Source organism: Varanus komodoensis, unplaced genomic scaffold, assembly GCF_004798865.1.
Source record: "Varanus komodoensis strain SLA01 unplaced genomic scaffold, ASM479886v1 scaffold2, whole genome shotgun sequence".
Classification (NCBI taxonomy): Eukaryota; Metazoa; Chordata; class Lepidosauria; order Squamata; family Varanidae; genus Varanus; species Varanus komodoensis.
In genome coordinates this window covers 59,228,482-59,294,695 of record NW_025335568.1, presented here as the reverse complement: position 1 = coordinate 59,294,695, position 66,214 = coordinate 59,228,482, and the positions used below count along the sequence as shown (strand labels likewise).

The 66,214-nt window shown below is 44.1% G+C and overlaps 3 protein-coding genes and 1 long non-coding RNA gene across 4 annotated transcripts; 3 read left to right on the top strand and 1 right to left on the bottom strand.

The window, feature by feature from the left end:
* Positions 1–5,694: 5,694 nt before the first annotated feature.
* POLR1B (RNA polymerase I subunit B) lies at positions 5,695–29,830 on the top strand. Its single transcript, XM_044429714.1, has 15 exons — positions 5,695–5,875; positions 7,990–8,157; positions 10,456–10,602; positions 11,299–11,431; positions 13,118–13,254; positions 14,766–14,989; positions 16,735–16,906; positions 18,048–18,219; positions 19,871–20,152; positions 22,159–22,292; positions 23,104–23,274; positions 23,675–23,831; positions 25,562–25,758; positions 27,010–27,263; positions 27,830–29,830. Exons 1-15 carry the CDS (start codon positions 5,699–5,701, stop codon positions 28,707–28,709), a joined length of 3,405 nt encoding a protein of 1,134 aa, XP_044285649.1. The 5' UTR covers positions 5,695–5,698; the 3' UTR covers positions 28,710–29,830.
* Positions 29,831–33,849: 4,019 nt separating this feature from the next.
* On the bottom strand, positions 33,850–40,205 carry LOC123023230. Its single transcript, XR_006414680.1, has 3 exons — positions 39,563–40,205; positions 36,819–37,303; positions 33,850–36,155 (listed from the first exon to the last, which is right to left on the bottom strand). It is a non-coding gene; the product is annotated as an uncharacterized LOC123023230 (long non-coding RNA).
* Positions 40,206–41,629: 1,424 nt separating this feature from the next.
* On the top strand, positions 41,630–47,131 carry PTCRA (pre T cell antigen receptor alpha). The gene is made up of 4 exons (XM_044429720.1): positions 41,630–41,711; positions 44,581–44,904; positions 45,632–45,673; positions 46,995–47,131. Exons 1-4 carry the CDS (start codon positions 41,630–41,632, stop codon positions 47,129–47,131), a joined length of 585 nt encoding a protein of 194 aa, XP_044285655.1.
* Positions 47,132–52,497: 5,366 nt separating this feature from the next.
* CNPY3 (canopy FGF signaling regulator 3) lies at positions 52,498–63,726 on the top strand. The gene is made up of 6 exons (XM_044429719.1): positions 52,498–52,666; positions 53,983–54,106; positions 55,022–55,118; positions 55,992–56,114; positions 57,202–57,319; positions 59,678–63,726. The coding sequence occupies exons 1-6, from the start codon at positions 52,546–52,548 to the stop codon at positions 59,929–59,931; spliced, it is 837 nt and encodes a 278-aa protein (XP_044285654.1). The 5' UTR covers positions 52,498–52,545; the 3' UTR covers positions 59,932–63,726.
* Positions 63,727–66,214: the final 2,488 nt, after the last annotated feature.

Genomic DNA, 66,214 nt, shown 5'->3' with positions numbered 1-66,214 from the left:
GTGTGTGTGTGTGTGTGTGTGTGCGTGTGTGTGTGTGTGTGTGAGAGAGAGAGAGAGAGAGAGAGAGAGAGAGAGAGAGAGAGAGAGAGAGAGAGAGAGAGAGAGAGGGAGAGACTGAACAAAGCCCAGGGTTTCTCTGAACAAATTCATTAGCATTATGGTAACTGTAGTTTGAAATTGAACCCACTGCTTTCTGAACTTTTTCTGTAATCCCTTTAAGCAAGGAATTTAATTTGTGTGTTTCTTCCTGCTTTTTAAGCAGCTTCATTCAGCATTGTGAAGGTGTTCCCTTCCTTTCACACCCTGCACTGCATTCCTCATTCCCTCCCCGGGTCTGTCCCATGATGTCCCCTGTCCCTCCAGAGTGGGTACTTGAGGGGCCTGGTATGAGGAGATCTATTCTGCTGATGGACAGACACCTCTGGATACATTTGAAATAAGCCCCATTGAACTGGCACATGTGTACGGGCTGTAGTTCTGTTGCCTAGGGAGTAAACACTAGGGAGTAAAGAGAGCCACTGTGGTAGAGTGGTTAAAAGCACAGGACTGGGATGCAGGCGATCTGGGTTCTAGTCCCTGTTCAGCCATAGAGCCAACTGGGTGACTTTGGGCCAGTTACAGCCTCTCAGCCCAACCTACCTCACAGGGTTGTTGTGAGGAAAAGATGAAGAACAGGAGGAAGAGAATCATGTAAGCTGCTTTGAGTCCTTTGTAAGAAAAAAGGTGGGGTATGAATCTAATAAATTCAATTGAACAGTGAAATTTGCTTCTGCACAGGATTTTGGTGTTACTTAAGAGCAGTCACTATTTCTGCCTTAGAGAGTTTCCACAGATAACCAAGATTATCTTTATATCAAGAGTTTGGGTTCCAACTGAGGTTGTAAAAGAAACATGAGAAAAATCCAGAGAGGGAAACAGGGATGGCCATCGTAAAACAAGCATTTTTTAATGTTTTTCCTCCCTGACAGTGACTTGGTGTCTTCAGCAGTTGCACAGAATACAGAAATTCAACAGGGGTAGCTTTCCATCTGTTGAATTTCTGTCTGTTGTGTAATTAATAAAGGCATGGGGCTTCATTTGGGCCACATGACCACCCCTGCTGATACGATGAGAAACAGCAAATGGAGGCATCTCCCTTTTCCTGGTCAGGAATGGACCCACACTTTCTTTTTTCATGGAAGATAATCTTAATTGACTTTGTATCATATTAAAAATGGAACTTCCTTCCACCCCTTCCCCTCAGAGGACAGAGCAAAGCTGTTGGATGTCTCAGACAGGCAAGAGGCTACAGAAACCGACCATTAAGGGAACATGCAAATTGACTCCTTTGATGTATTTTCTATTGGCTTCATCTGGTGGGTAACACATCCCCCGCCCTTGGTAGGAATGTGACTTACCACATTTTCTCCACCCTGGGCTACATTATGGGATGGTCTAGCACTGGCTAATAGTGAGGTTTACCTTAACTTTATTACTTTTTTCTCAAATGGATTAATGTTCTATCTTGTAGGAAAATAGGATGTTTAAAATTGCAACTTCTGTGCTAAAACCTGTAGAATGTTCCCCTACAATTTTAGAAGTTGGCATGCATACCATTATGAATTCATTACTGCTGCTTCTGAACCAAAACCAACCTCACCAAGTGGTCATGCTTGCAAATCGCCCTTTATTTGAGAGCCTTCAGGACTGAACATGTGTGAATGGTAAAGGCGTGACTCTGTGAGCACTGTCTTATAAAGCAGAAAAATGCTGTGGAATGTGGCTCCACAACCACATCCTGACTGTTGACCGAAGTTGGCTATGGGAAACTCAACATCTACCAGATCTGAAACCATGATGTCATATATACTCAGCATCCAGTGTAACATCATAAAGAACTTTCGTTTGTCTTCAGAAAATTGCAGTGTGTGTGTTTGTGTCTGACAGAAAACGTGACTGTAAGCAGTGCATGGTTTGCTGACATTTGTACTCAAACCTCTCCCAAGCAAATTAAAAATATAAACCCTGATTCTGTTTGTGGCCTGTGAGTGTAAGTGTCCATACTGAAAAAGAAGCATTAAACTATAAGAGAGAGCAGACAATACGACTAGTCTGTCTCTGAAGAATGTTTTCAAGAACCCAAAAAGTTTGCCTGTGTGATCCTAATGATATATAGCTCTCTCAAGTAGCTAACCAGAAAATGTCTCAATGTGGATGGATTAATGGTGAAATTCTGAAGGGAGCATAAGAAAAAGGGTGAGAAAAATACACTATATCCCCAACTTATATAAAACTACCCTCACCTATTACTGAATAAGTAGGAGGGGACAATGGAGAGACTTGAGAATTCAGAGAGTGGGATTTGAGCATAAAAACAAGAAAAAATATAAAATGATAATTTCTGGTAACAATTGAAAACTGTAATTTGTTCAGAGATTTATTGGCCACAATTTGTAAAACAAAAATCCCTGTGTTTTTATTACATTGCATTTATCTCTCTCCACTTTTTGTGAGAGACTAGCTTGCTCACCCTTTCAGTGTTTCTAGCCCATGAATACTTGACAACACCTATTGTCTGGGGAGAAATTTCCTAGTTTAGCTTACACTGGTGAAGAAGTGCTTGCTGCTCCACAGTAAGCAATTGAGGAGCCCAGGATTTTAATGTACTTGCACAATAGTTTGCTATTGTGTGCCCCCAAACGGTAGATGCAAAGTCAGAAGCTCATCACCTTTCAAACTGGAAAAATGGTGGCTTTCCTCCACTGAGTTTGAAAAAGAAAACAGTTGCCCATGATAAGATAGTCCATTAATGCCATACACATTTGGCAGAGAGTAGGCTGTGTCAGCTGGAGTACTCCAAGTTTGCAAATAACTCAGACAAGTAGCTCCTCCCAAGTTAATATATGGCACCTCTGCAGTGCAAATCCCGAGTTACCCATTCTCTTCATGGATTTGTGTGGTGGTGGGTACTCTTAGTGGTCTGAGGCAGTGAATGGAGCAGTGCTATGAATTAAGGGCTGAAGGGGGTGAAGGGGGACAAGGTATGCTTGAGGGATTCAGCATGTCATGCGGGAGCTAGTAACTAAAGATACCCTTGCCATGAGCCTGAGCCAATCTAACAAAAGGGGCGGGGGCACAGAAGTTGCAGGCCAAACCATCTGGAAGGCTGCATGCTGCCTATCCCTGATCTGATGGAGAGGCTTTGTCTGGATACCATGTCTGGATACCTACTGAGGGGGGAAAACAGAAGGTCACATGTGGCAGGAAAATGTCTCAAGGCCATCCCTAGATAGTTCAGTAGACCACATGCCAAGGACTTGCTGCTGATACAATACAATGGTCGTCTTGTTCCAACACACTACACCTATACAGATGCACTCTGAAGAAATATTTCCAAAAAATTCCTACACATAGACATGTACTTCCCACCTCCATTTATCCTCATAACAACCCTGTAAGGTAGGTTAAGTTGAAGCAAGTGTGGTCCAAGGTCAGCCAGCCTGTTTTGAATCCTGGTTTTCTCCATGGAAAATAGGAGGTGCCAGATGACTGGAGAAGGGCTGATGCTGGGCCCTGTGCTCTTCAACATCTTTATCAATGATCTAGACAAGGAATTACAGGGAATGATAATCAGATTTGCAAACAACACACTGGTTGGAATAGCAAACGCCCTGGAAGACAGAAGATCCAAGGTGATCTAGATAAACTAGAATGCTGGGCTGAAAGCAACAGAATGAAATTCAATAGGAACAAATGCCAAAAGAGAACAACCTTGGAGGGTTCTGGACAACAAATATGAGCCAACAATGCAATGTAGCTACAAAAAGGGCAAATGCTATTTTGGAATGCATTAATAAAAGTTTCACTTCCAAATTACAAGAAGTACTAGTTCCTCTATACGCAACACTAGTCAGACCTCATCTAGAATACTGTGTCCAGTTCTGGACAGCAAGTTTAGGAAAGATGCAGAAAAATTTGGAAGGGTTCAGAGGAAGGCAACAAAGATGATCCAAGATCTGGAAACAAAGCCCTATGAGGAGAAACTGAGGGAACTGGTTACGTTTCATCTCGAAAAGAGATATGATAGCACAGTACAAGTGCCTGAAAGGCTGTCACAAAGAAGGACAGGATCCCAGAGTGCAGGACACGGAATAACAGGCTCAAGTTGCAGCAAAGCATATTCAGGCTAGATATCAGGAAAAAAATCCTAACAGAGCAATTCAACAGTGGAACCAGTTGCCTGGAGAGGTTGTGGGGTCTCCCACAGTAGAAGCACTCAAGATGAAACTGGACAGCCATCTGAGTGGGATGGTGTAAATTGGTGTCCTGCATCAGCGAACCACTGATTGGTTCAAAATTGAGAAGGGAGTTCGGCCAGGCTGTATACTGTCGCCCTGCCTATTTAACTTACATGCAGAGCACATCATGACAAAGGTGGGGCTAGATGAATCACCAGTTGGAATTAAGATTGCTGGGAGAAATATCAACAACTTCAGATATGCAGATGATACCACTCTTAATGGCAGAAAGTGAAGAGGAACTAAAGAGCCCCTTGATGCGGGTGAAGGAGGAGAGTGCAAAAGTTGGCTTGAAACTTAACATTAAGAAAACTAAGATAATGGCATCCGGTCCTCTCACTTCCTGGCAAATAGATGAGAAAGAAATGGAGGTAGTGACAGATTTTATTTTCCTTGGCTCCAAGATCACCGCAGACGGGGACTGCAACCAAGAAATTAAAAGACGCTTGCTCCTGGCAAATCTAGACAGCATACTAAAAAGGAGAGACATCACCCTGCCAACAAAAGTGCGTATAGTCAAGGCTATGGTTTTCCCAGTTGCAATGTATGGCTGTGAAAGCTGGACCATAAGGAAGGCTGAGCGCTGAAGGATTGAGGCCTTTGAATTGCGGTGCTGGAGGAGACTCCTGCGAGTCCCTTGAACCGCAAGGTGATCAAACCGGTCAGTCCTAGAGAAGATCAACGCAGACTGCTCTTTAGAAGGCCAGATCCTGAAGATGAAACTCAAATACCTTGGCCACCTAATGAGAAGGAAGGACTCCCTGGAGAAAAGTCTAATGCTGGGAACAATAGATGGCAAAAGAAGAAGGGGACGGCAGAGGATGAGGTGGCTAGATGGAGTCACTGAAGCAGTTGGTGTGAGCTTGAGTGGACTCCGGGGGATGGTGGAGGACAGGAAGGCCTGGAGGAATGTTGCCCATGGGGTCGCGATGGGTCGGACACGACTTTGTGACTAACAACAACAACAACAAATCAGGGGGGGGGGGGGGGGTTTGGAGCTGATGGCCTTCTTGGCGCCCTCCAATGCTATTGTTCCGTAATTCTATAATTTTATAATCCGAAAGGAGCCAGTGTATCACACAGGCTTGCCCTAAAAACAAAAATGAAACTTGAATCGACTTTCAGGAATGTCAAACTGGAAACGGGGCAGATACTTCGGTTCTGTGTTTGGTGAATGGTCCGGAGAGCCTGGCTATAAACTTAAACCGAATACAGAGCCAACAGTATTGCCTCAGTGCATGACTCTTACACTTTCTATCTCTATGGTGAAATAGTGAGTTTTTTAACTGGGCGGGGCGCGCTCATTGCATTCTGGGAGTCGGAGGCTTCTCTCTCTCGCTCTCGCACTACAAGTCCCATCAAGCACTGGGAAGAGGAAGAATCCCGGCTCTTCCGGAGGAGGCTTGTGGTCGGATCGCAGCATGGAAGCCGCGTGCAAGTGGCGGAGCTTGCCCAGCGCTCCGAGCCTCAAGCACCTCACGGCGCAGGACTACAGTTGGCCCAGGGAGCAGCAGCTGCCGGCCCTGCAGGACTTGACGCGGGCGCACATCGAGTCTTTCAATTTTGCCGTGGGCGATGGGCTGCTGCTTGCTGTGCAGGTGAGACAGGCAGACTGCAGGTGAAGGGAAATGGGGGCTTGCAAAGCGAAGGGAAGGGAAACGAGTACAAAGTGACGAGGGGGAGATCGAAGGAGCAGAACTGGTGAAGTCGGAAAAGGATCGTAAGAAGGAGCGACTTTTTTTTTTGGACCCTGTGTCTGCTTGGAAATTCCTCGCCTAAGAGAGGATGAGAGACGAAAACTGCAAGTTGTTATGTATGGGGTTGGATGGACGGGGTGTGGGGCTCAAGGCCGTCATATAAGGGATTCCAAAAAAAGGGGGAATGTATTACAAAAAGAAAAGGAAGAAGGAGAGGGGGGATTTGCATGTTCTAATGTATAGGGTTCAAATGTATAAATAATAATTCATTTCACCATAGTGTGTAAGAGTGTGACTAGGTGACCTGTGCAACTTCAGGGCTTCTCCTTCCCTTCTTATGGTTCTTTAGCTCTGAACTGGACGGCCCTTCAAACAGGAGATGCCTTCCAAAGGAGGACTGTCTTTTGTTAGCCTGCCAAATGAAAAAGAGCTCTTTATAAAGCAGAACACATGGCTACCCTGTAGTGCATTAAAAATGCAGTTGCTCTTTTGTTATGATCAATTAAAAAGTAACAAAAAGTGAACAAGTTGTTTTGAGTTCATCAAAACAGCCTAGATGGTAAGCAAAACGAGGATTCTCTTCTTTGAATCAGCTTCTGGAAGCGAAGTCATGTTAATCTGCTGTAGCAGAAGGCTGAACAAAACAATCTAGTGACACCTTACTGCTTAAAGTAGTTCCTAAAGCATAAGCATCTGATAAGAGGACTTGCTTTGCGCTTAGCTTATTGAGCATCCAGCACAGTATGAGGCCACTTTAAAAAGCTTACCAAAATTCTTACCCAGGAGCTTCTTCCTTATATGAAATACCGTGTGGCGTGGATGCAGACCTCTCTTCCCCAACCTGGTACTCTGCAGATGTGCTGGACTACAGCTCCTACATACCACGTAGTAAGCCATTATGCGTCATAATGCAGAGGTGCTTTTGTCTACAAGAGAGTGTTTTCTGCATTTTTGAAATAACTTGAAACATTATGCAGATAGCACAATCATATCAGTTAACATTTTTGCCCCGTGCTTTAGCCAAATTAATATTCCCAAAGCAGCTCATGAAGGTCAGTAGTAAGAGAGTGTGGCATGCAGTCTAAAAGAAATGATCCACAAGAAAAAATAAGGGGAGGGAGGAAAGCAGGGCAAGTTCTGTTGTGGAAACAGTTCGGGTAGCCTGGTGAGGCTGCTGTTGCTGGCAAAGTGACAGCTGGGGAGAGGAAAGGCGGATGAAACCTCAGCAAAGGCATTGGTGCCACCCTATTTCTCTCCTGCTCTGCAGAGTGGCTGGTGCTGACAGAGCTGATATTGGTATGTGACAGCTGGAGTTTGACACACGTCCCTGCTTTCCTTTGAAGTACGTTGTCAGAAATGTTTAGATTCACCAGAAAGTACTGCCGTGTAAACTTGGAAGGTGCATGGCTAAAGGTGCAATCCTATGCATGTCTGTTTGGGACTCGAAGGACTTTTTGCTGCCTGAACATGCATATACTGCACTCTAAATGCTTCTGAAAGACTCTCTGCTCTGTGAGGGAGCAAAAAGAGAATGGACTTGCAGAGCTGGGATGTGCTGCGGTGAAGCCACGTTCCTGACCTCTGTCTCTGACAGAGACATAGCCAGCGATAGACGTGCGCTGCGTTGCCTTTCCCTCTCCCTCAGTTCGGCCTCTGACACCCCTGACAGTAGATGGGCAGCTGGATGATGAGTGGCGCTTTGTTCAGGCTGCTTCCTCAGGGCAAGTGGGGGGCCTCATCTGGAGTGGGGGTGGCAGCTGCACTGGCTGTCCCTCTTTCATCAATGGCCTCTGTAGGGTGAAGGGAAGGAAGGCAATTTCCCTTGCAGCAGCACGGATTTGATGAGCAATGATGATAAAGAGACTACCCCCCCCGCGCGCACACACACACACACACACCCCTATTATTTTGACAAGTATTTTAATTCTCTAGCAAAATTCTTAGTTGTCTTCTTTTATTAAAAAAGCAGCATACTTGATGTATAGATTTTTTTCCCCTCCTGTCTTTCTTTTTAGGCCATTCCTCCTTTGGAGTTTGCATTGAAGAATGACCGGATCACTTTGACCATTTCAGGGGCTGTCATCAACCCTCCCATGGTCCCAAAAGGCAGTATATGCAAAGAGCTGAAAGTTTACCCGGCAGAATGCCGGGGACGCAGATGCACCTACCGTGGGAAACTTACTGTAAGTAGCAAATGTAAAGGAGTGAATGATGCTTCTCTGCCTTCTTCAAGTGTTTTGGAGAGTAGGAGGTGATGCCCATTTAGCAATCTAATTGATGTAGAGACCTGATGTTTTGCTTTTTGGAGAGGTATGCATGCTGAAAGATCAGGGGAACAGTTAAGGCAGGACATAAATCTTGGAGTTCCTTCTCACCTTCTGCTAGCTCTCATCCCAGGTCATTCATCATACTCAGCAAAAGCAACCAAAAGAGATGATCACGTGGTTTTTAGTTACAGTTCAGATAATATCCATTGCTTGCTTTCTTACAATAGCTCCAGAATAGGGACCTTCTGGCCCTCCAAGTATTGCTGGATTTCAATTCCCCTTTCCTTCATCCTTGCAATACCTGATCGGCATTCGTGGCACACACAAAGGTGGCCAACAGGTGCTCAGCAGGACACGCTGTGCAACATACTGTGTCCCCAGGTTTAAAACTGTTGATGTTAAAAAGATATATACTTGTCTAAATGGCACTGGCTCTCATGTGGAGGAGAAATTGTAATACCATTGTTCTTTTTGCCTTGGAATACAACTGTTGAGGACAAAAAGGGCCTCTTGTTTATTATGTGACTTTGAAAGAGACAAGCCACACCAGCAAGTTGTTTTATATTTTAAGAAGACTCTTTATTGTAGGTGCACTCTGAGTCCTTCTCCAGTCAGGACTAGCTGCCACAGTCATCCTGTGCAGTGAATGTATATATTTACCTTTTTGCAATGATTAGTAACAGAAAACATCATAGCAGGAAGCATTCAGTTACTTTTGTACATGATTATCTTGACCTACACTTCCTTTTAGGACATCTGGTGTTGAAACATCTGCCACCAGGCTTATCTTTGCAAATTCTGACCTTCTTGACAGAGGTTTATTTTATATTTTTAACCCTCTTGACAGAACCCTAAGGAACTGACCCTTGTTTTGGGTCATCAGGAAAAAAATTAGATTCTTTACAAATATGACCAAGAGGGGAATTTCTACATCTAACGAAGCTTTCTTAGTAATGGCCCCATTTTTATGGAGTTTTTTTTCTGCCTGGCATTTATCAGATTTGTGTACCTGTGTTCTTTGTGTACCTGTGTACACAGTAAAAGCATTCCTGCCTGCGGAAGTATTTTGTCTTTATCAAGTTTGAATGCTGGTGATTTTATTTTGTTTTGCATTGTACATCACCCTGTAGATGCCCTTATGTGCCTTTCCTGCTTTAGGCTGCAGTCCTGTATGAACTTTCCTGGAAGGAAGCCCTGTTGAACTCAGTGGGGCTTCTTTTTGAGTAGGTATCTATAATGTGTTTGTTTAGATCAGAAGCCCAGCAAGCCTCGTGCTGCTCCTGCCAGATTCACAGGGTGCTCTGAAATAAATATATTTTTATTTTTAAAAATGGCACTACACACTGCTCTAGGCAGCACTGTTTTCCTTTAAAAATAATACAGGCAGGGGGCTATTCTGGAAGGCAAAATTGGCCCGTGGGTCTCCAGAAGGTTCCCCAGCCATGATTGAGACTGTTAGTATCCAGGTTTGACTCCCTTTGTGAATCTTGTTGGTTGACCTTGGGCTGGTCAATGTCTCACTTTTTTGAAGGAGGCCCATCTGTCGCCCTGGGCTCCCTGGACAAATCCTCTCAACATGGTTAGGTGATCAGGAGTGCCATGAAGGCTTGTGTCCACTCCTGTTCTTCCTCCTCCTCCCTCCGAATTTCCATCTCCCCTCCCTTTTGTCATTAAGATAGGTTCACGTACATAATACTGATCTTCATGCTGAACATGGAAAGCTTCTGCCCAGAGTTTGCCAGCACACTTCTAATCATGGCTGTTGCATCCATTCATTATCTAGTGTTTTATGTTTTTAAAATCATTGGCTGCATTCATATGTTATGCTAAGCTGCCCTGTGAATAGGCTTATGCAGGACAACCCATGATCTGCTTGACAGACAGTTGGATTCACCATGGATTGTTCTTCTGCTCCTTTCCCCGCAGTTCTCCAGCTGATAGCCCGGTTACCTGTCATAGCACAATCGGCCTTCTCTGGCACACTGTACCCTAATTGCCATCCCTTTTTGCTTATTGCTGGGGGCTTCTCTGACCTCAGGAAATTGCACAACTACGCTGGTATTAACATTTTGGTTTGGTTGGTGGGCAGGGGGTTGTCAAGTTTTGTGAACCAGGTCATTGCTGGGTCAGAAAGGCAGCAGTTTGCGGAGTCTGGCGAAGTCCTTTACTTCCAACCTTTGGACTGAAAATGCCTGTGTTTTTTCCCCTTTATAGGCTGATATCAGCTGGTCAGTGAATGGCATCCCTAAAGGGGTAATTAAACAGTCCCTCGGACATGTTCCAATTATGGTGAAGTCCAAACTTTGTAATCTTCACGGTCTTTCTCCCAAGGAACTGATCAAACACCATGAAGAGGAAGAGGTACTGCTGGATGTCATTGTTTTGGCTTCTTGCCTCTGTATGACTCACGAGAGCAAATGATGTATTACTTTACTTCATGTCTGGCCAACCAAGTATTCCTGGACAGCCATGACGTGTTCCACTAGATGCCTATCATTTCATGATTCCCTTGCTTTTGCATGTTTTTCCCATTCTAAATGGTTGACTTGTCTTTCCTCAGACTTGGTTACTGACAGTAAGGGCATTAAGTTAAAATATGCTGGTATTTTTGGCCCCGTTCCTTTTGCTCTGCCGCTATTAGAATGCAACCCTTGAGAGCTTCATTAAAAATATTCTCCATTGTAAAATCCATTCTGTGTATGTTTTGTGGGTTGTCAGGTGCATGCTTGGGTTGGACCAGTTATGGCTGGCAGAATGCTAGCAGCGGCATTCATAAATTACCGGCTCTGGAACGAAAGAGGTGGGGGAATGCCCTGTGAGATGGGAGGGGTGTATGAAACAAGGCCTTCCTCCACTGTCATGTCACCACTGAGTTCTTGTTAGAAGGAAGGCCCATCTTTCCTTTCCTTTCCCCTTTCCCCCTCCTTTCCTTTCTTTCATCTTGGAGCTCAAGGTAGCTACATGCTGATCTCCCCTCCAAGTGCAAACCAGACTTAGCTTCAACATCATGGCTGCCTCATGAGGAATGCTTACATGGATGCTTTATTCTTTTGGCAGGAAATGGGAGGCTATTTCATAATTAATGGAATAGAAAAAGTGATCAGGATGGTGATTATGCCGAGGCGTAACTTTCCACTTGCACTGATCAAACCAAAATGGAAATCTAGAGGCCCGGGCTACACACAATATGGTAATTTTATTTTTTAAAAGACTTTTCCTTGTTTTGCATTGTTACAATAATTATTTCAGTGTGTGGATTCAGGCATTGTATGGCTGTAGCCTTTGTTGCTGTTTTGGTCTGGTTCAATTGGTTGAGTGTAGGAAATACGCCATATTTGTCTCCTACCCTTACCTGGGGTGTCCAGTTGTTTCCTGTCCAGGAGATGGATCCAATACGCTCCCCGCACCTATACCAGTGGTTCACATCAGTTGTGCTTGGATCATATGCCAGGCTCCTCATCCCATTTCTACTTTCTCTTGGAGAACAAAGATCCATCTTGAACTGGTGGCAAACCTGCATTTAGCTCTCACCATGTTTCATTTTGATCACATGCATCTCAGTATAGTCCCTCCCCAAAACCAGGATCTCCTAGATATGTTGGACTGAAATTCTCGTAGGGAGTAGAATTCCAGCCCATCTGGAAGATGCCTGCTTTGGGAAGGCTGTGAGGCAGTAGTTCCATTTTCATGCCAGCCTTAATTCTCTGCAGCAATTGTATGAAATAAAATGGAAGGGAGACCTTGTAGACCAGTCCCATCAAGCACTCATTCATGGATCGTTGCATTTTAAGTTCCTCTGACACTTCACTAAAGTAGCACTAATGCAAACATACCTAGGAGGGCATCATACCTGAGTTACAGAGGCATGGGCCATGGATGCAGAAAGTTCAGTACCCAACATTCCTATGAGAAGGACTGGAGAAAAGCTCCACTTGAGGCCTCTTCCAATCTGAGTAAACAGTGTGAAGTCTGGCAGACCATTGGGTTGACTCTGTATAAATCAAGTATGTTGGCCCAAATTCTTTTGTTTCCCCTGCCAGTGTATTAATTGCATGGTCTTTAGCGATGTTAAGATATGCATTTGTTATATCTGTGGGTTGTTGTGGATAGGCAAATGTCTTCCCAGTTTTGCAGCAGTCTTGGTTTCTCCACCAGCTAGTTACCTTGCAGAACTGAGATTCTTATAGATGTGCATAGTCCTGCAGCTCCCGTGTTTCTGATTCATGGGTGTTCTATAGAACCATCACACTTTACAGTTGGAGGTTATCCAGTCTAATCTTCTTCTCAGTGCAGGGATTTTGCAACTACAATTCAGCAATGTTGCATCAATATGATGTGAGTTATCAGTATGTTAGTACAATGCATGAACTGCTAGTCTGTTCCAGTGTCTCACAGCCCTTACAGTGAAGAAATCCAAGTGTTTAGCTGAAATCTGCTTTTACCCCTTGTTGTCCTGCCGTCCAGATCAACAGACAACAGCTCTGCTGCCCCTTCCACATGACAACCCTTCATTTTTGAAAACTACCTCCATGTTGCCCCAGATCTTCTCCTCTCCTACAGGCTAAACATATCCACTCTTTCCAGCATTTAGAACTTTGCTTCCATACCCTTCACCATCCTCATCACCCTTCTCCAGACATGCTCTAATTTGATCCTCTAATCATTCTTGCAACAAGTTACTTACATCAGTTGCATGCAGGTTCAAATCTGCATAATCAAGGCCTATTATTGGATTTCTTCTGTTTTTAATGACTACTTTGACCAAAGAATAGGTAAACGGTGCAAGGTGTTTTCTTTTATTTACAAAACTTGTCTTTTCATTAGTGGTGGTGATACGCAGTAATATTATAATTTGCTTCTCGTGCGTGGTGTTTAGGCATCTCGATGCACTGTGTTAGAGATGAGCATACAGCTGTTAACATGACTCTGCATTACCTGGAAAATGGCACAGTGATGGTGAACTTCATCCATCAGAAAGAGCTGTTCTTTCTCCCACTGGGATTTGTACTGAAGGTATTTCATTGTGCTCTGTTCCTGGGGAACTTGAGGGCTACTTTTGCCATGATGCATGGGAGGAGTTAGGCATCTGGCAGCTCACAGTCTCAAACACTGTTGTTTCACCCACCCTTACGTGCTGGCAATTGCAGGTGTTCTGCAGGGCTTAGGACCTGGCTGCCTAAAGGATTACCTTCTCCCATATATACCTGCCTGAACACTAAGATCTGGGCAGGAGGTCCTTCTAAAGGAGCCATCCCTCAAGGAGTTCAGAGGGGTGGCAAATAGAAGAGGGACCTTCTTGGTAGCGCCCCCCGCCCCCACACTTATGGAATAAACTCCCCAGAGAAATTGCCCTGGAGCGAACATTACTCTCTTTCCAGCACCAGGCAAAAACAGTTCTGTTTTCTAGGTATTTTAATCAATAAAAATAGCTATTTTTAATATTTATATTAATTGTCCATTTTGATTGTCCTCCCAGTGGCTTGTATTTTATTGTAATGACCTACTTATTGTTGCTGTGATATTAACTATTTAATGCTTTTGTTTTATTATATTTTTATTGTTTTAATGAATGTGTTATTTCTAAATATTGTAAGTCTCCCACAGACTGCATTAGGATTAGGAGGTGGCATATAAATGCATAAATAAATAAAATAAGTGTTCCCACCCACTCCTCTTCAGGATACTGATGTATTACAAAATGAATTACATGAGTGATGGTGAACCTCTGTAAACTCAATGGCCAGGTTCAATTTTGGAGATGCTCTTGGGGACCACATTCTAATGGAAATCATAACCAGAAGCGAACATGGTAGAGCCCAAACCCCCCAAATAACAGCATATTGTAGGTTAAAGTTCTTACTGCCAATATCTAAGGTACTTCAATTTTTTAGAAAGGCAGCTCGAAAGGCCACACAAAGTCTGGGAAACCTGTAAAAAGAAAAGACCATACTAGATATTTATATAAAGGACAGCATACAAAAGCTTATAATAGATAGATAGATAGATAGATAGATAGATAGATATCATGGCTAAGATTACACAATCACAGATCTTATAGTCCCTGATGCTTTTATTTCTCCCTGTCTGCAGGGGTGGTATTCTAATTCATGAGAGAGGTCCTCCTGGGTGATAAGAAAGCCACCGCGATCTGTCTTTCCTATTTCCACACGGTATAATGCCACAGGCACTGAACAAACATTAGAATATGTGCAGAGCCAACCACTCAGGCACAAGGTTTCATCCACAAGACTGCCTATCATGTCGAAAAACATAAAATGGGGAGTAAGCATCAGGGAAATGGGTAAAAAAATCTCAAAAAAAAAGAAAGGTTGGAAAAATGCAGATTATACTTGCACTAATGAAATTAGTATTCTAGACATTAGGATTTTTTTAACCCAAGACATGTCAAATGTTAAATATTGAGACCACAAAATAATAACTGAGTTAAGCCAATTCCATCCCCGTCTGTTGGATGTGTTTCCCTCTAACTCATTTGCTCCACTTTTTTTATTTCTCTGCTCCAGGCATTGGTTAACTTCTCAGACTTCCAGATTTTCCAGGAGTTGACTAAAGGGAAAGAAGATGATACTTTCTATAAGAACTGCGTGTCTCAGATGTTGAGGCTGGTGGTAGAGGAAGGCTACATGGCCCAGAAACAGGTCCTGATCTTCCTGGGGCGCTGCTTCAGGGTGAAGCTGAACCTTCCTGATTGGTATCCCAGTGAAAAAGCTGGAGACTTCCTGCTTGAGTAGGTCTTTACGCGGTTTTGTCTTGCTACAACTATGCTCATTGCAGTCCATGACCACGCTGGAGTGTAAAGAGCCTGGGTGGTGTGGTTGGAGCATTGGAGTGTGACGGGGAAGATCTGGATTCCAGTCCCCCCTGGCCATAAAACACATTCATTTACTTTAGATTAGTGCTGACCTACCTCATAGGGTTGTTGTGAAGATAAAAGGCAGATCATGTATGGGCTCTTTGAAAGAAAGGGTATACTTGTGACTAATAGCAACATCAGCAGTAACACATCCACCGCAATAATAGCACCCATGTGAGGCAGCAGTGTGATGTCGCTGCAAAAATAGCTGCCGTACGCACCAGTGGATAAGGCGGTGAGGTTGATACTTTGGGCTGTTTTCCTGTCGTTTGTCATATGTCAGGCGTATAGGATGACCCCCAAGTTTTGCTTCACTTTTTTGTGTGTTCAAGGGTCCTCTTATACATTAGTATATATGGGTATCTCTCTAGCAAAAATCAACAAATGTCTGTGGAGTCGTCACTTCCACTGAGAGACAAAACATGAGGATGAGGATGGCTAGTGCTAAGACAAAGAGCACGGCATCCCCATACAGAGTCCCTGGAGAGATTTGCACTTTTCTCTAGAGAGATTCATGGCTTTCATGGAGGTTTTGTGTTTTCTGCTGAGGGAAGGAGTTTGAACCTGTCCCCCATGGATATGGGGGTCCTACTACATGATGATACTTTTCCACCTGGCATACAAGACAGCCCCCGATTTTTGCTATTTCCAGTTTCAAGGGTTTCTCATATATCAGTGTATATGCGGTAATGCAATTTTAAGCTGCGTTAATAGAACCATATATGATATATCCAAAAGGATATAGATAAATTGGAATAGGTTCAGAGGAGGCTAGAGAAGATGGCCAAGAAGGTCTGAAAAAGATGTCCTTTGAGGAATGCTTGGAGGAGTTGGTGTGTTTAGAAGAAAACGGCAAGAGATAAGAGCATTTTCAAATACGGAATATATTTGTTCTCTGAAGTCTAGGAAAGAGGACCAGGGCTTTTTTTGTCATAGAACGCACTGGAACAGCATTCTGGCTCCCTTTTTTCCATTTCTCCAATGGAGTGATTTTTGAATCGCCTGCAGGCTGCTTGTGTGTCCGTGCTGGTTGTGAGGGCGCTGCTCAGCTTGGGACGCTGCTCGGCTTGGTATTGGTGTGTGTGGTCACACGCTGAGTGCTTACTGCTGGCGGCAACCATTATGTTTATGGGTGTGTAGAGTGTCTGGCTACATGCAAAAGGTAAATAAGTTCTTTATTTCAAAAAAGTTGGTGAATTGAAAATCTTTTTTAGTGTAAAAGTATGACTCCAAGACATGAGTTCTGGCACTGGAGAGGACTATATTTAACAGATATGGAAGGGTAGATTTCAGATTAACATCAGGAGAAACTTCTTTAATGGTACATGGAGTACAGTTTTGCAGTGGAATTGTTCATCTAGAAGAGTGGAAACTGTTACCTGAAAAAGAATGAATGTCTTCCACCAAACAAGGCCTCTAGCAAAGCTGGCCAGAACATGAATAGTTGTTTTTTCCCCATCATCACTGACACATGTTTTAAGCTTAAAAAATAAACCATTGCAAGGATATCTTTGTGTTAAAATTACCACCAAGCTGAAACTTTAAGTGATCAATACTGCTAGAAAGAAGGTCAACGAAATTCGACCAGGGGATGATCGTATTTGTTGCTGCTTCCACAGCCAGTGCATATGCATACATCTGAAAACCAAAGTGGAGAAGTTCTACCTACTTTGTCTCATGACCCAAAAGCTATTTACTTTAGCCAAAGAGGGCTGCATGGAGGAGAGTCCTGACAACTTAATGAACCAAGAGGTGCTCACATCTGGCCAACTCTACCTCATGTTTTTAAAGGTAATTCTTGAAATCTGCATGCTGCTAGTCCTGGTGCTTGTTGTTCCGAGGTCTGTGTGGTGTCGGCAATGGTGTTGCTAGGGCTGATCTTTGGGGCCGAGTCCAGGGCTCTGCAGCCTGATGGGGGGGACCCAAATGACTGCCCAGAGAGTGGCAGGTGGAGAGGGCATCAGATGCAATCTTCATTGTATGCCTGTAGTCGAGATGGCATTATGAGCTAAGTAAGTTTAAAACCCAGCACTGCACACACTGAGAGGATTTTTTAAATGAGGGTTGGCAATTGGCTTTCTTGTCATTCTAGCATATTATGAATTTAGAATGGCAGCTGGGGAGGAGAGAAGAGAAATTTTTACAGTCCCACTCCCAAAAAGTCAAATCCAGGCTCTCAAATGCCCCAGTTGCTCCATTGACTGCCACTCCGTTCTTGAACTCACTGCTGCATCAAAGAAATGGAATATGGAAGTGCTGAGAGCTACTCTAGGTAAAATGACGATACTGGATCAATTTGCAGCAAACCTTGCGACCTCTTACCGTGGGATAGCTAAGCTAGGCAGTGTTAGTTCCTCTGCCTTTTTCTTTGACGCCGTGCCCCTTGGCTCAAGTTTGGTTTCCAGTCCTCATTTGCAAGGCAAGCATGAACCATTCATTCGCAGGCTCAGACAAAATGGCATAGCGTGGCTTGTCACAAGCCAGGAGCAGAGTCACTGCACCCTGTGGGAAGGGAGCAGGCGTGTCTGAGGGTCCTTCAGAGGCTTATTCATGTTGCTTGGACATTGCTTCTCAACCAGCCTAACGTGTCCAAATGGTGGTTAATCGCTGTTTGCATTTATTGCCCAGCTTTCCTGCATAGCTCCCTTTGGTCCCTTTGTGTCTCCAGCAAGTTCATTGAACCCAGTGGCATTAATTCCATGTACGCTCTTGTACAAATATGGGACAAGTTCCGTCACATAGGCAGAGTTTGTTTGTGAGGCATCAGGTGGCAATTTGTGACACAAGCAATGAAGGGAGACTTCTCTCTTCATTCTTCACTGCTGTTGGAGCATTCCTTGGCATATGTTAGTATGTAACTTGACTTGGTGTTGAATTATAGGACTGCTTTGTCCTTGAAGCCTCTTAATCTTGTTCTCATCCTGTATTGCAGGAAAAGATGGAAAGTTGGCTGCAGTCTATTAAAATCGCCTTGGACAAGAAAATTCAGAAATCGCATATCACAATTAATTCAGAAAGCATGCTGAAGTTTCTTGGCATGGGAACAGATCTTACCAGGGTGTTTGAATATCTCCTTGCTACTGGTAACCTGCGCTCTAAAACAGGTAAGTGTCTGTGTGGCCCACAGCACAATTCTGAGTGTGTCTATGGTAAATTATTCCCATGGAGTAAAAATGTTTCCATGATGTGTTGAAGGTTTGGCTGGTTCTATGTAAGCATTTTTGTGGCACCTTGCAAGGCCTTTGTGTCACTGAAAACTTACACAGTGCAATTATAACATGCAGAATTCAAGTGTGGGGAAATCTCACCTTTTCAAGAATCATGAACTGTTTGTGCAGCATCATGGTCATAGGCTTAGAATGGAGCCAAAGATCTAGACCAGGGGTCCTCAAACTTTTTAAACAAGGGGCCAGTTCACTGTCCCTCAGACTGTTGGGGGGTGGGGCAGACCATAGTTCGAAAAAAATATGAACAAATTCCTATACACAGTGCACATATCTTATTTGTAGTGCAAAAAACAGGAAAAACAATACAATATTTAAAATGAAAAAGAATTTTAATCAACATAAACTTATTAGTATTTCAATGGGAAGTATGGGCCTGCTTTTGACTAATGAGATGGTCAATGTCCAGTTCCATATTCGCTTCTCTCTTCTGTATTCAGAGCCAACGCATGCATGCAATAGGTGGAAGAGCTGGTGCATGAGCAGTTCACTCTGGCAAGACTAGTACAGCAGCAGGAGCTGGCCAGAGCTAGCAGAGAGAGCCGGCACATGCACAGTTGAAGGGAGCTGTTACAATTTGGCACGTGTGCTGGCTCTCTGCTAGTCTCCAAAACTGGAAATGTTTCAGAGTATGCCTGCACCGGCTCAGAGCTTTCAGACTCATTCGGAGATCATTTTCTCCAAACAAGTCTGAAAGCTCTGAGGTGGGCCAGGTGAATGACCTTGGCAGACTATATCTGGCCCACGGGCCAAAGTTTGAGGACCCCTGATTCAGACCCTGACCCTAAAGCAGAAACCTGTGCGTACAAATCCATTTGCAGCTGCAATTAACTTCAGTGTACATTATTAGCTAGCCATCAGAAGGCCACAAGCAGAGAGTAGAAGATTCATACCGAATGTGCTAAGCAGTGCAAGCACAGCTGGCCAGAGTTTCACTCTTGTGCCGAACTTTGAATCCTAAATGTTTGCTGTCTTGATGAAAATGCAACGCAGTGCAAAGAGGTTCTGCAACACTGGTCAAGCTGCTTCTGAAAAGTTGATCTCTGGGACATGTCGTCGCCGGTGTGTCATGTTGCTGGGATTGCATCTCCCAACTCAGTAGGCACATTTGAAATGTTGACAGAATATCATGGGTGCTCTCACAAAATGGCTGCCACAGTGGGGCTTTCCCGTTCATGAAATGGCTGTCATGTTGGGCATAGTCACAAAACACTCATTTCCCAGAAGACAAAGTTCATGTGCTCACAAACCTCTTGAATCCTGAACCCTGTTTTTTGCCAATTTGATTTTCTAAAGTTTTAAGAGATGTTTACCAATATTTTGCTGGGAAGTACAAATGCCAGTGTCTCGGAATACTTGACAGATGTCATGCAGAAGTCAGTGCGCATCAAACTTGCAACTGTTGGATACATTAAAGTGTATGGGAGTAGTAGGGAAGCCCTGATACAGTTGTCAAACAAATATTATTAGAAAATAATTTTTAAAAGATTAAATTTGATGAGGATAATGTTTTTCCCTTTACCTTACCAAGGTCTGGGCATGCTGCAAGGTTCTGGACTGTGTGTGATAGCAGACAAGCTGAACTTCATTCGCTACCTTTCCCATTTCCGCTGCGTGCACAGAGGGGCAGCTTTTCTCAAGATGAGAACCACAACAGTGCGCAAGCTCCTGCCGGAGTCCTGGGGCTTCCTTTGTCCTGTTCACACACCGGATGGTGAGCCCTGTGGCTTGATGAACCACATGGCGGCCGCATGTGAAATTGTAACAAAGGCTTTGCCGACAACCTCCCTTCCACCCTTGCTTTGCTCTTTAGGTAAGTGTAAATTAATCTGAATTATCAGAACAGGGTCTTACAGCAGATTTCCAGAGACTTTTTAATAAAGGACAGCGTAGGAAAACATTAGAAAAATAAATAAATTTCCCCAACCTGGTGCCTTCCAGATGTTTTGGCCTACAACTTACAGTATGCCCGGGTTGTTAAAGAATGAGCTGTCAAGGGAAACCAAAAGCTCAAGCAATCTTTTCTTGTGCAGCAAGATCCACTCTGTCCATAGCTTGAGCTTACTTTTCTAGTCCCCAAGGTTAGAGATGCCCAAAACCTGGAAAAATTTAAACCACTCACTTTTAAATGGGCTCCCATGGCTTTTTCATGAGGACTTTTATACGCATGACTACACATATCCCTATCAAGAAACCATAGGGAACTGTGTCAAAAACAACAACCCTTTAAAAAGGAACTACCATTTTGACAGCTTTTTCCTTCTAAAAGTTGCTGGCTTGCGCTTTTCCATATTGTCAAATATACAGAGTTTCAGGAAGACTGGAAAAGTGATCTTACCTTTAGGATATTGTGGTGCAAAAACAGAAGGATCTCACCGCAAATGGGCTGTACATCTCGCCACCCTGCTTTCACAAAGAGCACAGCTGTGAAGAAGAACCAAAGGGAAGACAAAGCTTACGAGCCTCTTTGAATCAATGTCAAGTGTTGGTGCCTGTTAGACTGTGACACTGTGCAGCCGAAACGATGAGTTGCTGCACTCACAGAACTGCACACTTCCACAGTTGCAGCAGCTTGGCAGTCTTTTCTTATAACACTGTCAGCCCCTTCAGGGTGGCGCTTGGGCACTTTGAAGGAACTGTCACTGGCTGTCAGAATGGGGATTGCGAGAGCCGGCTGTCATGCTGGCTTTCGCCATCTATAGAGGGAAGACTTTGAAGTGACACAAAAGCTGCAGTGAGCCAAGAGTAGCTTACAGCTGCAGCAGGCAGAGGGAGAAAAAGCGGGCCCTGCTGCGGGGTCCCCCACGATACAGAAGGGAAGGGAGTGGTAAACAACCATTGTGACCCCAGAATCTGCCAGGCCTATTGTAGATGGTTCAGGGAACAGCCAACTCACCTCTGCTTCTTGCTAGTGTGGGTTCTTGAGGCACAGGAATGTACTTTTTCTCTCACTATTTTTGCAACTGATCAAGGAAAGGGATTATAAATTATCCCAAGGGGACCCAAGGCTGTATGTGGTTTTTCTGCTCCATCCCGTTGAGTGAATTCATGCCTCCTTAGCTCCAACTGGACCACTGTTCAGGGCCCCCACAATGGTTTTTACATGAAACTCAGATCCTAAATAGCAAAGCAGTCCCGTTGTTCTGATTTTTCTGATTTGGGGGGTGGGGGGCAGGTAGCACAAGTTTAGCTACCAGTACAAGGTTAGCCACAATCTCTCCTCTCTGTTTTGTGGTTTTGTGTTTTCTCTTGGTGTACATTGCTTGTTTCAGTTTAATTCTCATGAATGGAAAAGGAAAGGGTGTGAAAAAGGAGAGCAAGCGAAAATGTTGAGGGAAGGAAGGCTGTGGGACATGAGAGGGAAAGGAGGAGGTGGAACAGGAAAACAGTTGTGCATGGCTTTGTGTGGTGTGCTGTTGGCCAATTGTTGTTGGCGCTGGTCTGTTATTCCACAAAGAGTGTGAGAAAGCCAAGCAACATCATTTGAAATGTTTCTTCTTTTCACAAAGTAATGTAAAAAAAAACCCCTGTATTTGGGCTCCTGGCAGTAGGGGGTCTTAAATCCAAGGGTCAATGGCTTGGGATGGTTTTGAATGTCCAGTTTTAAGCTGGAGAGAAAGCATAACACCATCTTAGATCCACGTGCATTGATACTTCTATGCATGGAGATGAACACCTGATCTTCAGGTGCGGCAAAGCCCATCTACATATTTTGTGTGGTCGCTGGGAAGACATTATCTCTGGACTGTGTTGTCACCTGGACCCTCCTTCAAGTGGTTGATGGTGATGCATTCCTTACCAACTTGCTTTGCTCTGCAGGTGTCACTCCGGTTGATGCTGTGCCCAGCCAGCCCTATTCTGAATGTTACCCAGTGATGTTAGATGGCTCACCAGTGGGCTGGATAGAGAGGCAGCTTGCTCCTGGTCTTGTGGAGACCCTCAGGCACTTTAAGGTTAGCCGTGATGGATTATTCCTATGATTATTATTACTACTACAATTCATTTCATTTGTACACTGCCCATTAGCCAAATTTCTCCAGTCCAGTTCACAGCAGTTTTGATGGAAAGCAATCTAAAGGGGTGGGAAAGCTCAGGTCCACAGGCCAGATCAGGTACCCCAAAGGTCCCAGTCCAGCCTGCTGAGGTCCCTCACATGGCCCCACACCCTTCCCTGCCCTCTTTGATGTGTCTGTTGGTTGTTTGGTAATTTTTTGGCTTTTGTGTAGGTTTGCATTGCTCCTCCACCCTCAAGCACTAATTTTATAAGGTTGAAATGCCTCTCTTAAAGTTTAACTGCTCTCAGAAGAGTTGTAAGCTAAAATATACAGGTATTTTGATGTTTGGGGCCCCACCCCATTTGCTCTCAGGCTCTGCCCACTGGAAAAGGTGGGTCTCCAAGAGCTTCTCTAATACTGAATTCAGCATTGGGTGAAAGAGGTTTAGTATCCGTGCTGTGTCTCTGTGGATTTCTTGTGGCCTTTTGATTATCACATCGCCTGCAGTCATGTTTGTCCCACAGGGAGAGCTCTCACCTGCTGTATTTTTCCAGTTTTCCAATTTGGAAAACCATTTTCTTCCCCCTTCCTTTAAATTTATTTCTTCATTTTGCCCCTTTCCCTTTCATTAATTAATGAAGCTTTATTCAGTTTTTTACTTTGCCACTTCATTAACCACAGTCAATCCATCTGTATGTACTTCTATGACTCTTTCGTTGGAAGGGAGGGAAATACATCTCTTCTTTTTATTTTGATGTGCTGCTAATAGACAATGCAAGAAAATAAAATCCCTGTTTGGACGGAGGTGGTCCTGATTCCAATGACAGGCAAACCCAGCCTGTACCCAGGGCTCTTCATTTTCACTACCCCCTGTAGGATGATGCGCCCAGTACAAAATTTGGCCCTAGGAAAAGAAGAATGGATTGGCACCATGGAACAGGTAACTGTCTGTGTACATATTGACAATAAAGTGAATGAAGGAATTCTTTGTGTATTTGAACACTTATATCCTAGCTGGGTAGTCAAGGCCCCTTTTGGGATGGGTGTTTTAATTTGTTTAATTTGCAGTGTTTTAATTTGGGATGGGTTGCATGTTGGAGAAGGATGCAGCTCAGTGGAAGAGCACCTCTGTCTCATGCAGCAGGCTCCACATTCAATCTCTGGCATCCCCAGGGATGGCTGGAGAAGAGCCATCTGCACATTGCACCAGTGAGCTTTCCAAAAGCTTTCCTTACATTAAAACTCCTGGCCACCTGGCTGTTGGAAGTTGCTCAGCAGGTTTGATCATGCTGTTCTCCAAGGAGAGTTTTTGAAAGTGATGCAAATTGTTCTTTCTTTAGGTCTTCATGAACATTGCTATATCCAAGGATGAAATTGAGCCTGGGCTGACCACTCACCAGGAGCTCTTTCCCCACAGCATATTAAGTGTGGTGGCAAGTTTCATTCCCTTTTCTGATCACAACCAGAGTCCCAGAAACATGTACCAGTGCCAGATGGGTAAGTGTCTCAGATACAGATACCAAACTCATTCTGCCATTGTGGATGCCTCATTCTTGAGGTTGTCAACCTCGTTCAGCTCAAAGGGCAAATTCAGTTTCAGGGAACCATTCGTGGGGGTCACCCTGAGACGTAAAGGGTAGAATACAAAAAATTTAAATACATAAAAATTTCAGTGGTGGGCATTGCAAAAGACAAAAGAGGCAGCACTGGAGGTACAAAAACCCGCTTGTAGCTCCAAGTGGCCTAACCCAGCCTTAGGAGGGGCATTTCAGCCTTTTAGAACAGGGAAAAGTATATAAAATCCAGGGAACTACCTGATTATAGGTGGTTGGGGTGGGGGGGTAGCAAGAGGAAGGGGTCCCGAGGAACCCCATGGGACTAAATTGACGCACCGGGACAGCCAGATTTGGCTGCAGGCCTAAGCCTTCCCACCCGTGCGGTGTGTAGCCAAAGGTGCACTATCCATGCAGAAAAAGAGAAGTCTCAAGAGCCTTGGGAGAGCCCCAAGGTTTGCAGAAGCACAGAACAAACTTTAGAAAGAGACCATTCCTAAAGTGGGAACACCAGTGTAGCACAGCGAGGGCTGAGCATGCTCAGTGAGCCTGGAATGCTGATCAGCTGGTGGGGTGGGAGACAACAAGCAGAGTTGGAGACTGGAATATCCTGAAAAACGGCACGGCTGGCCGGAACACTGAACAGGTGTGGTCCACTCCGCAACTCCTTGCAGATCTCTCTTGTTGCACTGCTGTTGTATGTAGGTTCCTAGAGCTTCCTTTGTGACAGGTACGCCCTCCGTATGCAGAATGTTGCTGAACATCCTCAGGTAGCACTAGCAATTGACTCCCATGGTAGGAGGAACTTTCAGGTGGATACACTGATAATAACAAAGATCTGCTGGACAGACTAAAGGTCCAGCTAGGTGAGCGTTCTGTTCACAGTGGCTGACTAGCTGCCCTTGGGAAACCCACAAGCAAGACGGGTGCAAGTGCACCTCTTGTCCATGTTCCCCAGCAAGAGGTATAAATAGTCACATGGCTTCTGATAGCAGAGGTAGCATAGAGCCATTAGGACTAAAAGTCCTGGGTGGCTTTCTCCATAATAGCAGGGACGGTGAAATTTGGCCCGAGAGGCTCTCTGAAAGGACTTGGAGAGTTACATTAGGAAGAGGCTTTGGAAGTGGCCTTAGTCAGATTGCAAGACAGATTGACTGCCACTCCTTCTTGAAAGCATTCATTTTTAAAATCAAAATTATGAACCAAAATAGCTAAGTAATCCTTTGCCATACTTCACTTGTGGGTTTTAATCCACTTAAAATGAGAAAATGTCTGATTTGACACAAATCTAGTTCATCTAAGTATTTAAATACGTGAGTATTTAAGGCAAAGGAAAATGAAAAATATAAGAAGCAAATGTTTAATATCATATGATGTTTAAACTAGGGCAATGTAAGAAACTACCTGAACCAGGCCAGATTTTTTGCATCTAGCCCCATTTTGTCTGCTCAGTCTCACAGCTGATATCTGTGGGTTCAGGCTCTCCAAAGAGGGGCCCTGCGGCCCGCTCCCCTACCTCCGGGTCCCTTTAAGTGGAGATACTATAGATTGAAGGGGACCATCCGCATGCAAAACCAAATGGGAGTCTTTCCTCTGCGAAATATGCGAAGGCTCTTAAATATATCTCATCTCATTTAATGACTCCAATTGGTTTTATTTTTTGTTTTTCCCCAGGCAAGCAAACAATGGGTTTTCCACTTCTGACTTTTCCATATCGGTCAGATGACAAACTCTACCGGCTGCAAACCCCTCAAAGTCCTTTGGTACGGCCATCCATGTATGACTATTACAACATGGACTCTTATCCGACTGGTACAAATGCAGTCGTTGCTGTGATCTCCTATAGCGGCTATGACATGGAAGATGCAATGGTAAGCCCTTCATAAAAATCCTTGAGTGTCATCTTTTCCCTTCCTTAACTAACAAACTCTGGTTGAAAGTAAGGCAGGTGTTATTAATGTGGAACCTGATTTTCTTAGTCATTGAGTTAATCTTCCTATGAAGGATAGCTAGCTAGCCTTTCTTGGCTAGCCTCTCCCAGGCTTTGGAACTCCCAAGGGAGGCTAGGTTGGCTTCCTCTTGACTCTTCTGCTGGCACTCAAATACATTTTTATTCAAGCAGGCCTCTGGTTGCCATTGATGGGGATTTTAATTGGCTGGTTCTGCTTATCTCTCTGCTGTGCTTTAATTGTGTTTTAGTCTGTTTTTGTGTTATGTTTTAATTAATTTAATTCTTATTTGCGTTAATTATGTTTTGTTTCCATTTGCTTTTTATTGTTAGGCATCTTGAGTGTCATTCTTTGGTAGAAAGGCAAAGTAAAGTATTTAATTAATTGAATAAAATCTATCGGTTTCATACCTACAAGCAGAAATGGGAAGGGACATGCTTTGTAGGCATTTGGCAGGCATTTCCTAGGAAGGAAGGCTCATAAAATAGGCTCTTCTTCTGAAAAATGCCTGTTTCTGGTCACACACCACCTAAGTCCCCAACATAGTGCCCTTTAGAAGTTTAGTCAACAATTCTGAGAATTCTTGACTTCAATCGCAATTCAATTTCAATTGCTGTTGTTCAGCACAGAAGCATAGCAGTGGTACAGTATAAAATGGAATAAATGAAAATAAAGTTTAAAAGTTAAACTGTTAAAATACTGGGAAAATTAAAAGGTCTTCACTTGGTACCAGAAAGAATAAATAGTAGGCCCCAGGCACACCTATTTGGGGAGCTCATTCCAAAACCAGGATGCCACAACTGAAAAGGCCCTCCTCTCTTCCTTTGCAAGGGGCTCCCAGAGAAGGACCCCCAAAGATGACCTCAGGGTTGGGTTAGGTACATATGGGAGAAGGCAGTCCTTCAGATAACCTGGTCCCAAGCCCTACATATGGTAATCCAAACAAGAGGTTACCAGAGCATGGATAACTGTAGCCCTGAGTCAGCCCAGATATGTGGGGCATCTTTTGAGTCCCAAACAGCAATTTCTAGAAGAGTTTCTGCTTGGGAAAGGCCAAGAGTGATTGTTGCCATGGTTCCCATCAGCTCTGAAACAGGTAACATGACCCATGCAAGCTTTTCACTTTGTAATTTTCTGCATGACTCTGATGGGTATGTGACTGTCCCTCTTTAGATCTTGAACAAGTCTTCCTGGGAGAGAGGATTTGGACATGGAAGCATCTACAAGACTGAACGTATTGACCTTGCAGAAAAAATCAAGAAAGGGCAGGACAATTTGGTGTTTGGGGTTGGTCGTGATAGCTCAGTTTCGTTGCAAACTTTGGATGCTGACGGCCTGCCCTACATTGGAGCCAAACTCGAGTATGGTGACCCTTATTATAGCTATCTGAATCTCAACACTGGAGAAAGCTTTGTGACCTACCACAAGTAAGTTCAGGTTGTTGAAATTTGCTTACAAGTTTCTAGTAGGGAATCTTGAAAACTGCTTATTTAAACAAGGTAATACAGCCTTCCCCAACTTGATACTTTTCCAGACATATTCCCAGCGTGTCACAGCCAACAAAGGAAGTTAAATCCAAAATATTGACTGTTTTGCTATAAACCATACCTTTCTTGTACAAAAGCCAGAATGTGGCAGCAAAAAGAGTCTTAATATTCTGTCTATTTGTTCACCGCCATAAGACCTAGAAACATGAATTATTTTATTACAAAAATCACTACTAACATTCTCAGGGACCGTAATCCGATACCTTGTCAAGTTCTGTCTTCCTGCAGAATTTTGGCATATACAAAACCCTGATCTTTGCTTCAGCTAGAACAATGGGCTGCAAAGAGACAAGCCTTACCCCTTTACTTAAAACAATGGGGGTTATTAACTGTAGTGGTTCAGAAATGCTATTTGGGGGTGTATTTCTTTTTTCAAAAGTAATTTGGAAGACACTTTCCTGCAGAAGCTTTTCTAGCAGATTCAAACCTGTCGTCTTTTTCTTCAGGAATAAAGAAATCTGTATTGTGGATAATATCAAAATATGTAGTAACGACACTGGAACTGGAAATTTCAAATGCGTGTGCATCACTCTGCGGATCCCCCGAAATCCAACAATTGGGGACAAGTTTGCCAGCCGCCATGGCCAGAAGGGCATCTTGAGCCGGCTGTGGCCAGCTGAGGACATGCCATTCACTGAGAGCGGGATGGTGCCTGACATCCTCTTCAATCCTCATGGCTTCCCATCCCGAATGACCATTGGCATGTTAATTGAGAGCATGGCAGGGAAATCTGCAGCGATGCACGGACTCTGCCACGATGCCACCCCTTTCACGTTTTCTGAGGAGAACTCTGCTGTGGAATACTTTGGCAAGCTGCTGAAAGCTGCGGGCTACAATTATTACGGGACAGAGCGAATGTACAGCGGTGTTTCGGGCGTGGAGCTTGAAGCAGACATTTTCATTGGCTTGGTGTATTACCAGCGACTTAGGCACATGGTCTCCGACAAGTTCCAGGTGAGGACTACAGGGGCCAGAGACAAAGTCACCAACCAGCCCGTCGGTGGGAGGAATGTTCAGGGTGGCATCCGCTTTGGTGAGATGGAGCGGGACGCCTTGCTGGCTCACGGGACGTCCTTCTTGCTGCACGATCGGCTCTTCAACTGCTCTGACCGCTCGGTGGCCCACGTGTGTGTCCAGTGTGGCAGCCTGCTTTCCCCTTTGCTGAAGCCGCCGCCCACGTGGTCGACCACGCGCCTCCGGCAGTACATTTGTACCGTATGTGACCGGAGTGACACCATTGAAACCATCGCCGTTCCGTATGTTTTCCGCTGCTTTGTGGCAGAACTGGCTGCCATTAACATAAAAGTGAAACTTAATGTGAATTAGTGTTTCACTCATGCTGGGGGTTTTCAGGACAACTAAAAGGAGGCACCAGCACGTGCCTGGAAAGTTAAAAGTGATGATAAGACAGTTGAAAACATTTGCAGTAGCAAAACAAAAACAAAAACGTGCCTTTATACCTCATGTACCATTGTAATGTTAAACAGTTGCTTATGATGCCCCACTAGACATGTTCAGTAGAAACGCTGCAAAGGAAGCATTGCTCTTCTCTTCCCTCTTGGACCAGTGGCTTGGACCCTCTGCCTTAACCAGAAGGAATCATCGTTGCTAAAAGCAGGCTGTTTGCGGAGGTTTCCATCAATAAGATGGATGCCAAAAGAGGTTCTTTGGGAGCTGCCCTCTTGCCTTCTGAAGGGAGGCGGCCACATAGGGCTACATCCAAAGTCATGTGGGCCAACTTCCTCTTGATCTCCTCCCACTTGAGTCTTTCTCATCCATCTCCAACCCTTTGTGTGGATCAAAGAGGTACATTTCGGAGGAGGGCTGCATGCAGGAGGGAAATCCATTTTATCAGTGAGTTCAGTTTTGCTGGTGGATGACCTGTACTCGACACAACCCACCATCGGCCCCAATATTTAAGCATAAAATAGTTTTGCGTCAATCATGCCACGCCATGCCTGCCTTTTAGTGTGCAATGATGATGATCCATCTCCCTACTGTCACCAAAGATTGATTCCTTATTTTTCCCTGAGAGCATTTCTATGGGAGGACTAAGGGTTGCGGGTAGCAGACAGCTTGTTTTTTGGATTTTTTAAAAATCCATTGCTATTTGTCTGAAATTGCTTTATACCATGTGTGCAGGACTTGAATGATATCTCTGGTTGGTATTACTTCCATCTGTTAAATGAGCCTTTTGTTTTGGCTTTTTCCTTAATATAATTTGGCAAATATTTGCTGCTTGTTAAAGTATGACCGAAATGCTGCCATGTTTTAACTGCTCAATCCAGAGAGAAACCTTTGTTTGCACTCTGTGCATAAGTGACCTTTTTAAAAATAAAATCGCCGGTCAAACCTTATATAAATACTGCTCTTGGATTTTATGTTAGGTGGATTTTTTTAAAGTGTTAGGGCTTATGGCCAAATAAACAAATAAACTTGCAAGTAAATTAACCTGATCTTGAGCCTTAATTATCTTTAGATCTTGAAGAATATTAATATATGCATGGACCTGGAGTGCACTGTTCACAGATGTAGAAGGCAAAAACCAGTAGGTTCAGATAATGATTAATTGGCCAGCAACTCTCCAATGTCTTTTGAACCTGACAATGCCAGAGGAGGGAATCAAAGTAGAAGCCACTGAACAGTACATCTTTAACTTCCATGTAGCCTGAAGTGCCTGATTCTGTCTAATCTTGGAAGCTAAGCAGGGTCGGGCCCTGGCAGAAGTGGGATGGGTGACTTGAGTGTATGATGATTATTGCTGTCAACTACCTAGAGAGCTTTGGCTATGGGCAGTATAAAAATGTAATAATAATAACTTGTTCCACATTCTACCGAAGGAAGGAAGGAAGGAGAGTGTTGTTCTCTTCAGTTGCTTCAGCTATAAAAGAACATAATTTACTTTTGGCAGAGTATTCAAGAGAACAGAGTGGACAGACCCCTTCCTTAGGGGCTGTGGGGGTTTGCCAGGGCAGGGTTCTGCCTAGGGCTGCCAGTGGGCATAATCAGTTCAGCTCTGACAACTTCCAGTTTTCTTGAAGGCTCCACTGCATCAAATGAAAAACTCTTCCTGCCCATGTAAAGCCAGGTCCCTGCAGAGGCATCAGCCTTCACCCAAAAGGTGTAGATCTCTGCTGCCGGACAGTGTCCCTTCAAGAGGCCCTGTCATCCACATTAACCCCCAACAAATGACAAGAGACTCTGTCCCAGGCTCCTTTTTATCTGCAGACTGAGCCATAGGTGCCCTGTAACCAGTCAAAGTGGCTGTGGCTTCCATCCCGAGAAAAAAGGAGGGTTTGTAAGGAGCACATGGCTTCTTCCTGTCGCTGGAGTTTCTCCTCCTTTTCCTGGTCCTCTTGCTTATTGCCTAGGAATCCATGCTTACTTGGTCTACTTCAGCAGACGGATAGGACTCTGTGCATACTTATTTGGATGTAGCCCCAAGAACAATAATGGATTTGCCCTACCACCATGTCAATGACTCGACATGCCTACAAATCTCCTGTCTGCTCTAACCCCTCTGCTTGAAAAATTAAAAACAGGGAGACACTTGGGTTTGGGTTTGTAGAAAAACTACAAGCACCTAAAGGAAATGAATGGCTGTGCCAGCACATTCCAGCCAAGGAGGGAGAACATGGTGCTACTTCTGTCCATACCTGAGCACTTTGACTCCCCTGGTCCATTTCCAGCTTCTGCTTAAGAGATGACAAAAGTCGAGTATGGAGCGGCAACAGATGAGCCTGCATTGCATCGTGCTATTTCCCCTTCCTTAGCAACTTCTTTAGACATTGGGCAGGTTTACAGCCATGGTGAAATCTTGCCATTATGGGTGCAGAGTTCCTGCGTGGTACAATTACTTTCTAAAACCACAGAAAGGTGTGCAGGTACGCTCAGGAGGGGGAGGAGAAATACACCTCAGGACCACAGTGGGCCAGTCAGGAGGGGGCTGCTGCAGACCATAGGCAAGAACAGGGAAAGGATGGGATTTTGATTGCAGGGTCTGCTGGGATGCATGGCAAGGCTGGGAGGCTGGAACGGGCAGGGAAACCATGCTGGCTGGGAAACCACGTGATTGATGAATATGACTGGGGAAAAGTCTGTACACAGTGGAGACACTGCAGGGTTGTTTGTCATGTTTTGTAAACCAAGCCACTGGGGAAACACAGGACACCTTAGAGCAGTGGCTTCCTATCCAGACAGAGAACACCTGCTTAGCTTAAGCAAAGTTGCAGCTGCTGCTGCTCCACAGCGAACTGCTAGGCCCTGTTGCACTATCACTGCTAATATTTTAGCATGCTGCACCCAGTGTTGTGAAAAGTCAGCAACTCCCTGAGAAGTCTAGTCTGCAGTTGTACAAGGAGAAAACAAACATATGACAAATGCAAAGACTAGGTGTGGGACAGCAAGAAACGAAAATCAAATGTGACACGAGTGCTCATAAGACAGCACATGTTCCATCAGCAGGACCACCCAGCTTGCAGCCCATTAAATATCTTCCAGATTGAGGTGGACAACTTCTGGGCTAGATCATCTGGAGAGCTACAACTCCTATCAGCCCCAGCCAGCATGGCCGATGTTGAGGGATAATAGCACTTGTAGGTCAAAACAACTGGAAGGCCACAAGCTGTCCACCCTTATTGTTGATGGTAATTCAGGTACAATGCAAAGCACCTGGCTAAGAAAGGATTGACCTGAATGAGCAACAGTATTGCTGCTTTATCTTTTTTAAAAGCCTTTCCCAGCATTCTGTCACCCCTTTGAACCCAGCAGGGCTTGAACTGGGACAATGTAAACAATAACAGGCTTGATACTTGAAGCTGCGAGTATGCACTTGAGGGAGGTTCTTAAAAATTTTATTTGCAAAATTTACATACTACTCTGCATCCCATAAAATTTCTGAGCTACAAAAACAGGTTGACAAAAGAATCAAACTAGGGAATGAAGATCCAATTATGATAATCGAGGGCCTTTGGGCAAGACCCCTTCCAGCCACACCTACCATCTCACTGCCATTGTCACCAGTGGCTTTCTCCTCCTCTCTCTTTGGTGCTACCCAGGGAGCCGATTGGCAGCAACATCTCATACCTCGCCATTGGATATGCCAAAGCAAGGAGCAGGTGCCCAAGCAGGCTACAGTGGGGAAGAGCAAGGGGGCTTTTGTCAATGGGCCCCTGCAGGGGTCTGGGCCCTCATCAGGTACTCAGTGAGGCCTACCCTGGCAACCTCTCCTCAATGGCTTCTTGCAAGCATCCCATCAGGCCAACTTTCCCTCTTGGGAAACACTGTGAAGGCAAAGTCTGGCCTCTGGCCTGGACTCTGGACCTTTACTGACATGATTCCCATGTGAGAAGGATGTGCCTACCTGTGGGTAAAGGGATGTGGTACACTGTTTGTGTCCCACACTCCGCAGCTTGGGAGTGCACCTCGACCTGAAGCTGACTTTGGAAGCTCAAGTGTCGGCGGTGGCAAGGAGCACTTTCCATCGGCTTCGGCTGATCCATCAGCTGCGTCCCTACCTGGAGAACGACTGCCTAGCGACAGTGACGCATGCATTGGTTACTTCCCGATTAGACTTATGTAATGTGCTCTACGTGGGGCTGCCCTTGAAGATGGTCTGGATACTTCAGATGGTGCAAAATAGAGCTGTCAGGTTGCTGACGGGGACTGGGTGTTGTTCTCATATAACCCCAGTCCTTCTTCAGCTTCACTGGTTCCCCAGTGAAGTCTGGGCCCAATTCAAGGTGCTGGTGATTACCTATAAAGCCCTAAACGGCTTGGGACCTGGGTATCTAAAGGAATGCCTGTGTCCATACTTGCCCTCCCGCCCTCTCAGATCGGCGGCAGAGGCCCTTCTCCAGGAACCCTCCGTGAAAGATATTAGGAGGGCGAGTACCCAGAGGAGGGCCTTCTCTGCGGTCGCGCCCCACTTATGGAACACGCTCCCCAGAGCGGTCCGCCTGGTGCCGTCGTTATTTGTTTTTCAGCTCCAGGCCAAGACCTTTTTATTTAAACATTATTTTAATTAATTGTTAATTTGTTTATTGGTATTATTTATTGCCTGAATGTGTCCAATTTTTATATTTTTGTATTGTTATTTATGTGTTGGAAGCCACCCCAAGGTTTATGCAAATGCGCCGGCATACAAGTATCCCAAATAATTAAATAAATAAATATGCAAACCTCTCTGTGCCCATCCCGATAATGGGCATTTTACAAGTGGTGAGTTGCTGGAGCAGCAGCAATAGCAGGTGCTGTTCCGAGAACTGTTTATGCGTTTGGTTAAACTGCAATGCGGCAGCTACTCAGGTGCATCCTTTGCTTTGCTTACTGCCAGCTGGAGGCCAGCCTTGTGGCTTGGCAGCCAACGGCTGCTAGGAGAGAACCTTTGGGGTTTTGCTTTTCTGTGCTTCTTTCCCATCTTAGATTCCAGGCCCTCACTAGAAAAGTCTCCCAATAAATGACACCATGAAGCTAGCATAATTTATTGGATTAGAGATTTAAAAGCTTAATGGTTACTCCACACTCTATTTTTATCTGGTCTTTTAAAATACACTTTATATATCATTTAATTAAGGAATCAAGGACTGCCACAATATAATTAAGGCTTATTGGGATGTGGCTGTATCTTTTCAAGTAGCCTTTTCTAACCAAAAAAGAAATAATTTAAAAATACTATCAAATGTAACTATCATCATGTTATTACATCATTTATTCAATTAGGAAGCATTTAATTTATAGATAGGTATGAAGGATCTTGGAAAGGTTAACAGAACACCAAATTAGGTTTCATATCAGTTTACATCTCACCCTTCACCCAACATAAGGCAGTAGACATAGTTCACCCCAATATATCATTATATCTACACATAATCCTGGGAGGTAGTTCAAGAGTGACTAGCTTCAGATAACCCAATTCACACTCAAATGTTGTGAGTGGGCTATTGTTCAAACATGGGTTGTTATTTGAATACAGCCAGGCTCACAAACCATGGTTTGTTGACCAGAGACCTGCAGTTCATAACCCAACAAAAAAACATGGTTTGTTAGCACCACGGTGTTTAGATAACTCAATAGCTCATACTTAAAGGTATGAGTTATCGTGTTGGTCTGAACCCAGCCTAAGAGATAGTGACAGGTCCAAGGTTTTCCAGTGGGCTTCATAGCCAAGTGAGAATTTAAAGCTGGGGTTTCCCATCCTAGTTCCACACATTACCCACCACACCACATTATTCGAGTAAGAGGCCAGGCTGGACCAGGGAGGCAGAGGAGGAGGAGTTCTCATGTGCAGAAGCCCTTGCTGGGATTTGCAGCCATGCTCAGAGTTTCTTATAGGGAATGCCCACTTTGTTAAAAAAAAAAAAAAAAACCCTCTCCTTGAAGACTCTAAAAAGGAAAACCTTTTGATCTTACAATTAGTCACTGTGGCAAGAATTTTATTTGCTCACTACGGAGGGAGTGAAGAGCCATGCACTGAAAAGCTGATCTTAAAAAGAATTTTGGACTGCACAGAAAGGGACAGATTGATCTTGTCACTGAAGGAGAAGGAGGACACATATCTCTACCAAAGCTGGAACTCTTTTTACTATCAGTTAGAGAAACAGGATTATGCGTAGATTTGATATGACTACTGACTGTTAAAATGAGGAAGATGTTAACCCAGTATACCCGATGTCTTAAATAACTGTTGTTTCTTAAAGTTAGATTGTAGAGAAAACAATAAAATTTATTAAAAATAAAAAGGAAAACCAATTTCTATTTGCCAGAAGGCAAATATAAGCAAACACCCCAAAAACCTTTCTGTAAAAAACCCCGATACTTCCTAAAGTTGTGAAAAAGAGGCTGAAATGGTAACTGGTGGACCTGGTTTGGGGATTTGATATGCTTCGAATCCACAGAAACAGCGAAGTGCCAAGTGCCAAGTTCTACATCAGGAAAGTCTCAGATCTTGCATTCCTGGCCCTCATGACTGCAAAGATATACTTGGAAATGTGTGGGTGAGATTTGCTGAAATTTCAAAAGTCATATGGCAGCTGAATAAGAAAAGAAACTGAGGCTTCAGTATCCTTGTCTCTCCTATAATTAACAAAAGCACAATAACTCAAGCTAAATAATATAATCTAAAAATGGCTTATTCAGCATAATTACACAGTTCTGGATGCAGGTTTTTATGCGCTCTGGTGCAGAATTGTATTCCATTTTTTAGCAATATATACTATTATTTTAAATAACTGAGCAGGGTATCTAAAGTACATATTAGTAAAGTATACTTTAATTACAACTTCTGCACAATCCATTTCCAGTGCTATGGGTACCCCTTGTCCACAAGGTTTTTGGCTACACAAATCAGCAGCACTTAAAATCCAGTGAGGCATTAGATCCTGCAAGCCCACAGGTTCAACAGATTTCTGGTAAATCCCAGTTCTTTTTGGCGCAGACACAGGGCAAAGGGGGTTCTCCATTCATCATGTCTTGTTCTCCCAAGGCTTAGGCTTCCGAGTCATTTGAGAGGGAGTTGGGCTCCCATTTGTCGCAGTGATGTTTAGCTTCTGCAGTCCAGGAATATCCTGTCCAGCCTGGACCAGGCGAAAAATTTCAGAAAAAGGCAGTGAAGGACTGGGGTCATGAGGCTGCTGGGCAGGGCCCTCTTGTACCTCCTCCTTTGCAGCTTCCCCAGCGCTGTGAAGTGAGCTTGTTGCATCTGCCATTAATAAGCGGATGACAGTCAGTTCGTTGCAAGAAGCTGTTCTGTAATCTGCAACATTCATTGGGATGCTAGAAGAAAGGAGAGAGCCTCCTAAGAACATAACCCATGTTGGATCAGCCCAGCCTGATGGTCCATCCAGTCCCACACATGGCAGCGAACCAGCTCCCCACAGGATCCTCCAAGCAAGACAGGCACTAGAGTTCTGCCTGCCCAAGCTCCTCAGCAACTGGTGCGCGAGTTAACATGCCGCCTCTGGCTAGTAGATATTGGAAGCCTGCGCCTCCTCCATGAATTCTCAGAGGGGAGACATTTTGATGGATCAGCCTACCCACACTAACTTCCCCCCACAAAAACTAGCTCAGTAGTTTCAGCCCTCCACTGGACAAAGCATGCCTTCTTCAGATGCAACGCCCAGGCTTTTAGGAGCCCTAACACCGGTGCTTGTTCTCAGTGGCTTTCTTCTAAATTAGCTTATTTAGTTGTGAAGTGGAAATTATTATTTTTTTTCCGTGGGGGGGGGAGAATTCTTTCCCTCCTCCATCCGAAGGGCTTTCTGTTTCTTCTTTTATATCAATTAGCAAACAATGCAGCTTTTTCCACGGGTATCATTGCAGAAAGAAAGAAAGAAAGAAAGAAAGAAAGAAAGAAAGAAAGAAAGACAGAAAGTTCCCAGTAGATCTGATGCTAATAGCTAAAGTAGACTAAACAAAATGTGCATGCCGAGGACTTACAGAGAGCTGAGATCTCTTCTGTACCATCCAGCTGAGAAAAGTTTGATTTTCTCCCAGTAAGCGCAGAATTGCCATTCAAACACCTGCTGGGAACTTTGCCAAGCAATCTATCTTCACCCCTACAGGGCTGAGATTGGGCTCCCACAGCCCACCACCGGACAGTTACCAGCGTGATAACGGAGCCCCGTTAATCACATCTGTCTCGTCCCAACGCCATGCTTGTCCTCGAAATTATTTTAACTAGACCTGAGAGAGAATGTTAGCATTTGGTTTCATCTGTTGACTATTCGTATAGTTTAATATTTTGTGTATTTACTCTTAAAGGTGGGGTGTGTGAGTGTATGAAAAACAGACTAACAACAGCACAATTTCATAGTATTTTAAAAGTAAATGTTTCAGCTTCCATGCTCATTAGTAGCTGTGAAAAAAGGCAGCTTAAACTGATTCTGTGAAGGGGGGTCTGGAATCCTGGGCAATGAACATTCCTAAGGAAGAAGAAAACAGAAATGTATAAAGCTTATGGATTCTCCTCTAAATCAAGGCGATACAGACTAAAAGTTTTAAGTCTGTAGATGCAGAAGTTTTTCTTTCTAACAAGCATGTCAGTGTACTTTGTGCAACTGGAAGCAATTGCAAATCTAAGAGATTATATGTAGGTGAGTTAAAACTTCTTGCAACAGGTTTCTCTAGGCCTAGGGGTCCCCCCCCCTTTTTTTGGAAAGAAATGCAGATTAGTGGTGACAAATCTTGTTCTTCGGTCTGTTGTACTTTTTCCTACATGTTGCATAAGTTGATGTTTCAACATTTAATTAAATAAACCACGTTAGTGGTGCATGTTATGGACTGCCTGGTGCAGCAAGTTTTGCTAGTAACCATGTTCCTAAAATATGTGATCTCTTGGAGATAACTGAGGCTAATACAGCACACAGGTTTACACTGGTGTGATCCTGGGTTGCAAATAAATTCCGTTTTAATTAACTGGGAGGTTTTCTGAATGTGATATATGGTGGAGAAATGAAGCCTTGTTAAATGACCACAACTGCATGTAACACCAGATTATTTGGAATGCCAGCTCTGAGCTGGGACTCTGAATGCAGAGCTGGCATGGAAAGAACCGCAATGGCTGCCTCTCCAAGGATGGAAATCCGCCTAGGCAAGGGGAAAGGGGTGTGTGAGGGCAGCAAAGCAGGCTGCCCACATCTTAGCCACTCGGCCTCTTTCCCTCGCCCTCCCACATTATCTCCTCTAGATGGCTGGCAATGGCCGTTTTGATGAAATGCTGCACATGAGGCACAGAACAGTGAAGATCACTGCACCTCACAGCCTGCACTGGATGTGCGTGAATCTAACATACGAAAGCAGAGGACACTGGCTTGTACCCAACTACCATTCATTAAGTGGTGGTATCTGGTGGCAGATGAATGCTCCCACGACAAAAGGAATGCAATTTTCTTTCAAAAAGTTAGCCTTTGCTTCCAAAAATACTATGTTCTATTGTATTTCAATGTATTTTATTGTGTTGTAAGCTGCCCCGAGGTTTCGGCAAGGGGCGGCATAGAAATGTTATAATAATAATAATAAGAGAGTATACCTGGAATCACTGAAAATATTCTAGTCAGTTATGTGACTGTGGTATCTACATGGTTGGAGAGGTTCTTTAAATGTTTAACATCTCTTTGGGAAGTGTTCTTAATTATTGCAAATATGCTTTATCCTAACAGCACAACTGTATGTTCTTCTTTCAGTGGTTTGAATAACATGACTTTCACTTAAGGTACAGGTGGAATCTTTAGGTTTACAATATAAGTCTGTGACAATCGGAAAATTAAACATAATTATTCCTTATATTGAAAAGAGTTCACTTAATTCATATAGTCCAAACAAATCTTACTGTAAACCTTATAACCACACAATCTTGTCTAACAGCTGAAATTTTCTGTCTCGCCCTTTGAGATCTGCGGGAGAGTCCCTTCTCCGGGAACCCTCCATGAAAGAAATTAGGAGAGTAAGTACCCGGAGGAGGGCTTTCTCTGCGGTGGCGCCCAACCTATGGAATTCACTCCCCAAAGAGGTCCGCCTGGCACCGTCGTTACTGGTTTTTCGGCGCCAGGTAAAGACCTTTTTATTTAAACATCATTTCAATTGTTAAAACATATGATCTGGCCTGGGCAACTTCTTCTTCCTTCTCTTTCTCCTCCTATATTTTTATTTTATACTGATAATTTTAATTTTGTATTTGTAAATCAATGTATTTTTTGTATTGTTATATTTAATGGTAATTTATTATGTACTATTGTATTTCAATGTATTTTATCATGTTGTAAGCCGCCCCGAGGTTTCGGCAAGGGGCGGCATAGAAATGTTATAATAATAAAAAAAAAAAGATAGTTTGATGAAGGGCTCTACAAAACTTGTAATCTTGCAGAATCTTTTGTGGCATTTTAAATTAACTCATAAAGGTATTGCCCAGCTGCGGATCCTATTCCACACCCATTCCCAGAATCTGGATTTGCTGCCTTTCAGATGTGAGACTATTCCTACTAGCCTAAACCACTATAAGCAAAGAAACTATGGGAGTTGTAGCTCAAAGCATCTGGAACATACAAAATCCCCTACCTCCAAAATGAAGGTGGACAGGAACTAACAGCGAAAAAAGGGCCGGCAAGACGTCTCCAGCAGGCCCCATAATCCCAATCCCACAATTCTCCTCTAGTCTTACTTTAAAGAAAGTATTTCTAGACTACTTTTCAGGGAAGAAGCTTGTATGATGCAATTAGCTAATCGGACCGATCGAGCGCCCTCTGGTTGACAGCCTGCAGCATGTTGGGAGTTGTAGTCCAAAACAAATGAAAGTCAGATTGGGGATGGCTGCTTTAAGGCCAACTAAGGGCTTTTTAACCACTTTCTTCCTCACTGATGAAGAACGACAGGACTCCAGTTTTTAGTTACGGAACGACCATAAGGGGAAGCGTTAATAAGATCTGGAAAGTCGAAGTTGGCAGAAGACGAAACCTTCTCTGTTAATTGCATGCAACCATCTTTTGTTTTTTACACAGCCATCCGAAAGAGGAGCGGCCCCGTCAGCAACCAGGCTTGACTTGCGCGCTGTGTAGCAATCGCAAAGCGCAGCCTCGCTTTGGGAACCCAACGGCGGCGCCCGATGCCCCGTGCCAGCGTCTTTACTCGGGCGTCCGTCCCCACCACCGGGTTCAAACGGGGCTACGCCCCAGCAGAGATGCAGCGACGGGCAGCTCCCAAAGCAAGGCGGCAGAGTGTGCCCACCTGGCCCGCGGTGCATACCTCACCCAGCCCTCTCCAGACAGACCGCAGAAAAGCGGCTTCTCGCTCCGAAGCGAACCTGCCGCCTGGCCCTTCCACGCCGCGCAGACTTCCTGGGAGTTACCACCAGGGCCGCGTGGGGGAGGCTGGGCCAGACCAAGAGCAACCTGCCGGTAGGGGTCGGAGGGAACATCACGACTTCCTCAAAAGGACACGTGTCGGGCTAGAAGCCGGACGACGCATTCTGGTGGGGGTAGCGATGCACTGGTGGGAACGGAGTTCACCTTTGGTTTTGCAGGCCCTCTAAAGACAAAATGGTGAAACGATTTTTAAAAATTATTAATTTGTAAGCATCTGTTTAGGGGCAAGAGAATATATGGGGATGCGTAAGCCTAGCACGTGTGTTTGCATCCCCAAGGAGGAAAAAGACAATTCACTTCCGCGCCCCTTCCCTTTTCCTTTCTTTCTTTGCTTCACTGTGGCCTTGGCAAGATTCAAAGCATGTGGTGTGTTCCCTGCTCTCCTAGTTTATTAATTAATTACTCCCACAATTTCCAGCATTCCCTAGCCACTTGTGCTGGGAGTTTTAGTATTTTCTCTGCCTAAACAAGAACTAGGGCTCATGCCCCTGTGCCCTATACTATAAAAAACAGCAGAAACTCTGAACCACAAGTTGTAGTGAAGGCCACCCAGAAGCAAGGCACAATTGCATCAGTACCATCCCACCCATGTTCCCCAGCAACTGGGGTACATGGAAGTAGCATATAGCCATCAGGACTACTAGTCATTGATAGCCTTCTCCTCCATGACTGTGACCAACCCCCTTGAAAGCTGTCCAGTTGGTGGCCATCACTAGATTTTGTGGAAGTTAATTCCATAGTTTAACTTACTGCTCTGTGAAGAAATCCTTCCTTATCTCTCCTGAATCTCCTACCAATCAGCTTCATGGGATGATTCCTGGTTCTAGTCTTATGGGAGAGAAAATGTCTCCTTCAACACATTCTCTATACCATATATAATTTTGCACACCTCTGTCATATCTTCCTTTACTTTTCTAATTTCCAAGCATCTTTTCCAGATGCTGTAACACATCCAGATGTTGAAAAAAGGGGGAGAAACTGGCAGGCAAACTTGAAATTGTGGCTAATTTGCACATGGACAGCACACCCCCTGGTCACAGCCTTCCCCTTCAATGTATATCTCTATTGAAATTACCATTTTTGCTTATAAATGATTTGGAAATGAGCACCGAAAGACATGAATTATCACATGCAAATTTCTGTCCTCGATTTTGGTAATGGTAAGGGGCAACTTTACCCACACCTCAGGCACCCTTAAAATATTTTCTTTTACAAGAGAGCACCCTAGAGAAAATGAAACCACCACCTAGCATGGTAGTTTACTTGAGAGCAGCTGTGCAAACCGTTAGTGGTGGGAAAGGAGAACTGAGGTCAGGGGGGAAGACATGCAGAAAGTTGGGTATGATAGTTTGCCTTCTCATGCGCTCTGTTAGTGTTCCTGTGCCTCAAAAGATGCCGAGGTCTCTCAGTGTGAAACTAGCATGGAGGCCACTCACCCACCTTCTGACCAGTGCAGCACTCCAGCTTCTTACCTGTGAGTAAAATTTCTTTCCTAAGTCACTTGTTGGGGCTGTTGGAAGTGGCAAGGACAGAAAATCACTGTGTTTGAAATACACCTTTCAGAATTATTCCTCCACTAGTATATTTGGTCACTGTTAAGAGGTATTAAAAATTTCTAAAAGAAATGTTCTTAAAGTACTAGCAATTTAATCTTGAGTAATTCCAATAGCAGCCCTTTGATCTTTGCTATGATTATACAGTTTTGCCACCATCTCTGAAATGTCATCCTGCTGTCTTATAAAACCCTTTGGGTTGGTTTCACATTGATTGTCTCATCTTCATAACAGACCTGTTGGGTAAACCCATCTAGAAAAATATAGAACTGAGGTATGTAAGATTTTCAATACAATAAAAGCTAAAATAACATAAAAGACAGGATTTGGGAGCTATTAAAATTTGTCCCATAGAATAAAAGGTAGAGTCCTTGCCGGATCACTGTAGACACTTTTTCACAACAAAGCAAAATTTGAAATGCAGTCAGTGCAGACAAAAGTAGCAATGCATCTCATTCTCACACATGCCAACATATTTTGCTTAATTTGGAGTATTTTGCATGCAATCTGCAGCATTTTGCATGATTTAGTTTCAACTGTGTTTATATACAAAATTTACATGTCTGTATGAGTGTGTTGCAAATAGCTATGTAAAACAGAGATGCCAAAACATATGAACGTAACATGCTTTGTTGATAAGAAAAATAATAGGCATGCTGTTCATAAACATCTGTGTATGCTAAGTAAACTATGTATGCTATAAGATAGCTCTAGGTACAAGAATGGTTAATTCTTAGCCAAGAAATTGAAAGAAGACTGAGACTTGGAAGGGCATCAATGAAGGAACTAGAAAAGATAATCAAGCATAATGATGTTCAGTGCAGACCAAGGACAAGGTCACCCCCACTATGTATGGGTGAGAAAGTGGGATAGTGAAGAAAGCTGACAGAAAGAAAATTGATGCATTGCAAATATGATGATAGAGGAGAACTTTGCAAATACCCTTGACCTACAGAAAGATAAACAAGTGAATCTTAGATCAAATCAAGCTGGAACTCTCCAGAGAGGTACGCCTGGCACCATCTGGGCTTTCTTTTTCGTTCCAAGTGAAAAACTTTTTATTTTCTAGATATTTTAATAGATGAGTGCTAGTTTTAATACTATTTGTATGATCATTGCTGCTGTGCCATGTATTAATCCTGACTATAATCACTGAGGGTTGTTGATGCTGTTGTATCGGTTTTCTGTTTATTGTGCTTCTAAATATAATTATGCTATTATATATATAAAATTTGTAAACTGCCCAGAGATCCTTTGGGCTATGGGGCAGTATAGAAATGCAATAAATAAACAAACAAACTTTCCCTGGAAGCAAAAATGACAAAATGGAAGTTGTTGTATGTTGTGAACATCTTGAGAAGGCAAGATTCACCAAAGAAGGCAATCTTGCTAGGGAAAATCAAAGGCAGAAGAAGGAGATATACCATGAGATGGATTGATTCCAGAAAGGAAGCTACAAAGCTGAGCAGGACTGTAACGGATAGAACATTTTGGAGGTCATTCTCTCATAGGGTCGCTATAAGTCAAAGATGAGCTTTTTGTGGCTGTTACATGCTATCATCACCATATGAGGAGGTGGATCTTCACAGGGATGCTTCTGAAGTAGGCTTGGAACCCTGCTGCATTAGGGAAAGGCCCACCTACGGTCATGAGTAGAAGCTACAACTAAGTCCAAAAAGTCCAGCTACTTCATTGTATTAAGATAAAGGACCTTGAGCTGTTGCTTGTTATATGTAGTAAGCTTTGATATGTTTGCCCAGCAAGATCCTGGAAGAACATGAAACCCCCCAATATGATTGGGTGGGATAAGCAAGTTAGGTGTGGCAACAATGGGTAATTCTGGATTCAGACAACATGATAATTCACATTCAAGGACTGAGTATGAGTTGTTGCCAAAACATGGGTTGTTGTTGAAACCAGAATTGTCTGAATGCAGCCAAGATAACCCACCATGGTTCACAACCCAACAAAAACCATGGGTTCTCTCCATGGATAGTTTATGGTTAACAATCCATGATTTGTTAGCATGCCTGGATACAAATAACACAGCAACCCAGGTTTCAGTGACAATCCACAGTTCCATGATAACCCATGCTAAACTCTTGAGTATGGGCTATTATGTTGTCTGAGCCCAGCCAAAGAGAAGGAGCAGCTGCCATTTGTTCACCTGCCAATGATCTGGCAAAAGAAGGAGTGAACCAAGAGGTAGGTTTACTTTCTAGCATCAGGTCTAATGCACTGTCAGCTGCACTGCACCTCAGTCACCTTAGTTTGCTTCTCTGAGTTTGCACTACCCTGAGGACCAGTTGTGGGCCTCCTACTTCCCGATTTGTAAGGTTGTACTATGTCTTTGTTTATGTTTTTTATTCTAAATAAATACATAATTTTCTCAAAGGACCTTCACAACCTCCCCCATAGGATACGGCACTGAACAAGCTTCACCTCACACAGCCACCACAGTAGCATCTTCTAGCCCTACAACATCTAACATACCAAGTGGCTGTTGTCCATGTTGACTGGGGATGAAGGAAGTTTGAGGTCAATGTTTCAGGAGGGCACCAGGGTAAAGAAGTCTATTCTAGACACAAGCCTGACTAAGTTAGGACCTGGGAGAGGAAGAACCTCGTCTTTCTGCAGAGATCACACAGAAATAACACCTCCTAAGCAATAACACCTCCTAAGCAAGGTCCCATCAAGAGAGAAGATCCCAAAGAAAATCTAGAAGTAAATGCTCGTATGTATATTGCATTTTGGGCACTCATCTTCATAATAAACTGTTTCTTGTTTTGGCAGGCAGCTGCTCTTCAAGTTTATTTCCAACGCTGGCACCACCATTCCATGTGGTAGTCAATGGGGAAAGAAAGACGCTGGTCTTTTGTCTGGTGAGGGAGCTCTCAGAAGATACGTTGGACGCTGTTTGGTTTTCCAATGGAAATGGTAGCCTGCTGGAATCTTTCAACTATGGGATTTCCAAGGATGCAGACGGCACTTTCAGCACTATCGCCCAAATCTCCATCAGCACCAGCGAATTTGAATCGTGGAATTCTGTTACTTGCTATGTGGCACAAAACGAAACCTCAAAGGCGTGGAGCAACACTTTACTTCAACCCACGGGTATTTATCAAGGACACAAAATAATACATTCTGTATGTTTTTATAATGTATAAAAATATAAAACCTTCCCACTGAAGACTTACATCTGTGCTGTTACCTGGCAGCATTTTGCCAGTCGCAGACAAACCAATTAAAGAGAGATATTAAAATGATGACATAATTTGACAGTCAGGATATGAAAGAGACAAGGCAGGGAAAATAAGCCCATTTAGTTGTGTTGGCCAGTGTGTGAGAGACAGTTCTGGGTGAGGCAAAGCTAAATGGCTGCTGGTCCTAGGCAGGTCGGCACATGGAGGGCCTCTACGCTCTCTCAGATGCTCGCAGGTGGAACGCTTCTTGGAGAGGGAATCACAGATTTAGTAAATAAAATCGAAAATTCCAAACAAAAACTAAACTACAATTCAGTGTACTAAGATTGCAGTAATACACTAAATATAATTACCAAAAAAATGGGAATTTCTGCAGGAAGTTTCCCATGTCTAGCTTCTGATTGTACATTCCTTCCCCTAAGCCAGGGTTCAACATAGCAATTGCAGATCCTTCCCTCTCCCAGCCAATCAGATGCACATACATAGATGTGTGCAAGAAAAAATTAGGATGTTTATGCATAAATTCTGAGCATTTCATGAGAATAGTCTGAAACATAGGAGACTAATAAGGTTACAACAAAACAGCTTATAACAAAGCAGTAGTTTTACGCATTCTAAATACTCAATTTGTTTTATAGAAGAAAAAATGAGAGATCTATGCCTGCCTGAAAAGCAAGGAGGTAAGAGCAATACCCTTCCTTCCTTCCTTCCTTCCTTCCTTCCTTCCTTCCTTCCTTCCTTCCTTCCAGGGTACTTCCACACTAAGCATTTCCTGTGGAATCTCCATGCTTCATTCATTCACTGTTTATGGGGCATCTACGTGATGCTATCATCCAATCATTCTCATCCAATACTTTCTCTATCTGTTATCAGACCACTGGGAGTGCTTCCAGATGGAGGGCTCCTAGCACTACTACTTAGAAGGCAATGCACAGCTATTATGTCTTACTCAGTAATACTTTTTCTTAGTATCCCCCTTCCAAAAAAATATAGAAATGGAAGCATCCAGAAAGCTGGGACATTTCCAGATTGGAAAAGTAGCACAATTTGCTTGCTATTGTCCCATCTCTTCAAAATGGCAGGGTCTTGAAATAGCTAGTGATGTATCTGGGAGGTGATCTGTGTGCTCCTGTTCCATCTGTTGTTTAATTTCGGTAGCATTTTTGTTGATTTTGCAGTAATTCAGCATGAAGTGTTGTATGGCTATCAGGCACACAACTGGGATAAAGCAAGCCACCCATATTTAATTTGTTCAATTTATATTGCACCTTTTTTCTTACAAAAAACTCAAGGCAGTTTACATAATTCTCCTGCTGCTTTCAGTCATATACTCCCAACAACAACTCTGTGAGGTAGGTTGGGCTGAGAGTCTGTGACAGGCCCAAATCACTCAGTTGGTTTCATGGCTTAGCAGGGACTAGAATCCCTTTTGCCTGAGTCCCAGTCTGACACTCTTAACCACTACACCACACTGCCTCTTTATAGCAGTGATCCTTTCCAGTGTTTTATAAACATACCAAAAAGCTCTAGGTCCATGGTGGGCACTGATATGTCAAACAATACAAGTAACGCTCAAGCAGTTGAAGGAGGACTGATTGCACCTTAGTGCAACCAGGTTCTGAAAGCAGGCTTGGCGTCCAGAAGGAAACATGCTCATGCCAGTTTGGGGAGCAGCAGGGCTACCCATACCTGAGATACCAGAGGGAGCTTGCCAGCCCTGCCATCACGTTGCACGAATCAGTCACTTGAGGCTGCAGATGCTGGGCAGTGGAAGCAAGGTATTGGTGGGGAGCGAGCTCAGTGCCATCCACAGGCAGTGCTGAAGAAAGAGCCAACTTTCAGACTAGCCAGATTTTGTCCATGGACCTTGTCCTTCTTGCTCTTCACCCTAGGCAGCAAGAGGTTTTGGGCCAAGTCCAACACCAAAAGAAAGCAAATCTGTGTCCATGGATTTTGTTCTGCAGTGTGACCGCTCTGTGTTGTTGGTTTTTTTTGTGGCAGCACGAGACCAGATATTGTCCGCAGAGGTTCTGCACACCAGTTCACAGGCCCTGTTTCTATTAGCCATCCGAGTTTTGCTGTTCAAGTTTGTCCTGTTTGACGTCTTGATGACTTGCTGCATCCTTTACAAGAAGTAAGTATAACCACAAGGGGAAATGTGCCATTATGACACACAACTTCCAAGCGAGGAGATGAAATAGCTACGAATAAAGACATTTTTAATATGATTTTACGAAATGCTTAAGAGGATCTCTGTTAGAAGGAAGGAAGGCTCCTTTTCACCAGCAGTATTTAAGATGCATAGCCAACTGTCAGGGATGCTGTAGGTCTATCTTCTTTAACTTGGTATAATCCAGATGTTTTAGATTGCAACTCACAGCATTTTTCTTCTGTGTGGAATAGTTAATTTATTTTATTCTGAAATAATGTTGTAAGCCATCTAGAGACAGAAGTAATGGATGGCATACAAATTAGATAGATAGATAGATAGATAGATAGATAGATAGATAGATAGAATAAATTAACCATGTCTGGTGGGGCTGCTATAGATGCAAGGTTCCTGCAGTGAGCAAGGAATTGGGCTAGAGGGTTTCCAAGTTCCCTTCCCAGTCTAAAAATCTATCATTCTTCCTAAGATGTGTGGACAAGGAACAGAATCAAACTAGTGCATCTCATCCTCTGCTGTTCATTCTTACCAGCACATGACCTGGGTGATTTGCAAATCTAGTCATAGTAATGTAGGATGTCTGGCTGATTTTTGGTTGTTGTCTAAGTCATGAGTGGAGTATTGTGCAATGGGAGTATTGTGTTCAGTTTTGGGCCCCTCATTACAGGAAGGATATAGCCACATACAGGTATGTGAGGGAGTGTCACATGGAGGTGGGTAGAGACCTGTTCTCCCCTGCAGAAGGCAGTATGTGCTCCAATGGAGCAAAGCTCAGGGAACCCAGGTTCCATTTAGATGCCAGGAAGCACCTCCTGACAGTTAGGACCCCGAGGGTATGGAATGGGCTTCCAGGGGAGGTGGTTGAGATTCCATCGGTGAGGGTGGGTGTACAAAGATAGGCTAGACATGCTCATGGTGGGCATGTCCTGAGCAGAGCCGGCTGGAGCCAGAGGTCAGACTAGATGGCCCGGGAGACCCCTTCTGACTTCCTCTGTTTCTATGTGATCAAAAATTGTGCAAAGTGTAATTGACTGTACAGTGCTCCAAATCCTGAGGAAATAACTATTTTGATTACAAATAGGTTTTTATCCAAGAGGGAAATGTTAGCTCTCTTCTGCTGAAGATGCAGTCCTATATCCATTTACCTAAAATAAAGCTAATATAAATCCACTAGACATGTATCGGATTGTCTGGGGAAGTCTGTGTGGTCAATATACAGTAGGGTGCAATGTTTCTATTAAGGGAAGAAATGTAAGGAAGCAATTTCAAGAATCTACAACCTCCCTCCCCTTCCTGTCATTCGAGTATTGCCAAACCGGTAGCGCCTTGGGCAAGTCACCTTTGCTGGGTAATAAAAGTGACTCCACCTGCTGCAGTGATGGAGAGGAAGATCAGCTCCAGGCAGGTCATGTCAGGGGGCCCATGCTTGGGTGTGGGCTCTTGGCAGCTGTCCAGGCATGCTTCCCCTTGACACCAGCCTTGGTATGTTGCATGTTAGATTGCAAATACTGTAAGCTAGCATGTTGTCAGGCAGCATGCTTGCCATGTGTTGTTTATTCCATGATGTGGCATCACATGCAAACACTCTGTCAATCTGTGTAATTGTGCAGAGCTGCAGGAATATATTAGTCTTGGACCTTCCACCTCACGTACTGTTTTGAAAAAATGGAAGAATTCCACGAATGTGCATCTCCCTTCCACTTGGGGGAAGGGTAGATGATAAAAAGGCCTTGAATAAATACATTCCTTTCTCCCCAGCCCATCAAAATATTCTATCTCCTTTCAGAAAAGATGTCCCATCACTACTGAAGGCCTCCAACATTTCTGCACTTCATCCACAAAGAGTTAGAGCCACTTCTGTCCCAGTCGATTATTACAGTGGATAGCAGCAGACAAACGTTGGCACATCCAGACTAAAGAAGGAACTCTATATATGAAGCCAAATACACATCTTGGAGAAGATGGAATTCTGCATTTGGACAAGTGGCCTCAGGTGCTGACGAGCAGGATTTTGAGATTCCGGTCAAGCCATCTCCACTGCAGCCTTCGATATTCTTTCATCTGGTGCTGATAATTAATCAGACTGGGAGCACTTCCAGATGGAGCACTACTAGTATCACCAGTTAAAGCAGCAGCAGCAGCAGCAGCAGCAGCAGCAGCAGCAGCAGCAGCAGGAGGAGGAGGAGGAGGAGGAGGAGGAGGAGGTCAGGCTTTCCATGTTTTGAGGGCAGAAAAAAGACTGACGCAGAGGTGGGAAAGCACCAGTGGGTTTCAGGATGGCAACATCATCAGGATGTTCTCTTCCCTGCTGTAGTGTGGGGGATAAATTTTAAAAGAAGACTTCCTCAAACTGGCACCTTCCAGCCAGATGGAACTTGTAGTCTGGTGGGTGGCAAATTAAGGAATTCTGGATAAAAGCCTCATTCAGAAGCATGGCAACAAAGTCAGTCATTTGGGTTGTGTCTAAAGTGCACAAATCCACACAGATAACCAGGCCTGTCCCTTTTCAGGAAGCTTGTGATGAGGAATGTGGTGTCATTAAAAGCTTGTATATCCCTCGCTTCATGCGTTATGGCTATTTTGGTTGATAGATTCTTGTTTCCATTGTATTAAATGTACAAGTGATAGTCGTGTCTGTAGGAGAACTCTGCGCAACGCCTTTCTTTCCCGTAGGAAGAGAAGACCGGGGAGAGTCATTCTCAGTATAAAATGACGGACTGCATAAGAAATCACCAGGTGCAGGTGCACACCGGCATCGTAACCACCTGGATGCTGCAGTATTTTGCAACACCCTGCATATTTTACACATCTATCACACAATGAACCACGGGCTGATCTTTCGTATCTCCTCACCTCCTTTTTCAGCAGCAGTCAGTTTTGACCACAGCAAGTGAAGATGGGTGAAGAAGCCCAGGGAGACACAGTGTAGGAGGTTTTGCTTGTCTTTTAAAATTCTTAGTACTGCTATTTTACAGAATTATGGCTATAATAAAATACTTCTTTTTGTTTATAGAGCAGCCAAAGTCTTTCAAATGTTTAAAGCAGACAGAATATGAGAGTTATACTTTTTATGAGACATGAAGCTATGACTCACTGGCCTGTAAATACATTGTACTTTCTCTCTTTTTATCATTTTATGATGTTGTGTTAGTAACTTACTGAGGGCAAGATTGTGTGAGAGCAGGAAAGTTCTCTAGGTTGGAGTCTTGTTGCTCCAGGTTCCAAATTTATTATCAGTACAGTAGTGTCTAAAAAACTAAGCTGCAAATCAGGAAGCCCTAGTTCAAATTTTAGCAGTGCTGTGAAATCACTGGATGGAGCCTTAATCACTCCATCTGCAATGTGAGAGATAATTATATCTAGATAATGTACATTAAAAGGCTATACAATGTTAAATATTATAATTATCATATCTCATCAGCTATCACCAATGATGGGAGCCCAAAAATGTAATCCTAGATATGTTGAACTATTTAACACAATGGTTTTTATTCTCTGCTAAGTGCATGTGTGGGCTTTGCAGGTGTCAGAACAAAATGAGTGGAGGCTTTACCATAATATGGCTGCTAAAAGGCTAAGGACAGCTTTAGACTTAAGACTTAAGACTTAAGATCAGATCAGGAATCCATGCTGCAAATCTTGTTTCCCTAACCTTACACGTTAAAAATGCTAATATTTGCTTGTTCTTCTCAGGTGTACACTCTTACATATGCTAATTGCTTACCTGTCCTGAAGGTTCTTTCTGTGTTATGTGTCTTAATCACATTCAGTCCTATTGTTTTACTCTCATGTACCTCTAGCAAACTGCCTATGTGATAGCTTATAAAAGCATTTGTACAGACTTGTACAGTACTACATCTTTGTAGTCCCTTTGGGGGCTACCTACACACTGTGTATTTCCTGTATGTTTGAATAAACTGTAAATATTCTGTTGATTGTACCCCCAACAGACTCTTTGCTTTTTCTTGTCATAGCCAAAGGGATATTATGAAACACTATGCTCATATGTAAATTATCTTTAAGGCACATTTCCCCGATACATAGATTGGACAAAATTTGGCAGTGGTATCTTAAAAAGAGTCAAACTATCTGAGATGTTAATTGTATGAATGTTATTCATATGAATATTTCCCCCCAAAATGAACATAACTGCATGGGATGGGTAGGATCAAGACTGCGGGTACATGTATAGGGTTTAATTCTCTCCCATATGCAGTAGCCCTGCTAAAATTACGTGTCTGGTGGGAAGTCTCTGTTGGTGCAAAGCCATTTATTGTGACAAAAGCTTTTGTGGACCACAACTTTTAATAAATCAGTTAAGACTTCTTGTTTCACCTAAGGCTGTAATCATAAATATACTGACCTGGGAGCAATTTCCATAGGATGCAGTAGGGCTTTCTACACAGTACTTGAAGTGGGGCAGGATATCATCCTACAGGCAGCATGGAAATACTGATTCTGAGCATCATGAAAGGGACAGCAAATGGTTCTGCATCAATTTATGTTTTTTAGGGGGAAGGAGGAGCTAAAACATCTTCGATTCTCTTGGACGGCTTGCACCTTGAGAGGGGATGGGGACTTCCACTTGCTGCTTCAGTACAGCAACACAAAGTCTTGAACGGGGGATTATCAGAGTTGCAACCCTGCACACCTGGTGGGCACTGGGTAGGCACAGGCTGATTACCTGAGTGTGGTGTCCTAACCATTCCACTCCAGTTTTGCTCCTACTTTTGTAACCATATTTAATACTATGATATGATTCATGTGCTCTGCAAAACAATATAATATAAATATACACAATATAATGTGAATATGTTTATATTATTGTAGGGTATATTCTAAAAGAACTATAATGTACACTATGTATAATATGTTAGATATTAGGTTACATATTATATAGGATATAATTTATCCCTCAGAATCAGATGAATGGACGACCTAAGCACATTGCAGAACCCACCCCGTTACTCCGTACAACTCACACTGGGTCTGGTTAGGAAGGCCACAGCTTCGCCCCTAACTTATGAATTCATTTTTTTCCATGAATGGGGCGGGGAGGAGCATGCCAGGCACCAATTACCGGAGCGACCGGCCTTCCAATTGGATGGGATCGCGGTATGGCGGGGGAAACTACCTTTCCGCGCTTCTGAGTGGAGAATGGGAAGAACCCTTCGATCTCTGATTGGCTATCATCGGAAAGAACCGGAGCTTCCTGCCTGCCCGTTGGCCTGAGCGTGCCACGCTCCTGGCCGCGATAGGCCGGTGCTGTGCGTTGTTATAGTTACCCTCGGAGAGCGGGACGTTCCCGGAAGCGCCGGGCGGGAGAAGGCGGTGGGCGCGGGCACGCTGGGGCTCGAGCGGCGCGGTCGCCTCCTCAGGGCCCCCATGGCTGTCTGGGGTTCCCTCCTGCTGCCCTGCCTGGCTCTGCTGCTCGCCCCGGAGCCTGGGCTGGCGGGAGCCGTCGCCGAAGACGGCGACTGGGTCAAGTTGCCCAGCAAGTGCGAAGGTGAGGTTGGCGCCGGCGGGGTACGGGCTGGGGGCGCTGCGGGGATCGAGAAGCGAGGGGGGCGATGCGGAGGTGCAGGCGGCTGGACCTTGCGCAGGGCGCTGGCACCCGTGCGCGCGGGTGAGCTGGCCTCGGAGAAAGACTTCGGCAGGGGAAAGGGCTGGAGCCACGCTAGAATACTTGGTTCTTTAGCTAGAGAGCCAGGGTGGCGCGGTGGTGCGAGTGCTGGTCGGGATCTCGGGAGCCCGAGATCTAGGCCCTTTTTCGGGCATGAAGCTCACCGCGTAACTTTGGGCTAGTCACTGACTTTAAGCCTAACCTACCTCGTAGGGTTCTGTTGAGGATGAAATCGAGAGGAGAAGGACAACTATGTTGGCTGCTTGTTCCTTGCGTGTTAGGGCGGGAGGAAGGTGGGGGATAAGTATATATTATGATAATATATATTGAATGGCTAATTAAAATTTAGTAATGATATTCCAAAATCCATATAGGATACTACCTTTATTGAGCCAATTGAAAGATCGCCCACAAATATGTAAACTTTTAGAGCTCTTCAACTGGCAAGATTCTATTTTAAAAAAGCAGGGTAGTAATATAGAAGCTATTTTTAGTGGCACTATTCATCAGTTCATAGATTGATAAGTATTGTTTTCAGGCAGTGTGGGGATGGATATTCAGAAAGTGGATATCTTTTAGAAAGAAGCATAGCACCTATCATGTAACAATAGATTGAAGACTGAAAAAAAGGAACTGATAAACAAGCTGTCCCTAAAAATGGAGCTAGATGGGTATTTGAAAGAAGAAAAGAGGAACAGAGAGAAATAGCAACAGAATTATAACAGAGGTTTACTGAAGTAAAAACCCATATGGTGTGTGTGCATTTGACATCAGTTGGGTGGGTGGGTGTGCAGTGAAGCTCATTGGGCAGAAACTATGTATGCTACCCTGAGCTCCATAAAGCAAGCATGAGATTAAGAAACGTCCAATCATCCTGAATGAATAGATGAATGAATATCATCCTGTATGAAATAAAATTACAATCCCTCTTTGTTAGATCCCTGTTAGCTCTTTTCCAAACCATGCAGTCCTCAGTTCAGTTTAGACTGCATCCCAGAGACATTCCTGTACATATTTTGGAAAAATGTTTTGTTTTATTTTAGCAGTCATTTACTGTAATGCCTTTATTTTTTCCAAATACTCACCAGCCTTTGGTACAATGTAGCCTACACAGTAAAAATCCCAGTCTACCCATCTTCTCATGAGCAGTTACAATTTATCAGTACTTACTAACCGTTCAAAGTCTTGTTTTTCTTTAGTGTGCAAATATGTGGCTTTGGAATTGAAATCCTCCTTCGAGGAAACGGGCAAGACCAAGGAGGTGATTGATACAAAGTATGGCTTTTTGGATGGCAAGGCGTCCAAAATCAAGTACACAAAATCGTAAGTAAACAGGGTTTGTTGATAGGCCCTTTGATATTTATCCTGTACATTATTATGCTATCCCAGTGCATAGGTAATTCCGAGGAAGTTCTGTTACCTAAGTCTCTTTATACTGTGTTGGGTTATAAAACTCATTCTCCTTATACCACCTAATGCTTTATAGATGTTTTGGACTACAGCATTTCTACCCACTGGCTGTGCTGGCTGATGTTGATGCAGTTTACATCTGGAGGCCACTAGGTTGGGGGAGAATCTCAGATGCTGCCTGTTACCTGTTCCTATGCAAGGGACCATTTTCTTGTTTATTGTTTATCCACATGTTTTTCTAAGGAAGCACAACTTCCGTCACTGACTGTTGTTTGCAATAAATTTGTTCATAAAATCTATGTGAGTCTGTTAACTTAGTATAAGTTAGAATAAGTATCTGGCCTGCATTCCTGATAGATTTTTAACCCTTGATACCAAACAAAATGCCCACCTTAGTTCTGCCTTGTCATTCATAAATCCACTTTTAGCTTGACTTTGATGTGGCTTTCTTACGGAGTGAGGTTGTTCTGTCAAATTTCCAATGGCTCCCACAGTGGCTTTGTCCAGTCACTAAATACCCATTTCCCAGAAGGCAAACTAGTGAGATGATAAGAAAACTATCTTGCTCAAGGACTGAACTTCATTGCAAAAAGATCCAAGAGCCTGGCAGGTCCCAAGAGAGCCCATCAGGGTGAGGTCTCGTAGAGATGGAGAGAAATCCTGGAAGCAGCCTGTGTGTGAGTTGACCCATCTGTTGGGCCTGCTCTACCAATTGCATGAAGTCTGTCACCAATAAGTTTCATTTTTCCACTGATATTTCCTGGTTGCATTACTGGACAGACGTGGAGAGACCTCTTTCTGCTTCCATGCACCCTTTTCTGCTTTCAGGGACATTCGCCTCATTGAAGTGACAGAAAACATTTGCAAGAGGCTTTTGGAGTACAACCTGCACAAAGAGAGATCAGGAAGCAACAGATTTGCAAAGGTTTGTAATGGCGTCACATTCTTCTATTTCTAGAGGTTGTTTGCTGCTTTCTGAGAGTTTTACTTTTGAAACTAAGCATTTGAAATGGATTGCCTACCTAAAGGAGTTGATCTGCTTTATTAAGGAGATCTGTTGCGTGGATGTTGGACCAGTGTCTGTTGGCCTAATGATAGAGTATTGTGCCCAATGAGCTGGATGTATTAGATCATACCACAGTGAGAAGAAAGATCCCTGCTGAAAGACACTCAGCCTGTGCAGTCTGGAAACATGGGATCCCAATGTTGAAATAGTCTCATCCACACTCATTGGACAGTGCAAACTGTCAAGTACATTGATTAGTGGATGTTCTACCATTAGATTTGTGGGCATAGAAGGGAGCTCCTTGTACACGGATACTCTTATAATCAGATTGCATTGGGCCACATGCAGAAGCTATGCTCAAACAAGGTGCAACACCTCACAGTCCCATGTGGCAGGTTGGGCGAGCTACATTCTGCTGCTTGCTGCAGGGGAGGAGATACGTGAAGGGTACTTACCAATTCATCCCTTCATGGACCCAAATATGGCAATTGTTTTTGATCTCCGCATAGGAAGAACTTGACCACCATTGAATTCAGTGAGATGTAGACTGTTCCCTAACTCCTTGCAACAAAATATTCCCACCACATCCACTATCTTTTTTCCATTCTTGAAGGAAAAGAGAATTCTGTGGGATGCTGACTCTGTTCTTAGGAAAGTTTAAGGGCTCTTCTTTCCAAAAGACTAGATGAATTTATTATAGATGTATACAGCAGGAGTAACCATTGCACTTCTCTTTGTCAGTGCTGTTTTTCCTGAAATCATTCTGTTAATTAAATTCTCTGATTGCTTCAGGGCATGTCTGAGACATTTGAAACGCTACACAACTTGGTGCACAAAGGCGTCAAAGTGGTAATGGACATCCCGTACGAGCTCTGGAATGAAACATCTGCAGAAGTGGCTGATCTTAAGAAGCAGGTCAGAGTCTGGGTTAACTCCGTGGCACAAGCACTGAAAGCCATGATGGGTTGCGCTTACAGCTGCTCCGAGAGAGAGGAGGATGGTTTACCTGCAAGCCAGCACATGGATTTGGTTAGATGGTTCAGTTGTTCTGGCCCCAGGTGCACAGTTCTTGCTCTTAGGTCTCCTGTTTGGCAGATGTGCCCTCCACAATCGAGTCTAGCCTTCCTCAACCTGATGCCCATCAGATTTTTTTACTCTGAGTTCCAAGCCTTGCTAGCTGGAGTTGATGGGATTTGAAATTTGGAGGGCACCAGGTGCTGTTAGGGCCAGAGCAGCTTGTCCATCAGCCAAATGCATGTCCTGTGATCACACAATATAGCCACCATGCTGAAGCTGAGTGGGTCTGCACCCCTGCCCCAGAAATCTGTATACCACCTGACTTCCAGCATTGTAGTAAAATAGGATCCATCTGTATTAAATAGGTGCTGCTTTATTGCCGCCACCGCCAATTGGGAGCTAATGTGTGGTGGTCTTTCCCTTCCCCCAGAGTAATGATTTCCTCCCTTTTGGTTGCCTGCATAAATTCACAATTATGTGCCACCATGAGTTCAGTTCTGCACCCTGCATACATTATGCAAATTGAGCATGCCTGTTTCCATTTGCATTATCTGACATAACTCACCCTGCTTCTAGCTCGAGCAAGGGGCCTTTTTAAATTTTGTTTAAAATACTGAAACCCTGTTTCTATTCTTAACTATCTAGAAGCCAGCTTAACAGAAATGCAGCATAATACAATTGAAAGCACACAAAACTGTAAGGTTACTCAGTGAATTTATAGCAGAGGGGGAATTCCTGTTGTTTGATGTAGTGGTTAAGAGCGCAAGACTGGGACTCAGGCAATCTGGATTCTAGTCCCTGCTCTGCCATGGAACCAACTGGGTGACTTTGGTCCAGTCAGAGACTCTCAGTCCAACCTACCTCCCAGTGTTGTTGGAATAAGATTGAGAGCAGGAGGGGGAGAATGTTGTAATCCACTTTAAAGTCTTTAAAAGAAAGAAGGCAGGATATAAATCTAATGAATAAATCTCTCTTCAACTGCTAGTGTGAAGTGATGGTGGAGGAATATGAAGAAGTGATTGAAGACTGGTATCGAAACCATCAGGAAGAGGACCTTTCCCAGTTTCTCTGTGCAAACCATGTCTTGAAAGGAAAGGATACCAGTGAGTGTCCCTTGCAATGGAGTGAGAGGCCTGGTGGTTGATGCTGTGGGGGGGGGGGGTGTGTGTGTCAGAATTGCTTAAACCAGGGGTGAGGGAACTCTTTTCTGTCAGGGCTGCATCCCCTCTGGGCCAGGCCTGAGCCAAAAGTGGGAGGGGCTAGTCCTCCTGTTCTCTTGCACCCTCTCTCCTCCTCCTCCCTTGCAGGGGGCTGAGGAGCGAGGCGTGGCTTGGTTTTGCTAGAGGTCCCACCTGAGCACCCGCAGAGGACTTTTGCAGTCAGGGAAGTGCCACATGTCTTGTGTGCTGCAATTGCTAGGAATGGGGAAGAGGAAGGGTGTTCAGAGGGCATGTGTGTGCATGGCCACCAACCCGCTATCCGTGCAGCCTGCAGGGCCAGAAGGGTTTGCTATCTCTGCTGCAACGTACCTAGACTGGGTCCACCCTCCTGACTCTACTCCTGAGCCCAGCAGAAGGGCTGCCGCTAGGGAAGAGTTTTAACAGAGAAGAAGAGCCATGGGCAGCTGATGTTGCAGCAGAACTGACAGAATAATCCTGCTTCTTTCTCTGCTGCACCTTCATGAAATGGCTGCCAAAGATGACTGAGACAACTTTAGCAATGTCTTGCCATAAATTAGAATGGACCAAACATGGCGACCCTTTTTAATACTTGGATTAATTAAATCCCTGTGAGCAGATGAAAAGAGCCCCCCCTCCCCACATTCATCAGGCAACAGCTTAACTTGTTAATTATTTTATATGCAAGGAGAGCAGGGAGCAGCTGCCATCATGGAGAAGGAAAGATCCAGTTCCTTTTTGTCCTTGGGCATGAGGGAACACCCCTTCTGGGATTGTTTTTGTGCTAGCACTGGGTGATTCATTTAAAAATAAATAAGCATCCTTCCCAGTGGCCAAGTGCTGCTGTTTTATTCATAGGCAGATTCAGTGAGTTAAACTGAATGAGTTTTAATCAATCAACTAACATTTCTGTAACAGAGAATCAGTATGGATAAACTGTGTGACATTTGAACCAGGTTGTGATGCGACAGTTAAACTACTGCAGTATGTAGGGATGGCCAGCAACCTGGATGGCTCCAAAAGGGGATTAGTCAAGCCCATGCAGGAGAAGGGTGCCTGTGAGTAGTGCTCCTGAGGGCTGTAGAATAACATAAAAAGCCATGCTCAGTCATCCACTGGTCTACCTATTTCAGCATTATGTTCACACAGTCACCAACCAGCCACATGTGAGAAGCCCACAGAAACGTTGGGAACCGGCTGTACATGTGGTTATATGTCAGTTCAGCAGAAGTAAGTCTTGAACAGTGGATTGTGTTAAGAAGCTGTTGCTCGCACCTGGATCTATGAGAATCCACACAGAGAGGCTTACCTCCCACAAAGTTTAAAAGGGTCCATTGACTCACACACAATCCGTATGTGACTTGCGTGAAGGAGAGGTGTTGGTACATTCATGCAGGATATCTTGCTTCCAAAGGAAGGTCCATTGTTAGATGGTTAGCCTAGAGAGAGAGGAGAGGGAGCGTGTGTCCTCTTGTAAGGGGAGAGAGAAGGCGTATGGTCACATGACCCTTTTGCCTTTTCAGGGGAGGTGGGAGGAGAAAAGGGACAGCTCAGGCAGAGAGGTCAGTGTCATCTTGTCTATGGAATTAACCCCTTTCCTCCCACTCTGGTTAGTGGACGGAACCATGCAAGCTTAATGCAGGCAACGTTACATGTACCTAACAAAGCAGGATATGAGTGCCACACCTCCTTCCTGCCCTACTTCCCCACTACCTTGGTGTATGGAGACATACTTCCAGTATCCGAATCAATGCATTTTTCAAAGCCAGTTTCTGAAGGCTGTGAGTAGGTAGGTGCTGTTGCAATCGTGTCCTCTTGCCTTCCAGTAGGCAACAGGTCAGCCACATCATGAAATAAGATGCTGGACTAGATAGGCCTTTGGTCTGGTCCGTATATGAACCAATAGCTTAAATTGTGTAGAAAGTCTGGCTCAATACATTTGGGGAAGTAGAGAGAAAGGTGGAGTGGACATAGAGTGGGAAATTGAGGGTTGGGATTTTTTTTCGGCTTGCTTTGCTGGTAAAACCACAAAAATAATAGAGGCAAACAAAATGTTATATTGTATTTTAATTTACTTTTATAATACGCATTATATTATATTTCTATATAAATTTATATATTAATATGTATAATATCTTTTAATATAAAAAGGTATTTTATATTGTATGCCATCCAGAGACTAACAATAATGGATGGGATAAAAATATCCTAATTAATAAATAAGAATTCAGTAACTACATTTTCATGGCATTATCTCATGGTCTCTCTTTCTTATCTCTCCAGCCTGCCTGGCTGAGAAATGGACTGGCAAAAAAGGGGATCCAGCAAGTTCAGGGCAGAAGAAGACAAAGAAAAAGGAGGGCAAAGGCAACAAGTCCTCCAAAAGCAAAAAAGGCCGTAAGGATGAGGCAAAGCAAGAAAAGGATAATGTGAAGCTAAGTGCTGAAGAGGCACCCAGTCAAGCTATGGAGGCGGAGGAGGAGGAAGACAATGTTCAAAAAGTGGCTCCACTTTTGCACAGTGCAGATGAACTGTAGGTTCCTGGGAGATGTGTGTGCGCTGCCCGCTCTTTCCCCGTGTGGACTTCAAGCTCGTCTGCAGGCGGCAGAGAATTGCTTTAGCCCTTTCGGAGTTGCAAGTTGGAGATTCTGACATTCTTCAGGGCTGGTGCAGATCTGTTCCTCGTGGGCACTGCTCATGGTCACTCAAACTTGAGCCATCCAGTGTTATGGTACCTCTTCTTGGGTGTAGGTTGGGCAGTGCCTAGCTAGCCCTGGATGTATTTAGAAGGAAAGACGTTGGGCAGAAGGAATATGTGAGGTGGTTCCTTGTCAGCCTGGCTTACCTTCCCCTTCCCCCCTTTTGCAGCTTTGATCGACCAAACCCAACCGGGGCGTGAAGGTAGCAGTCACAGAAAGGTAGGGGAGAGCAAGGTCTGAACATGTGGGCACTCCTCTTTCCAACCCAAGATAACAGGATTTGCTGGTAGCCAAGATTGCTCCCTAATTAGCCCTGCAGGCTCGAATGCATTACAGTCTTTAAAGGGAATCGCTGGGAAGGTGGGTTCAGTTCTGCCCTTCCTTGTATCATGCAAATTGCTGAGCTTGCTTGAAGGGAGATGAGGGGAAAGATTCTACCTGAGAAATTAAGGGTACTGTGCTTTGGTTATGAGACTTTTTCTTTTTACATTCTCTTCTCACCTGAAATGGATTGATTCCAGTAGCAGCTCTAGTCAGGAGAGTACTTGCAGAAGTCTATGCCATTCCCTTCCCTTGCCTCCAAATTACCTGCCCTTTATTGCTGCCCTGAATGTGCTTCCTGATTTCTGAAGTCCCGCAGAGAGTGTAAATAAACAGGATTTTTTGCATATCTGTCTCTGTGTCTCCAGCACTTAGGATGACCAGCTTGGGTTCAGTTTTAATGCTGTCACTTCAAGGGACCATTCTGCTTAGTTTTTTTGGACGGAATCTCAGGGTAAGCCAGCAGAGGTCTCCCAGCAGCACAGTGACTGGGTGAGTGCCACTTTTGGAGCTAGAAATGATGTGCTCGTTCCACTTAGGGGTCTTTTCCGTGTCCTCCTGCCAACTCCTTTGCTGCAGTGCTGAATAGAAAAAAGATGGCGTCATGGAAAAAGGAGGGGCTGCAAGTCCAGAAATTGAATGTCTCTGGAAGTTTCACATCAACGGGAATGCAGCAAGCTCCTTATACTGAGTCAGATCCTTGCTTCAGTCAATTCAGTATTGACAACACAGAGTCGCTGCCACTTTCCAGTATTTCAGGAGGGTTTTTTTAGCCCTTCCTGGAGTTGCCAGGAATTGAACTTGGGACCTTCTGTACGCAAAGCAGAGTGTGTGCCACTGAACTTCAGCTCTTTGTTCTTGATCAAACAAATGTGTTGGCATTTCCGAGTTAACTGTTTGGGTCAGGAAACCCTTAGAACAGGTGGGGAGTGTGCGTATCTCCAGATGTTGTTGAGTTGCAGCTCCTATCACTCCATGTAGTCCTATTCTTCTTTTGATGGAAATTGTAGTCCAAGAACCTACAGACGGCACTGAGTTAAGGCAAGGATAGGCAATTAAAAGTGTATTGTTACATTTTAGCATGCAGAAGTTTGTCTCGGGCATCTTGTGCAGACTGAAGCAAAAGGCTTGCTGACTTAGGGGCAACCTACTAGCTGTGTATTTGCAAGGTGATCTAGAACTAGGGGCAAGGGGCATCTTGCATCTCCTTCTTCAAGAACAAGCCGATGTATCCTTTTTAAACCATGGCCGTGGCACAGTGGGACATGATGCTTCCAAAGTAATGGTCCCCCCACCTGGCACAGTTGCCATCTGGACAGCAATTCCCCTCATCCTCGGTCAGTGCAATGGGAGTGCAGTCTGATCCATCTGGCAGGTGCCAGGTGGGGAAAGCCCGGTGTAAGGTACCCTCATCTGTATTGGTTTGATTTGGTATGTACGGCATTGAGCATAAGCAGAGCTCCTTGCTTTATGGTTAGCTGATCCAAACCCAGATCGTCACTCCTTTGCCTGGAAGAAGTGGCTGATACTTCATTCTGTCCATCAGGGATAGAACAGCTTGCGATGTTATTCCTGTGCCATCTCAGTGTTTAGCTGAGCATTCTGTTACATGGTATGTTGATTCAACTGTACATTGTTGCCACTCTACCATGAAGGTAAAGGAAATGGGTGTGTCCTGAAATACCCATCCAGGAGAGCAGCCATTTGGGGATTTGCTTTTGTTGCAGCCACTGAACCCTACCTGTTCCTCATGGTGAAGAAAAGAGTTTTTGTATCTAGCAGTATTGTAATTTGTTTTGGAATGCCTAGCCCAGGGGGAGGCAACCCGGTAATCACTCAAGTGTGGGACTACAAGTCCCAAATTAGGCATAAGAACATAAGAGCCTTGGTGGATCAGAGCAAAGTTCTGCCTAGTTCAGCATTCTGCTGCACAGTGGACAACCAGCTGCCCACAAGAAACCCACGGGTAGGATATGAGTGTAGCAGTACCCTCCCACCCATGTTCCCCAGCAGCACCTACAGGTTCATGCAGGGAGGTTCACAAGCCACCATGGCTTATTAAGTGCCCTCGCATCATGCAGACTAGCTCACCAGCTTCTATAGATAGCACCTTTTTGTCCTAAAACAAATTCTGATTTCAGGATTTCTCTGTGACGGAGCCTTCCATGTACATCAGGGATGCAGAACTTTGGACCTGCTGGCCAAATTCAGCCGGCTTGGGCTCACAGTCCCGTCTTCAGAGGTTCCCTGAGTAGCCACACTGATTTTCCCCATCTGCTGATCATTTGGTGGGTCCTTAGTTTTTGCATTTGTTCCCCCATCCTCAGTTCTAAAAGGTTGAAATGTCTCTCCTAAGGCTTGATTACTGACAGCAAGAGTTTTACCCTAAAAAAGTCAATATTTGGGGGACAACTCCATTCTGCCCCTAGCCCCACTTACCTCTGGAATACAGTTCCCTGAGAGCTTCTCTTGACGTGGAATTCAGATTGGAAGAGTTCAGCACCCCACCCTGCCTGCCCGCCCATGAACTTGCCATGGGCCAGGCTCCCTTTGTGGCTGCAGGTTCAGAAATGTCTTGGCATCAGCACTGAGATGGACGGGGCTTTTCTCATGGAGCTTCTTTCTTTCATCAGTTGGGAATCTTATACTGAGACTGGGGCTTCTATAGCAGCTTCAACCACACTCCTTTGTTGACCTCTCTGACTTTCATAAATAGCTGTGCTTTTGTTTAGTAACTTACTTTCTGAATGAGGAGGGGTGGGTCAGTGGTCCAACTGAGGCAGAGGGTATATATGATCCCTTTTGGCTTTGCCACCCTGTTGCCCCTCAAGCAGCCGTGAACATTGGATATGCTAGCTATAGCTCATGGGGGTTGTAATCCAAACCATCTGAATGGTACTGCAATTAAGAAGGCTTTTTTAGTTGATTTCCGCCTTGGTTTTGTAATCAAAAATAGACTTGAAATGAATTTGGGAAGTTGTTACCCACAGTTGTTTGTGCTTAATGGTCCAGTTGTGGGGGAGCATCCTCACACCAAGTCTTTTTAGCCCAGCATGGTCTCCTTTTCTGACCTATCCAGAGTCTTAGGTAGAGCATCTTTCCTTGGTCTGGTTTTAACAGGAAATTAAGCCTGGGTTCTGGTGCATGTAAGGCATGATTTTTGCTACTGTCCCCCACAGTCACTGCTCACCATCATCACCCAGGATACCTCTCCTCTCCTTTCCAGCCAGTACTTTGATACAAACACACTTGGATGCTTTCACCATTTTTTGTCCCATTCCTTTTGCAAAATAAACTTCACTGTTACTTTCACTGTGATGGATTTTGTCATCCTTCCCAAAGTGGCCTTTCATCTCTTCTTGATGGTTTCACCTTGACCCAAAGCTTTTCTTTCAAATATTAAACAAAACAGCCAGTGCCAGAGAAGCAAAGGTTGACATTGTCATACTTGAAAGAGGACCCTGATGTAACTGTGTGTGTCACAGGAAAAGCAGCGATGGGAGATTCAACCTTCTCACTCAGTTTTGTACAGCTGAAGCATTAACACACATCATTTCTGTCTTAAATATGGAATGTCTTGAGTATTTTTGATTATGCATCTTTTAATTCACTTCTAGACAGAAGGGTTTTTTCTCATTACACATACTGAGTTCATTAATCCAGTGCCTTTGAAGCAAACTGAAGGGGTGCCAGCCCAGACAAAAGCATGGTACCGTCAGCGATGGTCTCATGTTGGCCTCATGTGCAGCACTAAACCTTTATGAGAGTAGGTGCTCCTTTGTCTGCGGCTTTTCCTAGAGACACATGCATGGGATTACCCCAGGAGTAAGCAGCAGAAGCTTCCGTCTGGTCCTGGATCCAGCCTTCAGCAACTGGAAGCAGCTAAGTCTGTATCAATTCAGTCTGCAACCCTGGCTTATCTAATTCTTGTTGCAGTGCAACTCCCTACATTTTCCAGCTAGCCAATGCTAACTACATGATGCTGAGAGTTGTAACCTAACACATCTGTAAGGCACCAGTTGAGGAAGGCTGGCTTAAACATTGCCCAGAGTGTTAGCGAAACTTCCCCATTCAGCTTGTTTCATGTCTGAACTTGCTGTTCAAAGATGAAATCTGTCTTGCTGTACAAACTAAATCTTTGATCTTGCCATTTAAAGCCTTTCCTACACACTTCATTCTCTTTCTCTGCCTCTTCTTTAAATTCCAGTTTGTCTACCACTATCTCCTCAGAACTAAAGTTGCTGACAAAAACTGAGCAGACATTCAGTCGACCAGAAAGTGAAACAGAAAAGGAGAATGTCTTGCATGGCGTATGTACAGTGCCCTATAAATAAATGGACTTCTCACATGAGGGTTAATCATGTCCGGCTGTATTCTGCCTTTGATAGCTGTGTGAATGTCCCTTTTTCAAAAGCCAATCAGTCCTGTCAAACAATTCCAACCTGTTGGGCTATATAGCTCCTGTTGTCCCTGGCCAGCAGGTTTTACGGGAATTGTAGTCTAACCCATCTGGAGGGCACTAGGTATATACTGGTGGGTGTCATCCAGGGTGTTGGAAAGGTAGTCTTTCTAAACTTTAGCTGGAGATGTCAGGGTATAACCCTTGGGCCTTCTGCCTACAGAGCCTGTACTTGATGTTGGAACTGTGGTCCCTTCTGCATGATTGGAAGAGCAATCCAGCACAATTGGATTCCTCAGCTCTTTGAAGGACTGCAGACTTTAAAAACTTGCAATTTTTTGTTTCTGCCTTCCTCTGATGTAGGCGGGTTATGTAGGGGCAGTATATCTGTGGGCTGTAGACTTCTCCCTGTTGCTCTGACCTGATGCATTGCTTCTTTGCTTAATCAACTCTGTTGTGTGCCGTGCACATGGGTGTATTGCTGCATCAGTAGTCAAAATAAACACTTGCCTACACCCTGTGTATTTCCAAAGAGGTAAGCCTCAAATCCCATAATAGTACTCTCACAAATGTGCTGAATGGAGAAAAGAGCTAGCTAATACTGAGCAATAACTATGATCAGTCAAGACTTTACATGCATGTTTTCTATCTCCAATCCATGCCCAAGAATTCTGATTGTTCAGCTCTGATGCTTTTTGGAGAGGAAAGCCCTGTGGTGAGGAAATGTGGTGTCCTAGTACTATCCATGGCTAATGGTTGTGATAGCCGAACTGAACCTCCCTGTTGGAAGCAGCTTTTGCTTTCCTCAGTTCATCTAAGCCACCTGGCCCAGCAAGGCTGCCAATCCTGTGAACAAGTTAAAGCAACCTCAAAAGCAACAAAAGCTCACTATCAAAACTATCAAAAGCTCACTATACCTAACAAATACTTCAACCAGTTAGAAAAGCAGTTTAGGAAAAATAATAGAAACAGTGTCCAAAATTGAATGCAGGCAAACTAAAACAGACCACAAATAAAAGACCAACAACCTATAAAAGACAAAAGGCAACAGCCCAGTCCTATGTATGTTTACTCAGTCCAAAGATAATTCTGGGGTTTGGTCAAATGTAAGTGTGTAGCACTTACAGCACTCTAGGTCTAAGAGAAACACCAGATTCATCAGTTGGATCCAGCCATTCTTCACCCTATTGAAATCAGTGGGGTTTACCATAGGCATCACAAAAAGAAATCCTTCCTATTTTGGTCGGTTCTATGACTAAATCTAACACCTGTGTAAGTTCTATTAAATCCAATAGGTCTCACTTTGGAGAAGGCACACATAGGCTCCCAACTTAAAGTTCAGTGAGACTTACTCTCTCCCGCAGCTCAGCGGGCGAAGAGACGAGAAGGGAAGCGTGCCAA

Coding starts and splice junctions, on each gene's coding strand:
- POLR1B (XM_044429714.1), top strand. CDS start 5,699: ATGGAAGCCGCGTGCAAGTGGCGGAGCTTGCCCAGCGCTCCGAGCCTC. Junction 14,990..16,734: donor GCTGGAGACTTCCTGCTTGA/GTAGGTCTTTAC, acceptor CTGCTTCCACAG/CCAGTGCATATGCATACATC. Junction 23,832..25,561: donor CATGTACCAGTGCCAGATGG/GTAAGTGTCTCA, acceptor GTTTTTCCCCAG/GCAAGCAAACAATGGGTTTT.
- PTCRA (XM_044429720.1), top strand. CDS start 41,630: ATGCCGAGGTCTCTCAGTGTGAAACTAGCATGGAGGCCACTCACCCAC. Junction 41,712..44,580: donor AGCACTCCAGCTTCTTACCT/GTGAGTAAAATT, acceptor TTCTTGTTTTGG/CAGGCAGCTGCTCTTCAAGT. Junction 45,674..46,994: donor CCTGCCTGAAAAGCAAGGAG/GTAAGAGCAATA, acceptor TTTTTGTGGCAG/CACGAGACCAGATATTGTCC.
- CNPY3 (XM_044429719.1), top strand. CDS start 52,546: ATGGCTGTCTGGGGTTCCCTCCTGCTGCCCTGCCTGGCTCTGCTGCTC. Junction 55,119..55,991: donor GAAGCAACAGATTTGCAAAG/GTTTGTAATGGC, acceptor TGATTGCTTCAG/GGCATGTCTGAGACATTTGA. Junction 57,320..59,677: donor CTTGAAAGGAAAGGATACCA/GTGAGTGTCCCT, acceptor TTATCTCTCCAG/CCTGCCTGGCTGAGAAATGG.